The sequence below is a fragment of the Lathyrus oleraceus genome, chromosome 5, assembly GCF_024323335.1.
Source record: "Lathyrus oleraceus cultivar Zhongwan6 chromosome 5, CAAS_Psat_ZW6_1.0, whole genome shotgun sequence".
In the NCBI taxonomy this organism is placed as follows: Eukaryota; Viridiplantae; Streptophyta; class Magnoliopsida; order Fabales; family Fabaceae; genus Lathyrus; species Lathyrus oleraceus.
The window spans coordinates 239,950,695-240,022,783 of record NC_066583.1 but is presented as its reverse complement, the minus strand read 5'-3'; the positions used below and the strand labels follow the sequence as shown (position 1 = coordinate 240,022,783).

At 34.8% G+C, this 72,089-nt stretch overlaps 3 protein-coding genes across 3 annotated transcripts; 2 read left to right on the top strand and 1 right to left on the bottom strand.

Moving 5' to 3' along the window:
- Positions 1-21,480: 21,480 nt before the first annotated feature.
- LOC127083389 (plasma membrane ATPase 4) lies at positions 21,481-24,425 on the top strand. The gene is made up of 10 exons (XM_051023702.1): positions 21,481-22,178; positions 22,345-22,467; positions 22,551-22,655; positions 22,754-22,898; positions 22,994-23,158; positions 23,312-23,550; positions 23,637-23,669; positions 23,773-23,854; positions 23,943-24,103; positions 24,192-24,425. The coding sequence occupies exons 1-10, from the start codon at positions 21,801-21,803 to the stop codon at positions 24,408-24,410; spliced, it is 1,650 nt and encodes a 549-aa protein (XP_050879659.1). The 5' UTR covers positions 21,481-21,800; the 3' UTR covers positions 24,411-24,425.
- An 8,541-nt stretch (positions 24,426-32,966) lies between these two features.
- On the top strand, positions 32,967-40,773 carry LOC127083388 (uncharacterized). The gene is made up of 11 exons (XM_051023701.1): positions 32,967-33,307; positions 33,391-33,473; positions 33,620-33,695; positions 33,807-33,874; positions 36,511-36,595; positions 38,616-38,737; positions 38,833-38,916; positions 39,339-39,485; positions 39,564-39,675; positions 39,767-39,886; positions 40,464-40,773. Exons 1-11 carry the CDS (start codon positions 33,220-33,222, stop codon positions 40,526-40,528), a joined length of 1,050 nt encoding a protein of 349 aa, XP_050879658.1. The 5' UTR covers positions 32,967-33,219; the 3' UTR covers positions 40,529-40,773.
- A 1,528-nt stretch (positions 40,774-42,301) lies between these two features.
- On the bottom strand, positions 42,302-45,252 carry LOC127083387 (uncharacterized). Its single transcript, XM_051023700.1, has 8 exons — positions 44,966-45,252; positions 44,181-44,600; positions 43,897-44,068; positions 43,458-43,755; positions 43,288-43,360; positions 43,008-43,098; positions 42,813-42,892; positions 42,302-42,716 (listed from the first exon to the last, which is right to left on the bottom strand). The coding sequence occupies exons 1-8, from the start codon at positions 45,038-45,040 to the stop codon at positions 42,525-42,527; spliced, it is 1,401 nt and encodes a 466-aa protein (XP_050879657.1). The 5' UTR covers positions 45,041-45,252; the 3' UTR covers positions 42,302-42,524.
- Positions 45,253-72,089: the final 26,837 nt, after the last annotated feature.

Below are 72,089 nucleotides of genomic sequence, written 5' to 3'. Positions count from 1 at the left end.
AAGAACCCGGACTCTGCCGTCCCTCTGATCTCTCACAAGGATCTGCCTCCTCTTCTCGTCTTCAATAACCTTCGCAACTCTAGCTAGCTTCTCCTTAGTGACGTCGTGCTCTCTGGTAGATGATGCTAAGGCTTGGCTGATCTTCCCATAGTAAGCAGTATCCATCTCAAAGCGCTTTGCTTCCAAGGCATGTCGCTTGTCTTGATCTTCCATCTTCACTTTGATCTCCTGGTTGGCTATCTGAACCCGAGCAACAGTCATCTCCAATTCCGCTTTCTCTGCAAGCAACTGATCTCTGGCTCTCTTCATCTCGAGGAATTCTTCCATACTGACAGAAGAACTTGGACCCTCAATCATCGGACACCAAGAATCACCTCCCGGAAATGGTAGATGTGTGATCTCAATCCTCTTCCGCAACCAATCCTCAAATAATGGAAAATACCGACAGTTGACCTTGCCAAAGGGAACCTTGCCCTTTCTCTGAATGTTACGCCATGACCCAGACACTTGCACCAACTTGGCCTGATCGCCCTCAGCTGAGAAGTAAAAGGACTCCTGAATCTCTCGCTCGAGAGGAGGAACCTCTATGGCAAACCCCATCTGTCTCCTGAGAAGCGTCGGGTTGTAATTAATGCAACCCTGAAACCCTATGAGAGGCACATTGGGAAATCTCCCACAGCTATATATGAAATCCCGTCCAGCCATACCATTATGAGTCCAAGCAATGTCATCAGCCCGCAAACCCATCAATCTGACAGACCACTTGACCGTAGGATCAATAGGAGCAAAAGCACCTCGGGAAGGCAAATATCCCATAAACCACCGGAATAGCAACTGAGCACAGCACCTGATCAAACCCCCACGCCGCTTCTCGTTCCTGTTATGAACCGAGTAATAGACATCTCCGATCAGAGTAGGAATAGGGTTCCTCTGTATGAACAATCTGATAGCATTATGGTCCACGAAGCTCTTCTGATTAGGAAACAGAATAACACCATATATGCTCACAGCAATCAAGGCACAAACTGTCTTCCAGTTACCCACTGCAGCATGTTCCTTGGCTCTAGCCTCCAAGAAACTCAAAGGAAAACCCGGTAATTTCCCCTTTTCCTTCAAACCCTCCTTAGTCATTTCCGGACTCAAATAAAGAGCACGGGAAGTCCCAAGGACATCAGGCTCTCTCCTAATAGCGCAGAAAGGAATCTGATCACGAATCTGCATACCCAGAATGCTAGCATAATCCTCCAACAGAGGTCCCAACAAATAGTCTGGAAACACGAAGCATCTCAACCCCGGGTCATAAAACTGGAGAAGAGTATGAATGGCGCTCCTGTCACTGTCTGTGAGTCTGAAAACCATCTTCAGGATACTACCGTATGACTCTCTGAACATCCCCACATGGTCAGGTGTAATCAATGCTATCATCTCCTTCAGCACACCAATCTCTGGGTCAAAGAAACTGTAGGCAACATCATGCTTCAAACCGGTCCTCATATCTGAACAGGAAGTCTCTCAACCAGGATCTCGATCAAAAATGTCCCTGCATATGGGTAAACATGTGTTAGATGCAGGTAAATGCAAAATGTAATGATGCTGATGAATGAATGCAATGCATTGCCATCCTCCAAGTCATCTGATCATCTGTTGCCCTGAACCACAACTCGGATCTCTGAACTGATCACAACCATCTGAGGGAACATGTAACCACAAATCTATCTCAAGGGTTCCGAAATAAACGGAAGAAAGATACACCATCATCATCATCCAACAATCTCTGAACAGATACCCATAATCATCTGAATCGACCCGGGGAATCCTGAAATAAACGGATCCCCACTGATAAATAACTCGGACAGCACTCCGGCGTCTCAGAAATAAACGGCCATAAATCCGACTTATAAATAGGACTCTGATCAACGGAACCATTAGTCACCAACTGAGTCACCATCTGAACATGCATCTGAAAGAAACACCCTCCCCTCACAGGTAAATTCTAATCAGGTCATCCTAAGGCGGATAATAGTCTCGACAATCGGGCAGAGATACTCAATGGGTTTGCCCTTTCGGGTGTGCCATTGTAGCTCCCTTAAGATCATCTAAACCAAAGATCCGGGAAATGATCGGTCACCAGAGTCAATAGCCCAGAAGAGATAACTAAACCAAAGTGGAGTATTCCACAATGGAAAGCTCTCCAATGAACCTCGTCCGGCTTGTGGTATGTCACGTTACAACAATATACTAATATAGCAAATGAGGAACGTGAGACCACACTAATCCTAGGTATATACTCGGGCCTGGGTTTTAGCCCCACTCAGAACACCCACCCCAAACAGAGGAACCACCTGCACAGAGGACGGCAACATGATAGTATGATGCATGCAAATATTTATGCAAATATATATACACTGTTAGAATAATAAATGCAATAAATAAAGCAAAACAAGCAACCTAAACTATCCTAGAACGCTAGGAAGGACTCGCTTAGGGAAGATGGACCAGCACAGGTCAACATCTGCTAGTCCCCAGCAGAGTCGCCAGCTGTCGCATCCGCGAAAAAACAACCGGCGGGCTGAAACAAAAACAACACAGAGCCGCCACCGTGCGTTATTTATCCCAAAAGAGGGAAAGGAAACGCTCAGAGTAAACCTGGGAAAGACATGGTCTCGCGACCAAAGAGAAAGGGTAAGGGAGTCGGTTACGAAAGGGGAAGGTATTAGCACCCCTCACGTCCGTCGTACTCGACGGGATCCATGCTCTAAAAGAAAGAAAAGGTTGCTAAAACATCATATTCACACACACCGAAGACAACACAGGTGGGGTTAAGAGGAAGAGGGCTCGCTAGGACATCGCATCCTATGCCTACGTATCTCGCCTGGAACGAGAATCAGAGTTGCCGTAGTTCGGCTCACGCACGCCAAACAAGCAAACACAAACACAGGCAAACATGGAGCCTGAATGCCAATCACTGGGCTTACATCAGCATCCGAACCAAAACAGACACAAAACGGCAAACGTGGAGCCCGATCGCCAATCACTGGACTTACATCGGCATCCGAACCAAACACACAATCAGGATACGGACAGCCAATCGCTGGGCTTACATCCATATCCTGACACACAAGAAGATTAACAAGCAAACGCACACAAAAAGAAAAAAAGTGCCCGGAGAGACCTCGCACGGTCTCCTGCCTACATACCTCGTCTGGAACGAGGATCAGGGCGATGTAGTTCCCCCGAAAGGGAAAGAAATTCTAACCAGAGACAAAGGGGAGACACACTACCAGGGAGCTGTACTCGAGCCTAGTGTTATCATGCATCATTGCCCTATGTTATGGTTTCTACCTACTTGCACAACAGCAAGCTAATCCTATCCAGGAAGAAAGCAAGCATGCAAGCATCAATCACAATAAAACAAACATTTCACATAGCACACACTATATCCAGTCAAGTGAGGCTCAAACAAAGGGTTCGACTGACGAAGCAAGTCATCTGTACAAGGTAGAGTTCGCTCTTAACCTTGCCATTGAGAGGCTAAGGTGAAGCAGATGAAAGGTGAGTGAAGATTAGACTTCACAGCTCTTATCCCTGATCAGGGAGAGCTTCAGACAAAGGAGCGTGGGTCCAGAATGGAGGGACCCTTCTACGCTCAAGACTCTGACACAACTGTACAAAGTACAAGATCTTGGGTTTGTGTCCCAATGCGCCAACACAGTGGTGTGAGCAGAGGGACGACTCAACAGAATAACGGGGGATAGATTGCATATCCCTTGGGTTCCTCCAATTGCCTCATAGAGGTCTTTACCTGCTTGGCACAAAAGTAAACAATCACAAACATCGCCTCTTAAGGAGGACTTCAGACAGTTGCCTGGCTAAATAACAAGCCAGGTCTTTCAGACTACATGGAGACAAGAGAGTCTACCTCAACTGGTTTACACAACCAAGCAGCAGCAAGCAAGTTCTTAAAGAATTGTAAGCGACTAAATGTACCTGAAATCAATCAAGTATCATCAGTACTCAGACAAACCAACAATAAACAGCAAAAGTCAATCTATACAGACAACACAAGTTAATGCACATAAGTGCAAGCCATGAGCCCAAGCTCAAGCATCAAACCTACAACACAAAGTCAATGTTTTACAACATCAAACAAAACTCAATTTAATCAACTTGCACTTTTTCCCTTAAGCCTTTTGCATTTCAACCTGAAAATCCAAACCAAATGTGAGAAACTAGACCACTAGGCCAAGCCTAGGGTCCAAAGGGGATAAAAAAATCAAAACAGCAAGTTAAATTTATCCAAAATCACATTCAAACAAATCAAAAGCAAATGCAATTGGTCCCATGCTCATATCATTCATTATCATCATTTCATGCACAATTTAACATCAAACATGCAATTTGCAACTCCAAAAGTCCAAACAGAACTATCTCAACCAAAAGCATACCAAAACAATTCAATTAATTCCACAAAAATTCACACCTAAACAGGACACATTCAAGGCATAGCATGTCAATTTTCAGCTCAATTGGACAAAAGAAAGTAGGTCAATGAAAATCAAGAAGTCCAGACACATTTATACAAGCCAATTCAAGGCATCCAAACAAGCATCATCTTCCATAAATCATAAAACAGTGACAACAATTAAGAAATGAACGGGATCAAAACCATGATGTCCTATAATGTGTCTAGAATGCTCATGCCAAATTTCATCTTCATCCAATACAATATGAGAATTTCGCAAACAAAATGCCAACATGTGTCACACAAACTCACAAAATGGGCCAACAGAGAAGAAAATTATCAATCAATTAGAAAATGACATCAACAATTCCAGAAAAATTCTCATGTAATCTTGACATATCAATTATCATCCGCACAAAATTTTAGCTCAAATCAGCATCCCTAAGCATTTTAAATAAAATCATGAAGTTGACCTAGCTTGGTGTGACACAAATTGTCACACCTTAATTCAAAAATTCATATCTAATCAACCAAGTATCCAAAAATCACAAACTCTACATGAAAATTACCATCAAGATGTCCAGAACAAGCAAAAAAATTTTCATCCATTTCTTTGCAAGCATCATCATTTCATGAAGGATTTGGCAAAACATACATAAATGTGACACATTCAACAAACCCTAGGTCAATTAATTTTCCACACGTGCAAAAAATCCACAAAAATCATAATCAAATTCTACACATCATCATGAGAACAATGCAAAAAATTTCACAAAATTTGGATGAAAAATGAATGAGATATGGATTTTACAAGTTCATGTAACAAAATTAAAAAACAAATGAAAAAGAAATAAAGAAATAATGTAAATTAAAGGCGCCAGTGGCATTTTTGTAATACTAATGCCACTGGCCAAAATGACACCGTTCCAAATACATTACCTGGCACGCTTTCATTGGATAGGGATGGCGGTAAACAAGATTTTGAATCAGGCCAGGGAAAAATAAGATCTACGCGTGCTATTTCATCTTTTTCTTCACAAAACAAGTTCAGATTTCCAGATTTTTGAAGAACATCAAACATCAACCAAAATCAACAAGCATATAGTCATTAGAACCGGCTTTCCATTTAGATTCAAGATATGTAACTCAATCAACCTAATTCCTAACACAGCCACGAGATCGATCAAATTAAGATATGAACACAAAACTTTAAATCGCGATTACTTTCTCCACAGTCAATCATTTCACAAACCACAAGCATCATGTTCATCTACAATCAAAGATCTATAAAACGCATGTAATAATTTAAGCAATGGTGAGATTCGAATTTTTGCACCTTGGAGATGGCAGATCTTGTTCTTGATGATTCACGATGCTAAAGCTCCAAACAGATGATGATTGAGGTATAGGAAGTTGAATGCAATGCCTAGCTGAGCTCAATGTTGCTTCAATTGGAAGAAATCTCAAATCACCATTGATGAGCACCTTATGAACAATCACGATTCTTGAGTCTTTTTGCAACAATTCACCAAAACAGATGGAGATGGAAGCTTGTAGAAGATGAATCCACAAAGAATCGTGCAAATTGATTAAGATTTGATGGAGTTTGGATAAAAAAAGCTTGATGAAGTTCTTGAGAAATTGAGAGAGAATGGAGGGAAAGTTGGTTAGATTTCTTGGAATATGAAATTGTGATTAGCATTCTGTTACAATTAGAGCTTTATACTCCACCTTAATCCAATGTACTAATCTCAATTAGCAAAATTTGGAAGAATTAGCATAATTGCACTTTAAGTGAAAGTTCCAAAAATGCCCTTGCCAAATATTGCACCATGACAGCTCATGACAGTTGGAACAAGTTTCAATTGGCATTTGGAGAGTGTTGCAAAAAGTCTCATTCCAAAATTCCATGTATTTCTCAAATTGGACCATTTTGCCCTTGGATTTTAATTGTTGCACTTGAAAATTGACCTTTTGCATTGACCATTTTTGATGAATTTTGATTATGCACCATGAAAGTACATGTGAAATGGAGTTTTCTCATAAAAAGATCAACCATTTTGGACATTCCATGTGAAAGTTATGCCACTTTGATTATAGGCATTTTTGGAAAATGAATGGACCATAACTTGTCAACCATACCTGGGAATTTCAAGTTCTTGGACTTTTTGGAAAGGTAAGAACAAGATCTACAACTTTCATGTTGAACAAATTTTAATTTGAAGCTTTTTTGGACATGTAATTTTGTGATGAAAAACTTTCCATTTTTGGAAACTTCCATTACAAGTCACTTTCTATTTTTGGCAATTTTTGTCTGACTTTATTTTCTTCATTCTTGAGATTTGACATGTCAAATGAAACTTGTTTCAACATGAATGAAGTGTATCCAACTCTCTCCCACCTCCAAATCCATAAAATCAAGCACAGTTGACCACAGTTGACTTTTTTAACTGATAGATGAATCTGGCAATGCACTGATCAATCTGAGCCCCAATCCTCTGATGAAATGGCTCAAGGGTGAAACCCTAGCCTCAATATGCTCAATATAACTCATGAAATGATCCCCATATCCAACATAGACCACATCTCCCTGCCATGCCCTGATTGGCCCAATGCAACTGATTAGGGTTGACCAGTGGTCAAAACCCTAATCCCAAGGTAGCTGATCAAACCCTTGAACTTCTTGGATGATATCAAGACCATGATGATGATGATGTATTATTGCAACCAAGATGTAGCTCAATCTCCTTGAGAATCAAAACCCTAATTTAAACCACCACCCTCAGATAGTTAGTGATCCAGTCCAATGAAACCCTAGGCTTGCATCTCCACCTCTTATCTTCTGACCAAGACTTGTGAGGATGATTTGCACAATGTAACCACATGATATGCAATATGCAATGCCTAATGACCTAAAAATGCAATGCAATATGTTAAGCTAGTCCCAAGAGAGGAGGGCAAATTTTGAGGTGTTACACACTACCATATCATAGGAACAATGGCCAATGAATGGTCTTACAATTGTCCTCAATGGGTAATCAACAAAGATATGTCATAAAGACAAATGAAATGATCATGCACTAATGAGCAATTAATGATGATAAATGCAAAAGCATACAAGCAAACATGTGCACATGAAATAAGCAATCAATCAGATGAAGTCATTCAGCACACACTATAACCAAGCAATAAGGCTCATACAAAAGGGTAGGCATTGAAGCCAACTGGAATAGGGTTAATGGTGCTCTTAACCTTGACATTGAGAGCCAAGGTGAAGCAGATGAAAGGATATGAGGGGTGTGCCTCATGCTCTTATCCCTGGTCAGGGAGAGCTTTGAATATCAGAAGGTGCGGGAGTTCAGAAAGATGGAACTCTCTCCACAAGTTAGACTCTATAGATCTTGGGTATTTACTCAACATGCATCAAACACAAGTAGTGTGAGCAATGTGAGTGACTCACAGAATAGTAGGAGATAGGCTACATATCTCTTTTGTCTACCAATTGCCTTATTTAAAGGACTTTTCCTGCTTGGGACAAATGTAAACACACACAAGCATTGCCTTTTAAGGAGGACTTCAGACAGTTGCCTGGCCAAGTAACAAGCCAGGTCTTCCAGACTACATGAAGATAAGGAATTATACCTCAATGCAAATTGCTATTAAAGCAAAGCAAAGCAAGTTCTCAAAGAACTAAGCAACTAAGGGTACCTGAAACCAGTCAAACAGAATCAGTACACAACTCAAAGTCAAACCAAAATAAGATAGGGATCAACAGTCAACACAATCAGCTAAATGTGCAATGCACAAGGCTCAAAGCATGTGAGCCAAGCAACCTACAAAACAAACAAGTTATTCATGATAATCAATCAAGCTCAATCAATTTGTATTGATCTCTTTGGGTATTTGTTGCTTAACCTGAAACAACAAACTTAAACATGAGCAACATGACCACTAGGACAAGCCTAGGGTAAAAAAAAAGAGATAAGAAAATCAAAACAGCAAGTGACAAGTGTCCAAAATCAAGTTCAAACAATCAAGAAACAAACTCAATTGGTTTCATGTTCATATCATTCATCATCATCATTTCATAAGCAAATTAGGTCAAAGCATGGCATATAGAAGCTCATAGAAGTCAACAGAATGATTTAGCTCAAAACCAATCTCAAACATCTCAATAAATTGTCAAATAAATTATTCTCAAACATCATCCATAACATGATAAGCATACCAAATTTCAGCTCATTTGGATCAAGGGAAGTTGGTCAATGAAAATCAGAAAGTCAAAGCAAGTTCAAGCAAGCTCAAAGAAGTCAACCAAACATACACCAACTTCAATAAATCATAAATCAGTGACAACATATGAGAAATGAATGGGACTAAAACCATGATGAACCTTAAGATGTCTACAAATCACATGTCAAATTTCAAGTCCATCCAATTAAGCATGAGAATTTCACAAATCAAATGAGAACATGTGTCACAAAAAGTCAACATATGACCAAACAGGGGAGAAAATCCCAAACAAATAGGAAATGCCATCATTAATTCCAGAAAAAATCACATGTAAACTAGACATCCATAAGTACATTCATGCAAAGATTCAAACCAATTTGAGTTCAAGAAGCATGGTAATTAAAATCATGAAGTTGGACATGAATGGTGTGACACAAATTGTCACACCCCTATTCAAAAAATCATATCTCCACAACCAGCAATGATAAATTCACAAACTCTACACCAAAATCACCATGAACATGTCTAGTTTAAGCACAAAAAATTTGGGAAGCATTGGATAATGTATCACCATTTCACAAGCAATTTGGCAAGGCATACATAAAATGGACACATATGACAAACCCTAGCACATTTTAAAATCCACACATGCAAAAAATCTGGAAAAATCATCACAAAAAACTAGAGATCAAGAGGAGTATTTTGCAAAACATCCCATGAAAATTGGATAAAAATTGAAGCACTGATGATTTTTTCTAAGTTGGAGATCAAAAATGAAATAAAAATTAAGAAATAAAATGATTTAATAAAATAATAAGCGGACAATGGCAAAACGGTAATATTGGGGCTCACTAAGTGAAACGCCGCGTTTCACTTAGTGAGGTGGCGTGCGGTCACTGGCTCATGCAGCGAAAAAGCCAAAACACGAGTAAACAAAATTCTGGGTTTGGTTTTTAGGGTTTATGTACACTGTTCATCATCATCAAAATCGTGATGAACTTTTGGTTCCAGTTTTTGAAAACAAACATACCAATCGAATCATCTAACAACATACATCAACATTCCAACAACCATTTTCATTAATTCAAGCTATTATGAAAGAACCAAGCACCAACATATTTGAATGCCAAACTTTAAGTCAACATAACTCTCAAAATATTCAACCATTTTACACGATTTAAGTTTCAAAATGATCAGCATGGCAAGATCTTCAAGAAGCATGGCATGATTTTAAGAATGGCTAGGTTCGAAATCTTACTTGTTTTGAAGAACAGTGATGAATTCGTGATCCTTTGGCCTCAAACAGCTGAAACAGATGCACACTAATGTTGGTATTGATGAATGGAAGGAGAACTTGAAGTCCAGCTAACACGATTCAGCTCCAAATTCGAGCTGCCATGGAAAGGCTTCAAAAGAACAGTGATGTATTCTTTGCTTACAGTTATGAAGTGGTGCTTGCAATGGCTTCCAAATGGTTGGTAGATCATGAACCAAAGCACAGAAGCATGGGTTTTATGAAGATTTTTAGGAAAAAAGTTCCAGTCGAGAATGAGAGTGTTTTGAGAGAAAATGGATTTTGGTCTGTTTGGTGAAAGTGTGCTAGGGCTTTTCAGCAGAAAATGTCAAATATATACTGTGTTTAATGTTGCTAAGTTTGGTTAATTGAGTGGTAATTGCATTTAGCTTAAAATGAAGTGTTTTTTGGTTAATTTGTGGATTTCATCACAATTCACCAAAACTCAACCAATCAAAATGGCATTTTTTAGTTGACTTGAATTAAAAAGGAAAGATTTGGACAGAGCACATCAAATATGACTTGTAGCAAAAAACCCCACCCAATTTGGCCAAATGGTTTGGAAGATATGGCACTTTGAAGTTCAAAATTTTTTGAGAATGATTTGATCATAACTTACCAACCATAAATGAGAAATGAGTGTTCTTGGACTTTTTGGAAATGGGAGAACAAGATATTCAACTTTCATGTTGGACAAAAATTCATTTGGAGATTGTATGATGAAGTAAATTTGAGGAGAAGAAGTTTCCATTTTTGGCAAATTCCAATTACAGGTCAACTTTCTATTTTTGGAAATTTCTTGTCTGACTTCAAATTCTTCACTGTGGATGTTTGACATGTTATATGAGGCTTATATGGACATGAATGAGACCTCTCAGACCAATTCCCACCATTAAATCACTGATTAAATGCACAGTTGACCAAGGTTGACTTTGCTAGGGTTTTGCTTGACTGAACCATGTTCTGATGAATTCCAAGCCCCTACCACTTGATATCTTGATCCAAAATGATGTCACAACTCATATGAACTCTTGATGAATGATCATGGTGCCCAAATTCTTCAAGAATGGCCACCATCTATCTCAATGACTGACTTTGACTGATTTGACCTAATTTGCTTCATCTGCAAGTAACATGGTTAGATGACAATATTTTTGTACCTTTGGTCAATAGACAAATGAAAAGCAATGATATACAAATGCAATACATGCTTGATGATCAAGAACCAACACTCATAAGATAACCCACCCACTAGGAGGGAAGCAAAGGTGCACAAAGATCCTTGAGGCAATGATATGATATGATATGATGCCATGAGGGATCTTAGGGACAAAATTGGGGTCTTACAGTATCCAATGAAGGTGCATCCGAGCTTGGATGACAATGATAAAAATAAACAAGTGAATAATGCTAAGGTACATGGTTACCTCCGACTAGAATTTTAGAATGCATTAAGAACTTTACTCTTTTTTGTAATTGAATATTGTCTTTTTGCAACATAATTGAATGAATGTTTCATCTAGGACTTAAAACCATAAATTGTGAGGAAACCTCCATTGTACACTTAAATGCTGGATTCTAATAAGCTTTGTTGATTCATTTGATTCATGCTTTGTCTTTTATTATTGTGAATATGTGGAAGCAATTAGAAATGATCAAGGCACTTGTTTTCTATCGAGCACAACCAATTCCAAATACAACTTACCTGTGAGCAAAGAGAGTATTCGTCAACCCCTTTGAGCTTAAACAGTTGAATCTCAGCTTGAAATAAAGCGAGATTTCAAAAATCTTTTTTCTTGAAACCCGGAAAATTTTGATAATTGTTCTTTTGCCGTAAAAAGTCAAGAGCATTCACTTAGGGTGAGTAAGAAATAAGTTGGGGAGAACGAAAATGAGAATCGGTAAGTGCCACAACTCTTGAAAAATCAAGCAAGCATAAGAAAAATATATATATAAAATATAGAAAAGAGAAACATCTGTTTTGTAAATATGATGTGAAAGAAAAATATATATATATATATAGAAAATGAAAATGAATGCTTGCTTGGAAGAAAAATAGTGAAAAACAAAAATTGAGTTGTGAAATAAGAGTTGTGAAGGTTTCAAATGAGAAACAAATGGAACGAAGTTGAGATGTGTGAATAATGTACAGTGAATGTCTCTTTTGTTAACCTAACCAAGCTTCAACCGAAAAGTCCTTAGTGATCTTCGTGCTTCCACATTACCATTTATAATTGTTAGACATTGTATGAATTGAATTGATTTCTTCATTGTTTGTTGGAGAGTGAGATTATTCCCGCGGTTGCAAACGCGTAATTTCTTCAATCCTTATTCGAAGAGGAGAGATAGGGTGATTCATTCAAGATAATATTGTTGTGGATAGATACATATTTCGCATTGCTACTAAGTTTTAGTTCTTGTGTATTATTTTATTCTAACCGTTGGAAATTTGTATCTGCTGATTCGCTTGTGTTTGTTTTATCCGATTTCGGAGAAACCTTTTTCTTAATGCAAATCCTCTTGTCCTTCAAGAGGCATTGAAATTCTGGTGTAGTCAGTATTCAGATGTTCTACTTCAAGTCATGACATCTGATCTAACATTGTACCTATTACAGCAAGACAGTTATTACCCTCTGTACTAATGTGCACCTTTTCACAGTGTCACGACCTCTCCTTCTATGTCATCCTAGAATGGAGGGACACCTAGTTATGTGCACCTTATCATTCACTTCTGTTGTTTTCCTACACAGATATCAGCAAGATGTCTCAATCCTGTTTTGGACATTATCTGTTACATTGTTCCAGTTTGTTGGTCATGTACTTGTATTTCCTAAATTAAAGGTTGTAACAAGTTAAACTAATCTCCACTTATTAAGGAGATAACAAATAGATTATTTGCCAGGTTCATTAATTGTAGCTTAGTTGTTAGTTTCCTAGATTTTAGATCAGCTGGTGGATTCCTGAAGAATAGCCTGAGAAAAATCCTGAAACAGAAAAACTAACCATCCAACAATGTATCATATGCAGTCAGGAGTGAATGTCACAACATTCCGTTTGACATCCAAGTCCAGAACCATATGCTAAGTCTGCTTGGTTCCTGAAAACAGACTGTGCTAAATTTGTTGTACTGTAAAAGACCAACCAGTCTCTACTTCAGTATCAGCTTACTGGAAGAACTGTCAAGACATCCAGTTTGACAGTTTCACAATGATCTTTTGGCCAGGTCTGTTATGCTTTTAAACTCCAGACTTCACTACATACTGAACTGAAATCATCAGCTTATTAAACAGTATGTGTTGTTGTTGATGAATGTCAAAACATTCTGATTGACATTCCAACAGAAGGCTATGTATCAGGTCTGCTATTATCTTGATGAACAGACTGGAATACTAGCTTAGTTATGGCAGACATAATTATATCATACAGAAGGAAAACAAACACAGGAAGTTGTTAACCCAGTTCAGTCCAACATGACCTACATCTGGGGGCTACCAAGCCAGGAAGAAGATCCACTATTAGCAGTATCAATTCAGAGTTAAACTCACCCGTTTACAACTCATCACTTAATCCCTACCCAATGCAATCTATACCTAGGAACTCCTAGATAGAAACCTCCAGTTTCCATTCCTATCACTACAAATACAATGTAATGTTACCCCACCTTGAACTTGCTTCACAGCTTCATTCAAGAACAATATCACTCTTGCCTACAGGCTTCGAGTTACAAACACTCTCAGGTTTTACCACTGAGAAACACATGGTAACCTTCCCACACATTGGGAGGTTTACCTTACACACACCCCTAAAAATTCATTCTAAGAGGCTTACAAAAACTAGATTACAATCAGCTATTTATAACCTAATCACCCAACTGGATTTGGGCCTTCAGAAAATTGCAGCAGACTTGTTCTTTGCTGTTGCAACTTCAGCAGAAAAATTCTGCTACAAACAAGGTCTTCAAGTTCCTAAACTCTCTCCATATATATCTCCATGTTTAGAGCCTATATATATTCTGATTTAGTCTTCAAGACCTCCACATGGGAGTTAGGATATTCACCAGATATCCTTGCTGATCCCATGACATATACTGAATTAATTTATTCAGTTTCCTACACATGTGCGATGTCACAGACCTGATGTCGTGACATCGTACATGACATGTTGGTCCAGATGTTGAATTTCTTCAACCCAACATATTAAAACAACAGAGATGATTACATTATTTGTTTTCTAAAATTACTGCCAATCCTAAGGAATCAACAGGCATACTTTGCTTGAGGACAAGCAAGAATCTAGTTGGGGAGAGTTGTTAGATACCCAAAAGTGCTTATTTGAGTTATCAAATATGGGCATCTTTCACTCCATTTCCTTGCTAAAGTGTTCGAAACCACCTTTGTTTTAGATGAATTGCAATACAATGATAAACAATCTTGGTACCTTTGATTTGTGTGTTATTGTGCAGGAATTAGGCATGAAATAATAGAAAATGAAGCCACAAGAAAGTTGGCAAAGGGACCCAAAAAAAGGATGCATTCATCAGCTTGCTCGCTAGGCGAGGGTTGTGGCGAAGAGCTCGCTAGGCGAGCACCCAGCGAGAACCCAGCAAAGAGCTCCAGTATTTTACAGTAGCAAACATCAACAAACTCGCTAGGCGAGCATCCAGCGAAGGGTGTAGCGAACACGTCCAGACTTGGTCAAAAGCGCAGCCAGCACTCACTTGCTAGGCGAGCCATTGGCGAGCTCCCAGCGAGCAATTCCAGTAGCAAAACCTCCTAAGCTCGCTGGAGCGAAGGGTGAAGCGTGGGCTTCGCCTAGCGAAGGTTTTGTTCGCCTAGCGAACATGTCAATCTGGCAAAGGATATTTCTTTGAGCGCAGGTGCCTCAGGTGCCTCATTTTGGGGCTCGCTAGGCGAGCCATTCTGCTCGCCTAGCGAGCATGACAACTCAGTAGCATCACTATAAGTAGAAGGGGCTACTTTTAGGAGCCATACTTTTACACCTCCATACTTTTGTACTTTTTAGATATTTTTTCCAGCATTGCTTTAGAGATACTTTGTGACCTAGAAATCATTTATCTTCATCTCTTAACAATCTTTCACAAAAAGAAGGTGGATTCCCATCCAATCTCGATTATTCGACTCGGATGTTGCTCAACCTTCTTTCGAAACTTGTTGACCAAGCTACCATGAAAATGAGTAGCTAAGTTCTTCATTTTGTCAAGGTTAGATGTAGATGGTCATAAGCTTTGTGTGGATATGAGATGATCTTCATTTGTAAACTCTTTAATGATGAATATATGGTGAAAACTTTGTTCTATTGAAAACTCTTTGTGTTGGTTTATGATCGAGAGATGTTTACCAACTCTTTACCTAGGTTTTCATCCAATCTTGTTTGTTAGCTAGAGATAGTAATGAATGATTTTGTTCACCATAAGGTTGAACCAAAAAGTTGTCATTTTGATAGATTGTGTTAGAGATAAACAATGGATCAAAATGGGAAAACTCACAATGTGTGTTAGAGATCAACACATTGGGAGGACTTTGTGAAATAGTTTATCATCTAAAGGAGTTTATAAGTTTTGTTGATCGAACATATACATGCAAAGTGATCGTCGAACCCTAACTTTGGCAATATTTCTCAAATATTAAAACCAAATCTTTTACCGCATTTTCTTACACTTTTATGCAAGATACCGTGACTAAAACCAAAAACCATTGTTACCTTAAGATAAAAGTTAAAACAACTGTCGAAAGGCGGTGATATCTCACAATCCCTGTGGAGACGATAACAAAAACTCGACACTTAAAAATACATTCAACAGTTGGTTCATTCCTTGTGAATCAAGTTTGTGGAACTATAATCTTCGGTGTATGTTTGTGGTTATGTTGATTACATCATGGCATATGATATGGAGGTTACTTGGGGATTATCTTGGGCTTTTATTTGTTTGATCCATTGCATAACACTTCATTAAGAGTCAAGTCAAAGATTCAAGATTCATTCAAATTTAGTCAAGTACAAGTTCAAATATTCAAACCAAGCTTTGGAAGAAAACCATTTTTCTCAAAACACAAAACACAAAACATAATTCATTTAAAAAGGCCATTTTCCATTTCGAAAGCACCCAATTTCATTACTCAAAAGAATCTAAATCAATTACACAATTTTGCATCATTTGACATACAATTGACTTTTGGTCAACTATTGACTTTTGGTCAACTATTGACTTTTTGGTCAAAACAATTGACAGAAGTCAACTGACTATCCTAGACCATACTTGTTTCATCCCCTCATGAGTCCTCCATATTTGAGCTTCCAAATCATCAAGTATCTTCATGACCAAAATAATTTTCTAAAGCATTGTTCCTATCATGCGATAGCCCTATAAAACCATACCGTATTTAATACACAATTAGCCACAAAGATCAAGACATTACATAACTTACATTCACATGAACCAATGCATCAAAACATTAAAAAAGGAAAAGTTTCATGTTGGTAACTTATTACCTAAAGAAGTGTAACCGATTACACATGCTTTCCATACCCTTCAGTATACAAAAGAAGCTAAGCTTTCTTTTGGTAACCAGTTACCCAAAACATGGTAACCGGTTACACCAACGTTTCATCAACTCCCAGTAGGCAAAACACTTGTTATCGCGTTGGTAACCGGTTACTCAATACATGGTAACCGGTTACACCTACTTTGCTAAGTCTCATTTAGCACATCAGAACCTGTGTTTTCGTTTTGGTAACCGGTTACCCAATAACAGGTAACTTGTTACACTTGCACCAGCAACCATAATTAGTTTAGTTCCAAGCCATATTGTAGTACCTATTCCAAAACACTTCCAGTTAATTTAATGCAGCAACACTACGAACTTCCTATCTTTGAACCAAGCATTACTACAACATCACTAACATTCATCAATATTTGAACTACACTAACTCACTCCAATCCTAACATTAATCCAAGCTAAATTCCATAAGAGTCCCTAATTGCATCCTATACTACACTTCACTAACAATTCCAACTGTCAAATTCAATCTAACATAAACTTTAACTCTGTTAACTTCATAACCAACTTACTCATGAAATCGTCTAACACTAACTAATGCCCTAACCTCTAACAGAGCTGACAGGAAATTTGCCTGAAATAGTTAGAACATTCATCTATATAAACTCACCATACTCTTCAATATTAACAACAATCATAATACTCATTCATTCATTCAATAATCACTCAAACTCAAAATTTATACTCTATCACCTCACACCAAATCTCCAAAAAAACATTGTTGGAGCACGCTTCACCTTGAAGTTTGTCACCATTTGAGCTAAGACTTCTACACTTCATTACCACGCCTTTTTACTGCTACATTCAACACATAATCAACAACAACAACAACAACAATTATTCAGTTCATAATTCTACAGAGTTGATTCTTAAGAAAAGGAAGTTTATTATAGAAGAAGGAGTTTGAAGGATCAAAGTAGCATACCTTTGGTTTTCTTCATCTTCATCACCTTCATATTCCAACAGTTTCCAAGACAATCCTCCATCTTGCAGGTTAGTAAATTTTTCTGTTTCCTCTATTTATTTGAATCTTGATACCAAAATGTAGACCTTGCAATGGAGAATCAAAGCTCTAAGATTTGGTGGCTTGATTCTCCTCCTCTATTATTTAATTTTTGTTTTAAAGGTTATGATTCATCACTTTCTTGATGCAATTCTGAAAATTGGTTGAGTGTTTGAATGAATTGATGAGATATTAAGAAAGAGGAGGTTGAGAGGAGTAGATTGGTGGTGATAGTTGGTTGTTCCGGCCAACTCAGCCTCCTTCGGCGCGGTTGAGCAACAATTCCTGTAGAGGTGCTCTTGAGAGAGAGATAACATGAAACATGGTGTGTAGAAGAAATAATTCTTGTTACTGAATTTTCCCTCTCCCCTTGCCATTTTCAGATTGGGCTTAGGGCCATAATCCTATGGTGTTTTGCTTGCATACACCATTATTTTGCTCTACACCCCCCCCCCCCCCCTATTCTAGCAAATAACACAACAACAATACTTTGTATTGGACCTCAATCTGTTAGGCCCTACGCCTCTGGTTTTAGGTCACACTCCTTTCTGGCCTATACACCCCTCTGCAGTAGTAAATTTTTATTGAATTGATGCTTGTTTTCTTTAATTTCTTTTCCACACTTTTTCTAAATTTTAATGCATTTTAATACATAATATCCATGTTAATAATTTTTTTTCTACATTTTATCTTGATATAAAAATGCTTATAAAATTCATGATAATAAACTTTAGTTCATTTTAATACTCTTTTCTACACTTTAATGTATTTTAATACATTTTAGTGTATTTTAATTCTTTTTTATAATTTTTTTAATATATTTTATTTTGACATTAAAAATACTTTGAAAAATGATATTAATGCTTAGAATTTAATTAGGCTTTTTACTCATGAATCCACTTTTTAATTGAAATAATAAATAATCATTAGTTTTTTTAGAAATTAATATGCATTATTAACATTTTAATTCCTTCATGATTTTAGTTCTTTAATACAAATCCATGTGCTTGATATCTTGATCCCTACCATGATTGACTGATTGATTGATTGATCAAAGTCATCTTTAATCAATTAACCAATTTACATTTATATGTTTCCTATATCCAGTCAAGTGATCATAAGCCTCTTGATCACTTGATAGGATTAGTCATTTACATTAGCATTGCATTGGATCTCAAGTCAAGTCAAACTTCATACTCAAGGCTGAACACTCAGGACATTCAAGCACAACAAAAAGATTCATCGTCAACACTTGTCAGTTATGATGTGGATTGTGCGCCACGAGTCCTAAGTAGTGGAGAAGGAATGAGAGGGAGTATTTTTATCCTCATTTTGAATATCTTTGGATACGGGACGCCTGACCCAATTGTTCAAAGTATTCACCTTCATTCATAGAATTTAGTGCAATTCAAATCAAATAGCTGTCAAGTCTTCTTCCCTATAGACAACACTGCAATGATCAATATCCATTACACTTGCCTCTTTGTATCAAACACACATTTTCTTTGGAATCTCATACATTTTTTGGGTTAATCACCTTATGGTTAAAATATCCATCTCTAAACCAGACCCCTCTCTTTGGGTTAATCACCTCTTATGGTTAAAACACCCTTCCCTTTCTTGACCTTTTTCTTCATGCATTGCCATATAAACTTCATGCTCAGGCAACTTCCTGTATTGGTTAATCATAGTCTATCGGTTAAAATACCACATTCTCTTTGGATTAATCACCACTTATTGGTTAACACACTCTTTCTGCATTGGTTAATCACCATTTATTAGTTAAAATACCATATTCTCTTTGGGTTAATCACCACTTATTGGTTAACATACCCTTTATGCATTGGTTAATCACCGTCTATCAGTTGAAATACCACATTCTCTTTGGGTCAATCACCACTTCTTGGTTAACATACCCTCTTCCATGGTTAATCATTGTCTATCGGTTAAAATACCTCATCCTTAATTTAAACACCGTATTCCGGGTTCAAATACACCTACCTGTGGATCCAACAACACAACCTTGGTTCGAATAATACTTTTACTACAATTAAAACAACACTTTCCTCATTTCACAACTCTTTTACACTTAAAGCAATTTTCTTTTCTCAATACAAGCAACTATTTTCCTTCTTTTATTCAATCCAAGCAACTCTTTTTCAATTTAAGCAATTTCTTTTGAACTCAATCAAGCAACTCTTTCTTTTTCCTTTTATCACACAATCCTTTTTCAAAATAATTGTATTTCTTTTCATAAAATAACTATTATAATTCGTTCCTTAGCAGTTAGACCAAAAGCTTAGAGCATCTGAACTAGGATCAAAACCAATTAACGTCTAGACATTTCTAGGATACGATTATAATTGTTCTTAAAAATAATCAACACATCCGTATTTTCTACCGCGAACTACGAAACTCTGATTTTCTCATTGCATTATGAGAATACGTAGGCATGAGGGTTTAAATCCTTGGTGAACACACTAATTAATAAACTTATTTTCACCCATTGCGCAAGTAATCTTTAGATAATAAATCCCATTCGCGCAAAGAACAATCAATATGGTTCCCATTGAGTACAACAGATGTGAGGGGTGTTAATATCTTCCCCTCGCATAACCGACTTCCTTAGCCTTTTTCTCTTCCCCTGATTTTTATCGATATTCACTACGCCAAAAATGACTTTTAACAGCGCATCTTAGACAGCGCTTTTAAAAGAAAGCGCTGTCTAAGGTTAAAATTAAAATAAAACACGGAAAATGTTCCAAAAAAATAATGAAAGCGCTTTTAAATATAGACCTTAGTCAGCGCTTTTGATAAAGCGCTGTCTAAAGTCTTTAAATTAAAAAAAAATTAAAACCAAAAGCGCTGTCTAAGGGGGGGTTTAGAAAGCGCTTTTGGAAAGCGCTGTCTAAGGCATACCTTAGAAAGCGCTTTCCACAAAAGCGCTGTCTAAGGTCTAATTAAAATAAAATTTCAGACTCCATTTCAGTTTTCGTTCTCTGTTCTTTTGTTTTCCCTCCTGCGAACGTTGAAACCCTATCAGCGAAAACCATAACAGCGAACACGAATACACTTCCATTTTTCGGTTTCAATCATTGAACGTGTTTGAAGAATCGTACGTGTCTCGACATTTGGGTGTTGACTTCATTTTTCGTTTCTACTGTTCTTCATTTCTTGCGGTATGTTCTTCAATATTTCTTCATTTCTTCGTTTCTACTGTATAATCTTGTTGAGAATGTTGAGAATGTTTATAATCTTGTTGAGAATGTTTATAATCTTGCGGTAGTTTACTAATGTTGAGAATGTGCATAATCTTGTTGACTGAGTTTAGTGTATTATTTTTGTTAGTCATTTTGATACTTGAATGTGATTTTGTTAGTTAGTTTTGAGGGATTATAATGACAGTGTATCAAACTTTTATGTGACAAAATGACTGTTTACTCCAAATATGTTCTTGAAATTGTAAGATTGGATTAATCTAATTCATCATGTTATCGATATTCTAATATGATTTTTGAAATCGCAAAGTTTTAATTGAATCCGTCCCTTGGTTGGTATTTGCAGTGACTGGAATTAAATTAAGTTGATAATATCTGGGATGAATTTGAAAGTGATTGAATGATTTTAAGGATTTATTTCATAGCAGATCCCCCACAGAGAGAGGGAGGGACTTGATTAACATTTTGCAGTTTTAGGGATCATTTTGAAATATTGATAATATGGGTGAATGGGGATGAGATTGATAGAAAGCTACAATTTCAAGAACCAAATTGGATATTTACATGGTGTTTTTTTATTAATTTATTAATTGATTTCAATTTACTTTTCTTGCTACAAAAATTATAGGTTCTCAGAGATGGTCGCTGGTCTGAAGAAGATGCTGCAATTTTAGTCCCAGGTGACATAATCAGCATTAAATTATGAGATATCATTCCTGCGGATGCTCGTCTTCTTGAGGGTGATGCTTTGAGTGTTGATCAGTCTGCTTTAACTGGAGAATCTCTTCCGGCAACAAAGAATCCCTCAGATGAAGTCTTTTCTGGATCAACTGTTAAGAAAGGTGAGATTGAAGCAGTTGTTATTGCTACCGGAGTGCACACATTTTTCGGTAAAGCTGCTCACCTTGTTGACAACACCAATCAAGTTGGTCACTTTCAGAAAGTCCTCACAGCAATTGGTAATTTCTGCATTTGCTCAATTGCTGTTGGAATACTGATTGAGCTCGTTGTCATGTATCCGATTCAACACCGCAAGTATAGAGATGGAATTGACAATCTTTTGGTTCTTTTGATCGGTGGAATTCCAATTGCTATGCCAACTGTTTTGTCTGTTACTATGGCTATTGGTTCTCACAGGCTTTCTCCGCAAGGTGCAATTACAAAGAGAATGACAGCTATTGAGGAAATGACAGGAATGGATGTTCTCTGCAGTGACAAAACCGGGACTCTGACCTTAAATAAGTTGTCTGTTGATAAAAATTTGATTGAGGTTTTTGCTAAGAATGTAGAGAAGGATTATGTTATCCTTCTTGCAGCAAGGGCTTCTAGGACTGAGAATCAGGATGCAATAGATGCTGCAATTGTTGGTATGCTTGCTGATCCAAAGGAGGTAAATAAATATGCTTAAATGCTCTATCATTTTTATAGTTTTTTTATCAGTAGGAATCGAACTGCACATCAACTACCTGCGCTAGACCCCAGTAGTCTATATTTCTGATAGTGACTTGTAGGATGAAGATAAAAGAAAATCTAACTTCTAGTTTTAAATTGCACAGGCACGAGCTGGTGTTAGGGAGATTCATTTTTTCCCATTCAACCCTGTAGACAAGAGAACTGCTTTAACCTACATTGACTCTGATGGAAATTGGCATCGATCAAGCAAAGGTGCTCCTGAGCAGGTAAAATATTTGTTTTGATGGAAGTGGTGCCACCATATGATTATGATCATGAAGATACTGATCGATATTTTTTCCTGGATTAGATATTGAACCTCTGCAACTGCAAAGAGGATGTCAGGAAGAAAGCTCATTCCGTAATTGACAAGTTCGCCGAGCGTGGACTCCGTTCTTTGGGTGTTGCTAGACAGGTCTAGAAATTTGATATTACTGTTAGCATTTATCGTTTATTCGACTTATTTGAATATCCTAATTTTATTTCTACCATTGAATTATCTGTTTATAACAGGAAGTACCTGAGAAAAATAAAGATAGCCCTGGTGCACCATGGCAATTTGTTGGTCTGTTACCACTATTTAATCCCCCTAGGCATGATAGTGCTGAAACCATCACAAGAGCTCTGTACCTTGGTGTGAATGTTAAGATGATTACCGGTAAGATTTGACGTTCTTACTTTCTTGTAGTTCATATTTCATATCATAAATGAAATCATGTAGCTTAACCATTGTTTGGATTTCACATTCTCTAGGTGATCAACTTGCCATTGCCAAGGAAACTGGCCGAAGGCTTGGGATGGGAACAAACATGTATCCATCTTCGTCATTACTCGGTCAAAGCAAGGATGCTGCTGTTGCAGCTCTTCCAGTTGACGAGTTGATTGAGAAGGCTGATGGATTTGCTGGAGTATTTCCTGGTAGGTCCTTCATTATGATGATGATAATGATAACATCATCAATTACATTGTTTTCAATTATTTCAAACATCATGGAACTTCTGCATCTGTTAACTATACAATTACATTTTGAAAACATGTTAATTGTTTTTATCTCCTCTTGTGACATGGTAGAACACAAATATGAAATCGTAAAGAGGCTGCAAGAGAGGAAACATATATGTGGAATGACAGGTGATGGTGTCAACGATGCTCCTGCGCTAAAGAGAGCAAATATTGGAATTGCTGTTGCTGACGCTACAGATGCTGCTAGAGGTGCTTCTGATATTGTCCTTACTGAACCCGGTCTAAGTGTTATTATTAGTGCAGTGCTCACCAGCAGGGCAATTTTCCAAAGGATGAAGAATTATACTGTTAGTTTTCTTCCTTGCTTGATTTAATTGCTTAATTTCATTTAAAAATCTTTAGCATTCTAAACACAGAATATTGATTGTTGCAGATCTATGCTGTGTCAATCACCATTCGTATTGTGGTAAGTGCAAAAATAGTTTAATTCCTAAGAAAATGTCAACTTCTTTTCTATACTTATATTCATGGTTCATACAATTCATGTGATCTATTCTTCATTTTACCAGTTTGGTTTCATGTTCATTGCGTTGATCTGGAAGTTTGATTTTGCACCCTTCATGGTGTTGATTATCGCCATACTGAATGATGGTGAGATAGTTTCTTATTGATCTTCATAGTTTACTTCAATCATCTGTGAAAAATATTAATTTAAGTTCCTTCACCCTTATGCCACTAGGTACCATTATGACAATATCCAAGGATAGAGTGAAACCATCTCCACTACCAGACAGTTGGAAACTGAAAGAGATATTTGCTACCGGTGTTGTGCTAGGTAGCTACATGGCATTAATGACAGTAGTATTTTTCTGGCTCATGAAGGATACCGACTTCTTCTCGGTAAAAAATTATATTTCGTGGTTCCTTCAATACTATCACCCAGTGGCAACAATTTTAAGGACCATAAACCCATTTTCCATTATTGCAGGACAAGTTTGGTGTGAGGTCTCTCAGAAAAAGCCCTGATGAAATGATGGCAGCCCTCTACCTACAAGTCAGTATTATAAGCCAGGCCCTAATTTTTGTCACCAGGTCCCGTAGCTGGTCCTTTTTGGAAAGACTTGGTCTTCTCCTATTGGGTGCTTTTATGATTGCTCAGCTGGTAATCTTCAACCTCTTATTTTCCCATTATCAACTTTGTATATAAATTTGCTTCTATCTCTTATGATTTTATTATAAAGGCAGTGTCATTGATCTGTCAAGATCACACATTTTCCTCATTTCCTCTCCACAACCACCACTTAGGAAAATGTACACTGCATCTCTTAATAGTAGTTAAAATAAGATTTTGAATCACTAGTGTGGAAATGGAATGAAGTCAATCATCAATAAATAATCTAAGGGGGGGGGGGGGGGGGGGGGGGCTTAGACAGCGCTTTTTGAAAAGCGATGTCTAAACCTTTAGCAGCGGAGGTTTAGACAGCGCTTTAAAGCGCTGTCTAAGGCTAAAAAAAGCGCTGTCTAAGGTCTTGTTTGTTGTAGTGATTTTTCCTTTATTCGAGAATAAATAATGTTCGATGGCGATTATGTTGTGTCTTTGAGTGTGCGATGTGCTAAGGTATTTTTTACGGTGCGTCAGGGTTAAAAGGCATCGATGTCGCCATCATGCTCTCTAAATATATGATGCGGTGTTTCGCAAGTATACGAACGCGTCAGAGTAATATAAAAGATTGTCGAATCCACAAAGACCAAGTGTCAATCTATCGTTATCTATTGCTATGGTGTTTATCAAAGGCAATCAAAATAGGTGTTTTTGGAGTGTGCAATGAAAAGTAAAGTATTGAAATAAATTTAATTAATAAAGATAGGGTCGAATGTAATTCACGTAATCAATGGATAATCCAAGTACTTGCTAATAGAGCTACTTATGGGCAGTGTTTCCTACTTTGAGAAGAACTAATTTAACAGGAACTGTCGCTTTCGCGTATTCAGAACCGAGTTGTACTCCCTAATCTAACCCTCTTATTGTCACTTATAAAAAGGCGCGCATTGCGTTAGAGTAGTAAACTTAGTTTTTAGAAATATAGTATCTTGATTAAGTTGAAAAGTATTATAACCTGGATTTCTTAACCAAAAGAGGTTCTTACGAACCAGACTATAAACTTATAAACGCGTCCGAAAATAGTTTTAAAATCTCTTTTCTTCTTAATGTTAAAATCTCCTAATAAACTAAACAAAGCGCTTTCGCTGTTTTTGGAATAGTTAAAAACAATTAAGTTTAAAAAGACGTTGGACGACTTTCGATCTTATCCAACGGAATTGAAGTGAGGGAAAACTTAAGTTGAAAGTTAAAATAGCCCTTAAGTGCTTCTACGAACAATTGTACGGATTACTGGTTCAATTACGATCCTTACATTCTAACCTTATAAATTTAGTTAGACATGGTAAAGTAAAAGTGCATTAATTTAAATAAAAGTAGTGCGAGTGCGGAAAGTAAATAATTTAAAGCGAGTGCGAGGAAATAAATAATTTAAAGTGAGTGCGAGGAAATAAATAAAAGTAAAGCGAGTGCGGGAAAATAAATAAAAGTAAAGTGAGTGCGGGAAAATAAATAAAAGTAAAGCGAGTGCGGGAAAATAAATAAAAGTAAAGCGAGTGCGGGAAAATAAATAAGATAAAGACAAGTAATAAAAACCTGCTCCAATCGGAGGGTTGAATAAATTGCAAAGCGGAAATAAAAATGGCGGCAGGATTAACTTCCTTCCAAAGTGCTCCAAACTCGATTACAGACGCTATCACAGACTCGATTACACAATTGTGGTAACACTCCAATGCGAAGCGATTACCACTTTATAAAACTGAATATATGCCTAAGTGAAACAAAGTTGCTCTGAGTTTGCCTCTGCTCTAAGTTTGGATGATTGTAAAAGTGATTTCGAGTTTCTATTTATAAGCAAGTAAAAAGATGGAAATGACAAGGATGCCCTTCAACTTGAAAATGGGAGGGAAAAACTTTCCTCTTGTGGCGCCCGTCACAAGGCCATGGCGCCCGCTACAAGCACAAAATGAAGCGCCTTAGTGGAAGTAGCGGGGAACGTGGAAGTTGAGGGAAGTTGAGCTTGGACACGTCATGGCAGGGTCTATGGCGCCAACCATGGGGTAGGCCACAAGTACAAAATGCTGAATTTTAGGGTTTTTAGCTCTTTTTCACTCCTTTTCTCGATCGGGGCTCCGATTAAAGTAAAAACCTAAAAACAAAGGAAAACATAGCAATAACACAACAAAATGATAATAAAACAACTAGAATGCATGTGAAATCGGAGTCGAAAATACGGTAAATTTCAGTGTTATCAATATATTGACATGCTAGGGTAGAGGTTTGCCATCATTGTAGTTGGCATGTCATACGATTGTTCCTTGTAAGGAAATGAGAAACTTAAATAAGAAGGCCTTTGGTTTTCTGGATTATATAATTCCCTAAAGACAGTTAGTGTATTTGACACCTGTGGTGATAAAATCTCCCCATCTGGCGGTATAGAGTATGCCACTCCATAGTTTATGACCATTGGCATCTCCTCTACTGAGGTTAGAGTCGTTGAACTTCCAACGCTAGTAACCGTCGGTTGTCCTCCTAGATTTGGAGTATTTCTTTGGGAAGGGGTTTGATTTTTTCTAGACATACTGGAAAGACGTTTATCACTCCTCAAATGCATACAACATAGAAACAACAAAAACGGAAGACACAAAGATAAAACGTAAGATACTACTTTTTTGCAAAAATATTCTGAACGGTCCCACCAGGTGTGCCAATTTGTTTACCGGTTTTTTTGATAAACAATTACGAGTTTGAAAGTCTGTGATATTAAATCGAAAACTCTCTAAAGCTATTTGTGCAAATAACTTGCGTAAACACACGTGCATGTGACAAAAATACTTTAAATAAAGTCAAGTTATAATAAATGATAAGGTAGAAATGCAGTAAATAACGTTAAATAAAGCAAAGAAAAAAGTACAATGTTATGTTTAAGGAGACAAAAAGATTAAAAAAGGGTGGACACCGACGCATACATGTTTCTTGCTCAATTGTTTCGCTTTATTACTCGGGTACTCTAGTGGTATGAATAATATGTATGAAATTTTGTGGCCTTTGATCCAATGTATGAGTATGCTATTTATTCTATTTACAGGATAACCGTCGATTACAGTTATAATCACTAGGGGCTTGTTGCGTTTGCTCCATGTTCAGTTCTTCAGGTTCCCACTAGTGCACTTACATGTCTTCCAAAATGCTATCTTATTATAACCCATGTTGAGTGGTAACAACTTTTCCACATCTTCCACGTATTCACTTCCTCTTGAAGATAACCGCTCCAACGTGTTGTCAATGATGCTGTCAAAGCTTCGAGACTTATGAAACTACCAAGTTGTTTATACCATGTTGTTTGGTCGACCAGTCTCTTTGGTGGAATGAGGGCTCATGTCGAATGTCCCTCTCGAGATTTTGGACATGTTTCTGTCAACTGTCCTTTTCGATATTTTGGACATATTTTCCAAGAATCTGGGTGTTTAAGGGGTTTACCCCTTAGAGTATTCCAAACCATTTCTTGTCGTGTAGATGGCTCGGTCGAACCTTCTTTGTGGGCTTGTCAAAGACTCCTCATTAATACTTCTATTAAAGACACTTCATTAATGTTTGTTCAATAAATGTCTTTTCATTGACATTCTTGGTTGACTTTCCAATAGCTGAAAATCTCAATGTAACAACTTCATATCCTAATTTTTATTTTAATTTTATAAATAAGTTAATTCAAGAAATCTTGGCTTATATGAACATAAAACTATGATCCGGTCACTAACTCGATCATTAAAGTATTTAGGGACTGAATTAGTGATTGAATTTCGAGTTTATACTCATATACCGATCCCCATTTCATACAAGCCCAAAAAGTCTAATAATCTTGTCAGTTTTAGTTATATTAATCATGCTAGAAATAACTATAAGATATAAATACCAAATTCAATTCTCTAATCATATATATTAAGTAATTAGATGCTAACTTAGGAACGATTGACAACTTCAGGATACCTTGAATAAAATTTTATTTTAATAATCAAGAATAAGGGGAAACAAGAATGAAACTTTAGACAAGTTGCTAACAAAGCTTTAATACCATCTCAATAACCGATTCAATCCAAATGCTTAAAGAAGATTAAGTTGTCATGTGAAGGCATTACAAATGCTTTATATCTCTATCAATATATGAAATTTTTATTTTTATTTATCCTTGTTAGTGCGTGTGACACTTTTAGCGAGGAAAGTAAAGAGAGAGAATGAAAAAAAATAAGGATTGTAATTATTGAATTATTATTGTGTTATAAAAATGAATTATAAAGTATCTATTTATATACAACTAAGTGATTTGACTACTAAGTAATAAATATAACAATCCTAAATCCTAATTATCTTTGGGATTGGGCCTCACACAACTTGGAATATATTACATATCTCAACATACCCCCTATAATCCAAGTTATCGAACAAACATTAATTATAGTCAATCTGAACTATTCCTAATTTATTTCTTAAATCCAGGAATCTGTCGATCTTGAATCCTTTGGTGAAAATATCGGCCAACTGTGCTTCACTTGAGCAATGTCTTACTTCAAGTTCACCTCCATTTACCTTCTCCCTTAAGAAGTGAAATCTAGTTTCGATGTGCTTACTCCTTCCATGCAAAACTGGATTCTTTGTAAGGTTTATGGTTGACTTGTTGTCGATCTGCAACACCAGAGGTTTCTTCACTTCGACCTTAATCTCTTCCAGCACATATCTTATTCAGATTGCTTGAGATGCAACATATGGTCCTGATATATATATTCAGCCTCCCACAATGATAATGCCACCACAAGTTGATTTCTCAAGCACTATGAGATTGAGGCACTAAACACTTGAAAGAAATAACCATTTGTTTTTCTTCGATATTCGTCATCTCCATACCAATCAACATATGAATAGAAAGTAACCAAAACTTATTTGTTTTTAGATTCTCGTTGAAATATGATTCCATAGTATATTGATCCTTTTAAGTATCTCAGAATTCTTCTTGCAGCCTTCATGTGTGACACCCTTGGTTCACTCGTGTATCTGCTCACTAATCCGACTAAGAAACCTATATTAGGCCGACTGTTGCACAAATATCTCAGAGATCCGACAATTTGTTTGAACAAAGTTGCATCGACTTTGTCTTCCTCTCCATGATTCTTTAACTTCAAATTTGGTTCGAAAGGAGAAGATGCAGAAGTCGAATCATCCATCATAAATATATTGAGTATCTCTTTGACATACTTTCTTTGATGTAACACCATACCTTGTTTCAACATTTGAAGTTCCATGCCTAGGAAATAAGATAAACTTCCCAGATACAACATTTCAAATTACCTCTTCATCAACTCTTTGAACTTCGACAGGTTCTCCAAGCTATTTACAATTACCAACAAGTCATCGACATATAAGCAGATGATTGTTATATCTTGTGCCACAACCCGTGCATAAACATCATACTCAAACTTGCATTTGATGAATCCCAATTTGACTAAGTATAAGTCTATATTCTTGTTCCATGCCCTAGGTGCCTCCTTGAGGCCATAAAGTGCTTTGAGTAACTGATACACTTTCCTTGCTTCCTTGTGTATCACAAACCCTGGAGGTTGTGTGACATAGACTTCTTCTTCTAAGGGACCATTCAAAAATGCTGATTTCACATCTAAGTGAAATGTCGACCAACCTTTCTTACATGCCAAGGTGACTACTAGTTTAACATTCTCCAATATTGCTATTAGTGCGTATACTTCAGAGTAGTAAACTCATACTCTCTGAAGAAAACCTCGAGCTACCAATCTCGCCTTATGTCTTGCTATCGACCCATCAACATTGTGCTTCAACTTGAACACCTACTTCATTTTAATAGCTTTTGTAAGGCTTCACTATAGTTGATTGGTTCAACACCTGTAAGTAAGGAGAAATGAACTAATTCTCCATCTGGTGTGACTTTATCATCACCAGTGACTTTATAGTCTTGAAGTCTTGTTGGACGAACTCTAATTCTTTAACATCTCTGTCGTGTGCTAACCATACCCTTTTCGACTCCGACTGTGTCGAGAATGTCAATAACTGCTTTGACTTTGACTAAAATATTGACAATATCTTTGACTTCGACGTCATTACTCTCTTCATCAAAATCATAGCTTATCAATGGCTTGTCAATTGCATAACTAAAATTCCAATCCTGGACAAAATTTTCATCAATCACAATATCTTGACTCATCATAATCTTCTAATTAATTGGATTAAATATCTTGTATGCTCCAATTTTGGAATATCCTACAAGAATCATAGGTTCACTTTTATCATCAAGCTTCCTTCTTCTTGCATCGGGGACATGCTTGTAGTAAATAGAGCCAAACACCTTCAGATGACTCACTGATGATTGTTTGCCACTCCACACTTCTTCAGGAACCTTGTTCATCAACTTCTTGGTAGGGCACCTATTCAGAATATAAGTAGCAGTGGTGATAGCTTCGCCCCATAAGGATTTTGGCAGATTATTCTATTTTAGCATGCATCTCGCCATATCAAATATGGTCTTGTTTCTTCTTTTTGCAATTCCATTATGTAGAGGCGTGTAAGGAGAAGTTACCTCATGATTGACACCATGTTCTACACAAAACTCTTTAAACATCTTGGATTTGTATTCACCACCTCTATCTGTCTGCAGAACTTTGATCTTCTTCTCACTCTGGTTTTTGACAAGCATCTTGAATCTCTTAAAGATTTCAAATACTTTGTCCTTTCGCTTGATCACATTGATCCATAAATTTAGACTAAACTTATCAACAAACGAAACAAAATACCCGTTTTCACCAACAACGTGCTCCTAAAAAAGGCCACATACATCTAAATGCACAACTTCGAGTATGCATGAGGATTTCATTGGCATAGTCGAAACAAAAGACTTTCTGGATTGCTTTCCGTCTAAGCAATCTTCACAGAGTTTATCACATGTCTTAAGACTTGGTATACTAATTACCATATCTTGAGTAATCAGTTGATTGAGTGATCAAAAATTCAAATGTCCAAACCTAAAATGCCACAGCCAACTATGCTTATGGTCAATAACAGTTTTTAGACATTGTACTTCGGTCGAACTGATCATGGTCTTGAATGTACTATTCTTCGACAAAGGAGATTTCAAGATCAAATTATTTTGAGTGTCGAACATTTCTAGGGCTCTATCTTTCATAATCACTGAGAAAACTTTTTTGACTAGTTGTCCAACACATAGTTGTTTGAACTTCATTTTAGGTACATAGAGTACATCTTTGATCATAACTTTTCCTGTATTTCTCCTTTGAATAACTATGTCGTCAATACCTTCTGCTTGCAACGAGCTATTATCAACAAGTTTGACCTTGCTCTTCTTCGACGAGTCAAAATTTGCTATCCACACTTTTTGACCACTCATGTGATTCTAGCAGCCTGAGTCGAGGAACCAGATCTTAGAGTCGACATGGTCATCTTCAATTGCAACCATAACCACCATAACTTCAAAATCATCTGAATCTTGGCGTGCAAGATTTGCTCCTTCCTCATTTCCTTTTATCTCTCCCTTGTATTTATTGTACCGACAACTCTTGGCCAAACGGCCCCACTTTTCACAGTTATAATACTGGACACCTTTTTTCTCTTTATCTTTCTGATATGAGTTTCCTTTTCCTCTTTTCTAGGATTCAGAAGCCATATCATCGACCTTATGCTTTTTAGGGTTCGACCAAGACTTCTTGCTATGAGTCTTGTATCCTTTGCCTTTGAATTTGTTGGAACCATCATGCTTCTTCCATGCTTGAGCCTTTCGTGCTTGTATCGAATCTTGAACCCCTTTCCTTTCAACAATCCTAATTTTGTGCGCCTCCAACGAACCAACCAAATCTTCCAATTTCACAATTTCAAGATTGTTATATTCTTGAATAGATACGATAACGTGATTAAAGTGAGAGGTCAACATACATATTACCTTCTCAATTATCATCTTATCAGTTTGAGTTTCACCATAACCCTTCATGAGATGGATGAGATTTTGCACCTTTGACACATAACCTGCAATCTTCCATCTGCAGCAATTCATATTACCGTCGTAAAGGCTGCAATTTGACGACTTTGACTTTCTCACCTCCTTCATATTACTTGACAAGAATATCTCATGCCTCTTTCGCCGATTCAGGATGAGAGATCTTGTTGAAATTCGCCAAATCCATCGCTGATTGAATGCAATACACAACCTTGCAATATTTCTTCTTCGCCTCCTTGTTCGGACTCTCTGAGCATCAGTTACATTCTTAGCAAGCTCAGGAACGCCATTAATAAGCACTTTGACTTCAGGATGAGAGATCTTGTTGAAATTCGTCAAATCCATCACTGATTGAATGCAATATACAACCTTGCAATATTTCTTCTTCGCCTCCTTGTTCGGACTCTTTGAGCATCAGTTACATTCTCAGCAAGCTCAAAGATACCATTAATAAGCACTTATATGGTTTCATGAAAGTCAAATAGAGATTACATATGTTTTCTCTATCGGATCCAATTTACTGGTGAATAAGTTTTAACAAATAAAGAAGAATATATATTTGAGTATTTTATAATTAGTATTTTAATTCGGTAAATTTGTAATAAATCTCATTTACATTTTGTTTACAGAAGAAAATATGGGATGAGATATTTATTTGAAAAAAAAAAGACAAAGAAAAAGAGGAGAAGAAAACACGTTTCTCGGAAGAAGGAGGCGGGTTGGTGAAACGTTGCGGTGGAACTTCCTCTCGTTTGAATTTTCCGTTCTCCTCAATTCTCATTCAATTATCTCTTCAATCCCACCAATTTCGTTTTCCTTTTTCCGATTCATCATACCCAACACTCTCTTCGTCAATTCAATTGATCACATACAAACCAAAAAGGGGAAAACATGGGAATGAAACAAGTACTTAAGAACCTCGACGCATTTCCTCGCGCAGAGGATCATTTATTGCAGAAAACCCAATCCGGTGCTCTTGGTAATCCTCTTTTTCTTTCTTCCCTGATCCAATTTTGATTTTTTTTATGTATATTATATAACTTTTTTGTTATTGGGTTGCAGTTTCGGTGATTGGTTTAATTATAATGGCTACGCTGTTTCTGCACGAGATGGGTTATTATCTCACAACTTACACTGTTCATGAGGTTTGCATTTTGTTTTACTTCAATATTTTGCTGTTTTTGTATTTAATTTTGGAGTAAATTAAAGGGTTTAGGTTTAATTTGATGTCAATATCAATTATACTAGCTAGTTGTGTATGTATATTAGCAAAAGTTGTGATCTTTCGCAGATGTCAGTGGACTTGAAACGCGGAGAAACTCTTCCAATTCATATAAATATGACATTCCCTTCTTTGCCTTGTGATGGTTAGCATAAACTTTTTTTCTGCTTGATGTTGCTTTCAAGTTTGTTTTTGGTTTTGGATTTGTTGTCTACAATGATGAAGATTCTAAATGATTGTCATTCTCTGTGGCCAGTTTTGAGTGTGGATGCTATTGATATGTCTGGCAAGCATGAGGTGGACCTTGATACTAACATATGGAAAGTAAGTTTGTTAGTAGTCTATTATAGATCACTTTTGATGTGTTTAGGTTTTCTTAAAGTATGCATTTTGATTCATTTTTTTATGATTTCTTAAGATGTTGGTTGATATCCACTCTAAGGTTACTCGATGTATTGTATCCTTCTTAAGACATAGACCACTTCTTTCTCGTATTGCTTACTTTCACGGAATCAGGAAATTGCTGAGTGTGCATTGAGTTATAGTTTTACCCTCAGCTTAATAGTAATCCGTGTTGGAAAAAAATTCCTCCAGAACTTGATTCCTGTCCAAGCCACAAGTAATGATTTGAGTGAGAATTTGAAATTTCTCATGTCAGGGGGGTCGTTGGGGCGTAGTTATTCATATTCTAATATGTTGAAGGAGCTCCCCAAAATGGGGTCTCATCTTTGAAGATGACTCAAATTGTTCGATATTCTGATGTTGGCTTGATAGGTTCTTCTGTTGATAGAAGTTTCACTTTAGGGTATTGTGTCATAAAAGTCATTAGTGTGAGGTAATAGGTGTTATCACGGCAACATCAATACATTGTGTTGCAGAAAATGACTGTTATAGCTAGCATGTTGTTAAAAGTTTCAGTGGAGAAAGGAAGGTTGCAATTGTAACGGCCATGGTTATCAAAATAACGATCTAAATCTTAAAATCTTACGATTTTACGATCTCACTCTGTCTCAACGATCTAGATCTTAAGTAGAATCGTGTGTTGTAGTCGAATGGTAAAAAAAAGGTAAAACCAATGATTATGTGCGATTGGCCAATTCTGGCCACAATCGGCCATTTTCCGGCCACCACCATTACAAACCGAGAAGAATGACAAGATGCAGAGGTGCAACAGTTTCGGTTCGGCAGCGTCCATTTTCCCACGAATACACTTTTCTACTAAAATATCATGTAGAAAATACTTAATATATGTAGTATTATTTTCCGTTTTAGTAGTATCTTACGATTTTTGTTACGATATTATGTTTTGCAATCTTGCTACCCCCTCTCGATTTTACAAAAATAATTGAGTAGGATATACCGATCTTAGTTGCGATCTTATATTTTATGATCTTACCATCCCCTCCCGATCTTATGCAAGATCCCGATTTTGACAACCTTGGTAGCGGCTAGTGTACACCAACAATGAACCAAGAACCCATTTCTTCGATAGTTATCTTTGTTTCTCTTCATGATACAAGGTCACCCGAATGAGTACATGATAGCATCATGGAGCAGCTGATCCCAAAAACAATTCAGTGGATGGCAGCTAATAGATATAATTCAAATCATTTATAATTTGTAAAACACCAATTAAAATGCTGAATAATTGAGTAAAATACTTAAAATCGGAGCTATATTTGTCATTAGTAATAAAAAATCATCGAGACTTGTAAACTTATTTTGGTTGAAATAGTTTTTTTGAAGAGATTCAATTTAGGGAGACTATCTGTATGCTACTTATCTGTGATAATCAAGTTACTTCACATAAACCCTTGAATACAATGTTCCTTGAGATGCCAAAATACATTGAGATATGTTGTCACTTTATTTATCAAAGAGAAGATCCTATTTAGAGACAACATTATCAACTAGTAGATGTAGATGTTTTCACTTAGCCCTTTGGATATTCTTGGATAAGTTATATTTTAATCAGCATGTCGCTTGATCTATATGCTCTAGTACGAGGGACAGTATTGAAAATAATATATTTTGTAAACAAGTTTAGATTCATTGTGGTTATAACTATGAAGCTCCGACACACCATTCACACGGCGTGTCACCGTGTCGGACACGTGTCGAACACCGACACGTATCAGACATGTTTTTGAAGTGTTCAACGAAAAAAAATTAATTGCTGCGGACACGGATACGACACCTTATTTCAAATAAAGGACACGGCCCAATTCAGAAAATTCCAGAATTTTTTTTATTAAAAAAAGCCCAACTCAAAAAATTTCAAAATTTCAAAAATAAATAGGTTTTTAGCTTTCATATTCCACTTCTTTATTATAAAACAACACAAGTAGGATTCCTTATTTTTTTATATTTCACTGCATTTGTCTCCACAAAATTCTTTTATCTTCTCTGGTTATTTTCATCTTTGCACACCATTGCTTCGGTTTTCACAAGGTATATATGAATATCATTTATCATATTTGAAATTTGTTTGAAAGTGTTGAAAGAATTTTTGTTTGTTTTATCTTAAATAAACATAAATTTTGCTTCTCATTTTAAACTCTTTACAAATTTTACCGATAAATTGCATTATTATATTAATATATAAAATATACATAGCCGTGTCCGTGTCCTATGATTTTTAGGTTAGCGGGGTCCTTGTGTTCGTGTCGTGTCCCGTGTCCGTGTCCGAGTCCGGGCTTCATAGGGTTATAATAGTTAGGAAATTGTATCGTTGCATTTTAATCAAATAATGTGATTATAACAGTTAGGAAATTGTATCGTTGCAACTGTGAGACACATCTCATTATATTTCTCAACTATTTATTTGTTTACTTTCAACATATATGAATAAATAGGAACTTGTTAAATATTGCCATGGTTGTTACTTGTTTTATAGCCAGAGTTCTGTGCTCTCGTATCATTTATGGTTATTTACTGTAATTTGTTTGGATTTATTGCAGCTTCGTTTGAACAGTTATGGCCAGATAATTGGCACCGAATATATATCTGATCTTGTTGAAAAGGAACATACCGCTCACAATCATGGTAATCTCTTGTTACATCATGCATATGATTTCAACACAATTGGTTGAAATTGCACGGGCTGCATTTGATTGGATTCTTTTCATTTGTTGACTGGTAGATTTATTTCCATTTTTTGGGGATAATAAAGGGATTCTCTCCAACTACAGCTCTTTCCTGTTTGTTTGTAATTAGTTATTTCCTAAATGTTGAATTGAATTCTCAGTGAAAGGCAGCATGAGATGACGAGAGCATGGTTGTCAAGATTTTGATCTAGATTATAAAATCTAAAGATTTTACGATCTCACTCACCCCCAATGATCCTGATCGTAAGTCGAATCGTGTCATGTAGCCAAATTGTGATAAAAAATCGTAAAACCATTGATTTTGTGCGATCTTAGAGAATAAACATCTCACGTGTAGGGTTTGTTTTAACTAATTGACTTATGATAGTCCTCGTAATTGACCAAATATGTCCTTAATGTCTAACAAATGTTCCATGTGGTAGTAATAAAGTACAAAAACTCAATCATACATGTCTAAAAAATATGAAAAAAAGTCACTTTCTCACAAATACACTTTACCTACTAACGTATATATCTTGTTAAAATACTTTAAATATATACTATTTTTTATTTATTTCATTTTAGTAGGATCTTACGATTTTTGTTGAGATCTTATGTTTTACGATCTCGTTACCCCCTCTCGATCCTACAAAAATAATTGGGTAGGATCTTTCGATCTTAGCTACGATTTTATATTTTACGATCTTGCTATCCTCTCCCTATCTTATGTAAGATCTCGATCTTGAAAACCTTGGATATGAGGCTTAATGTCCTTCCAATGTTATCAATTTTAATAGAAAATACACACATACTATTTGTTATTAGAAACTATTACTAAATATAAAAATATATTCGTACACCTTAGCTTAAGCGTTCGAGAGAGTAGCTTCTTGGCACAGCATGAGAGCCTCTATGATCATTTGGGATAAAGTTTGAGCTTTGTTGCTATTTTCTCTTGAAGAAAAATTAAAGTTAACACTAGGTTGACCAAGCATAATGCACTGTTCAATCTTAATCCCGAAAAGGCTCTTAGTAAGAGGCCCATTTTAATGTGCAAAAAGCCAAAAACTATTCATGTGTCTTCACCCAATAAGTTAAACATTTGGCTGATTTCTTGTTAAACCACATGTTGGCCCATTTTGCCTTATAAATTTCTGTTTGTGGAATAAACTTCCGTTGTAGCATTTATCTCACTCTCCATCCAACATTTTTCATCTATAATTGAAGACAGAGAAATAACCCTATCCTGGTTTGTTTGCAAGGGAACAAGAGAGAACAACAAAATTAATTTACCATCGTACACTTATAATAATAAATTTCTTTGAATGCCAAGTTCTACCAAGCTGTGGTGGTTGTTCAGGATGTCAGACCATGGTGGTGTAAAGGATGTCAGGAAGCGACAATTATGGAGCGAAGCATGGTGTGAATGGCTGGGTGACAGTAGACGTGGTGGAGGGTGCCAGCAGGTGGTGATGGCTTAGGGTATCTGGGTGCCTACAGAGACAGTGGGTGTTGGGTGGTGGCAGCGCTGGAGGGTGAGAGTTCTCGGTAGTGGAGGGTGGCGATAGCAGAAAGATAGAGGGTGCACAATGGTGGTGGTATTGGATTTTGTTGTACCCATTTCCTCTTCCCTCCAAATTCCTCTCAATGGTTGAAAGGAGATGAAATTGAGAGAGGATGTATCTGGGCACTCAACATTCATCCATTTCATCAACCCTTCTTGAATCCTATGATTTACATTTCTTTCTATTTCCCCATCATTTCGTATAAAGAACTCAAGATTCCCCATCATATGGAATGCCATAAATCATACTTTTCTAAGTATACGAAAGATTAACTGGTGTGACTTCAACTGTTAAACACGTGACTGTGTAGCATGTTCATATCATGACAAACGTAGAGCTCACAGTTTGTCTTAGACTTGCATTCTTTAATAGTTACTTACCTTTTACATGCATCCTTTCAAAAACTGCTAACAGGTGATGGTAAAGGTCACCATGAGCATTCAGAAGAAAAAGCTCACTTGCAGTCCTTTGATGAAGCCACTGAAAATACTATCAAGAAGGTGAAGGAGGCATTGAAAAATGGGGAGGGATGCCGGGTATAAACTCTGAAGTTACTATTATCATAAATTGCTTGTGGTGTTTTTTTGTCCATTTTGAAATAAACTTAATATTTAGTTTAATTCTATTGCAGGTATATGGCGTTTTAGATGTTCAAAGGGTTGCTGGAAATTTCCATATTTCAGTTCACGGACTAAACATATATGTTGCACAAATGGCAAGATATTTTTTTTTCTTCATTAAAAATCTATATTTTAGTGCACGGGCTAAACATATATGCATATTATAATTCCTTGACGTTTTTTTCATAAAGCTTAAAGGTGCAGGTATCTTGCATAGAATTTAACATCACATAAAACTAAAACACTACATTGAATTCTTTTTAGTAGTTTATTCTGTTAATTTTTTTTTGCAAATAAGTAAATAAAGTATGTGAATTTTACCAGGGAATAACTTACTAAGAAGATTGAATTTTCGGCCAAAGAAATTATTTTATTAGGAATTTGCTGATAAGTTTATTGCAATGTGACATTCAGCAACTTGTATCAAGACTTTTCTGTCTTAACTTTTCTTACAAAGATGCTTGTCAAGATTTGTTGTACGTCAGATACCTAATTCACCCGTGATTGATTTCTACAGATCTTTGATGGAGCAAAGAATGTGAATGTTAGTCACGTTATCCATGATTTGTCATTTGGCCCCAAATATCCAGGAATTCATAACCCGCTTGATGAGACATCAAGGATTGTGCATGATGCGAGTGGAACTTTTAAATACTATATAAAGGTTTGAATATTGATCTCTTTCTTGAATATTTTTTAAACCTGGTCTAAGTAACAATGCAGTTTTCAAATTATGATGCAGATTGTTCCAACTGAATATAGGTATATTTCAAAAGAAGTTCTACCGACTAATCAGTTCTCAGTTACAGAATATTTTTCCCCCATTACTAGTCAATTTGATCGGACATGGCCAGGTTGGATTTAGCTTGAAGTTGGCATTGCACATTTCTGAGTTTTGGTTTCAGTTTTCAAATATTATTAAATTCCTATTGATTGTGTATGCAGCTGTCTACTTTTTGTATGATCTATCGCCTATTACTGTCACTATCAAGGAAGAGCGCCGCAGTTTTATTCATTTTATTACTCGGCTTTGTGCCGTGCTAGGTGGAACCTTCGCTGTAACAGGTATTTTTTTTTCTTCCTTTAACTACTGAATATGTACCATAATTAATTGAGTTATATTTTGCCATAAGTAAAATAATTAACAATAAGAGTTCACCAATGTGAATATTTTCAACATTTTATTGGACCTTAATTTGGGTGAAAATATATATGTTTATTTAAAAGTAATTATCAGAAAAAATATTTTTAATAAAAAAGAAAATGGCCGGTTCTTATCACTGGTTTTGTATCGGTTCAACTGGACACCTGATTGGTTCTTGGTTCGATGAGCCAAACCAGTCGGTCTAGTCCAGTTTTCACAACATCTATTCGATATGATTATTTCTTCTGGTTTAAGTATATTTTAAGTCCGACCACATAATTTATTTTATTCGACTCTGGTTTAGCATTTTCAGCAAGAATTCAAGCTTATTAGGTGATACCCTTGCATCACTAGGGCTGTAAAGTTTATGATATTTGCAATTAAGCTCTTAAATGTTGATTTTATAGAATCCTTGTGGCTTAAAATTCTTCCTGTCTCAATTTATTTTTGTTTCTTGCACTCAAATTCTGCGTAAAACCAACACATTTACATGGACAGGGATGCTGGACCGATGGATGTTCAGACTTGTTGAAGCTGCAACTAAACCAAAGACTAAAAAGTAGATCAGTCATGACAATTTCAAGCAACTCTCCTGCATCCCCAAGAGATTCCAGGCACTATTTGGAATTTACTTCCATATTCACAGATATGAAATGCAGCGGCACAGTTGAATCAAGTATATCAATATTTGAACTTTCACAATTTTGTGCTCAGAATTCCTTGTATTGTCTGACAAATGATTAGATTAATCCCTCTTGTTTTACAATGGATGTTTTGAATATAGTGATTGCGCAGAGTTATATTGTCAGTTTCTCGTAGTTGCAGAGTTCCTTATTATATTTTTAAATTTTAATATAGCATTGGACCTGTAAGATTGCTGTTAGTGCATATTATTAGTTCTATCTCTTTCTCAAGGAAGAAGATTAACAAAATTTGTACTGAAAATGAAATGTTATGCACAAACCCTTTTCTCAAATTTAATTTGTAATATTTTGATATCCAAGAAGAAAGTAGAAGAAATTTATTTTCTAAAGGGGTGTCAGTTTAACATGTTCAGTGACTCAAGGCATTTAGTTTCAACTGTGAGATTATTATATGGTTAAGTTCTTCCTATAATCACTTCTAAGTTTTAGTTTCAACTGCGAAATTATTATATTGAATATAAGCAATTTATAACAGCCTTTAACTTTATTTAATGTTAATGAAAAAGATAGGTTTAGCCGTCTCAAAAAAATTTGCATGTTGTTTTCTATCAATGGGTGATTTAGGGTCAAATTTGAACAAAAAATCACCCTTCTTAATCTTGTTTGCTTAATTTATTTATTTAAATAACTTACTGTTTTTTTAAATTTAAATAATAGATTCAAATTAAATGCATATTCAATCAATAACTTAAACGTCTTAAACGATATAGATCCGGACATTTTAATTGTCTATAATATATATATATATATATATATATATATATATATATATAGATATATATATATATATATATATAATATATATATATATATATATATATAATATATATAGATATATATATATATATATATATATATATATATATAGAGATATATATATATATATATATATATATATATATATATATATATATATATATATATATAATATATATATATATATATATAATAGAATAATATATATATATTATATATATATATAGATATAATATATATAATATTATATATATATATATATAGCTAGATATATATATATAGATATATATATAATATATATATCTATATATATATATATATATATAGATATATAATATATATATATTATCTATATATATATATATATATATATATATATATAATATATATATATATTATATATATTATATAATATAATATATATATATATATATATATATATATATATATATATATATATATATATATATTATATATATATATATATATATATATATATATATCTATATATATATATATATATATATATATATATATTATATTATATATTATATTATGGATGTTGTTAATCTGTTCATAATTTCATCCTTGTATTTTAATTGGGATTTGTTTTGTTATTGATCAATCTATCTAATGTTACTTCAATAATGCTAGCTGACAATTGAAGTGAGAAGAGTCAACAATTCTTATTTATCAAAGGATAGAGATTAATTATAAACTGAATTTACTAATAAGTGTGAAGTTTATAAAAATATGAACTGAACGTGCTAGATGTTCAAACATAAACAATTCAATGGATTCCATCATTCCAAGGATAAGTCAGGTATCTTTGAATTATTATTATTATTATAAATATTATACAATCTTGAAAGAAAATTTAATGATTAAAAATGAGAGCCATATATTATAAGTAAATTAAAAACCTTACACCCTTTAAATATTCAGCAAAACATTCCTATATACTATATGTTGCTCATGGTGGATTTAAATATTTTGGTCCACAGCTGAGAAAAATGCCAATCAAATAGCATAGAAAATTGAGTAAAATAAATAAAAAGAAACAGAAAAATTCTCCATCGGTGTGAAAAACTGGTCTCAACTACTGTCTTTGGTGCTGTTGATGTTCTTGGTGCTGCTGCTGCTGTCTCGAAATAATGTTTTGATTAGTAGATTGAATCTGTCTACTTGTTTTCCATCTAATATATTCCATCAAGAGAGAATTCACGCTGATCGAAATCCCGAATCCGGTGAATGTTGAAAGAAGAACCGAGAATATCGCAGTAACATTAAGCTACAGGTAGAAATATATCAAATGTGCGTGTTAACATAAATGACATCGGAGAAAAATGACAAGCGGAACAATATGATGGAAACTCAAAAATCTTACAATTGAATAGAATACATGCGCAAACAGGATGACGAATGCAAACTGGAAGCATGCATAAGCCCATATGTAACTCCTGCTTACTGCCACCATAAAAACAGATGCGATTTGAAGTTTGTTAAACATGTTAATCATTTTCGGCTAACAAGATGTTACGTAGACATGCCAAGGAAAAATGAAGGAAGCAAGTTTGTTTACCCATGCTTGATGCGATTAAAGATGAAAGGAGACCTAAGATGCATGAGAAAGGCAGAGAAATGGCGAGAGCACGTGGACCCAAATCCGTAACCTGGTACACTAAAACTCATCGAGTCAAAAACACTTCCATTTTGTACAAAATATTTTAAAGATAACAAAACAAAAACCATAAAATAATTAAAAACGTTACATTACTATAAGTAAAACGACTGCAAATTTCAATTGTTTCGTATTCAAAAGTAAAATGATCGAACGAAGCATTGTAAGGTCAGTAGCATACCAGTAGTTCCTCAAGAAAACAAAAGTATGCAAGAGTGCTGACCAAGACAAGTACCGGTACATCCTGCCAGATCCTGGAGAATACATTATAATTAAAAAGCTAGATTTATAGACCTAACAATTATTGTTTCGCGAAAATTGTGCGATGTCATTCGAATTCTGTCAATTTACCTGTAATTAGCTGTTTCTCTCTGCTGTGATGCATTCAATGGACGCCGAACAACAGTTGGAGGACTAGAAATTTTCAAGAGTGTTACTGGAAGGTTCCGGACATCCTGCTTGCATACATCACATGTCTTATTTCCTTTGATACTAAACCACTTCACTGCGCAATCTTGGTGAGCAAGTGCAAGCTCGCCTTTACAACTGCAATCCATCCTAAGAGTATCACCCCCTTCCGTAAGCTCCACCAAACAAATCCTACAAACCGCTTCTTCTTCGGGAATATCCTCAGAAGCATCTTCAATGACTGAAAGGAACCAGGTGACGAAACGCAAAAAGTTACCATACTCAGTTATATAATTTATTTTTATCATAAGAAGGTTATCATGAAGATTTAAAAGAGATACATGATAAAGTAGTTTAAGTTTCATATATCATGAAGATTTACCAATCTCTTGCATTGAATCACTGCGAGTTGAAATGCCATCAGAAGGTGCTGTATGTGGTCTTGCTGAAATTACACGAACCAGGCGCCTTGAATCTGTAGGCCTTAAGTTAGTGGCTTTAACATTAACCGGAACTGAAAATGATCGAGTCATATGCTTATTCACTTTCACTTTCTGTACACAAAGAAGATTTTCATCAATGCACCATACTTTAAGATCATATTCTCATGTATAAAAATTTTATTAAAAATTTCACAAAACAATAACGAAAACAGCAGAAACATACATTTAAATCAGAATCACCCTCTACACGCGTTCCATCTACATTATCTCCACCTGAATTTGCAACTGGAGTAACCGGTAATGAATGTGCAGCTTTTGTCGATGAAGGGAACAAAATCTTGTTAAGCGAAAGCGACCTCGAAGTAGAAGGCTTATCCAAAGGACCATTCGATGATAAAGTATCTGGAACAATCAAAACTGTCTTTTCGCAATCTTGTGAACAAGTTTTTGTCCTAAAGCTCCTATCAGAAAGCAAACTTCTCATAGAGGATTTGACTTTAGTAGAATGTGGCCTTGGTGGCAGTCCTCTAGTGGAACCCGGACTTGATAATGTAGGACCATCTGTCTTAGTAGAAGAAGAAAATGCACTTTCTAGTGACCTTGTTGGTATCTGTAAAGAGGAAAGACTAGGTCTTCTTGAAACCTATCAAATTCAAAATTGGTTCATCAAAAAGCAGAAAGTGGCACAAAATTATCTAATGGAAAAGTGAAAAAAAAATGAAACTTTCTTTAGCCCAGATGCTTAAAACAGAAATCTGTATCATTGATTCATTAAAAATGTGAAAATTGACAACAAAAAAATCAGTTTTTTCAAAGTGGGGGATAATAAAAATGGAACCTTTCTTTATACCCAAATGCTAAAAATTAGGAATCTATACTAATTTAGACCTTGTGGATGAAACCAAGTGGAAACCAAATGATCTGTAGAAAAATCAAGCTATACTGGCAAAAGGGTCATAAGCATTGGGTTTTTGAAACAAAGAAAAAAAGGGTTTTTAGAAAAATCACCTGGTTATGAAGAAGTAAAGAATCTCCTATCATTGAACCTGCATCAGTTTGAAGTTCAACACCTTCTTTGTCCATGAAAGACAGATTCCGGTGATACTTGAGTATGAAGAATTGAAGATGCAGAGAAGCTGGAAATAATGAACAATAAACTAAAAAAATTGATTTGAAAATAGTTTTTTATTGTTTAGTGGTAAAAAAAAAGTTAAGAAAAAGTGTTTTTAAAGAAAAATAGAAGAAAATGTAAAGTGTCATTTCTTTCTTTTCTTATGTACCAAATGAAAGACTCTTATTATCTTTTTTTGTTCACTTTCTCTCCCTTTCCTTTTTTTCACCAAACAAATTCTACATTCCTTAATACTTGAAAATTGTTATGATCCACCAACTATTGCCTTTCATGATAATTTCCACTCTGCCATTTTATTTTATGTATAAAGTAATTAAGGAAATAAATATCTTACTATTTTATATCTACCTTTAAAATTCCAAAAGCATAGTCTAATTGAATAAATGTTCAAGTCAATTTTCTTAGGTTTTTGAAGTAGATATGATATATTAGTTTTGGAAATGCTTGAATCATTAAATTGTCTTTGACAACCATGACCATAAGTCAAGTTAGTTATTCTAAAGAACTAATACCAATGTATCTTCAAGCAATTTTTGTATAAAATATTAGTAATATTTTGTTTTCTCACATTGGAAATATTGGGAGTTGAATTCACAAATTTTTAGATTATGAGTCAAATGCTTCCCCCATTGAATTATCTTTTATTGGTGTTTTGAAGTAGTTTTGACTAACCATTCAACTGTTTTGTTAATTTGTGATTTTAGAAAACTAGTACTAATGTTTTAATTTATGGAGTGAGTGTACAATACTTTAAAAAAATGTAGTTGATTTTAATTTTTAAAAAATTTTCACGTTGGAAATATTTAGAGTTGATTTCACAACTTTTTAGATTATAAGTCAAATTCCTACCCATTGAATTAACTTTTATTGGATTTTTGAAGTAGTTTTGACTCACAGATCAATTGTTTTGTTGATCTAGAAAAGTAGTACTAGTGTTTTATTTTACAGAGTGAGTGTACAATATTTAAACAAAAGTTGTTTATATTAATATATAAATATAAATATAAATAAATATTAATATTAGAGTTTGAATTACAAAATAAGTAGTTTACACACATTTGTTTAAGTAACATAGTATTTCATTTATCTTACGAGTAAACAATACTTTTTTTTATATTTCATATATCTCTTATAATTTCTTTAAAAGTAGATTGATATTTTGATAGTGGATGCTCCAGACACATGATTGGAGAAAATAATTATCTATAAGAGTTAAAATCTTACTCCAATAGTTATGTTACTTTTGACGATGGAACTAGAGAAAAAAATCAAGGGTATAGGAAAACTGATATGTTCAGGTTTTCCTATCTGCTGCTGGTAAAAAGACTCATTGCTAACATGATCAGTATTAGTCAACTATGTGATCAAGGTTTGAATGTGAACTTCAACAAATTAGAATGCACTATTACCAACAAAAATCAAGAAATGTTAAAAAAGGTTCAAGGTCAAAGACAACAGCTATATGTGGATATCTCAAAATAAGAATCAACCATCAACATGCTTGATATTCATGGTAGATGATACCAAACCATAACACCTAAAACTTGGTTATCTCAACCTCAAGAGCTTGAAGAAGATCATATCTGAAAAAGCTATCAAGGCATTATCAAAACTTAAGATCGAAGAAGGAAGAATCTGTGGAGACTGCCAAATAGGTAAGCAAACCAAGATGTCTCACAAGTAGTTCCAACATCTTATCACCTCTAAAGTTCTAGAGTTGCTTCATATGGACCTTGTGGGGCCTATGCAAATGGAAAGTCTGTGTGGAAAAAGATATGTCTTCGTATGTGTGGATGATTTTTCAAGATGTACTTGAATTTATTTTATTAGAGAAAAATCTAACACTTTTGATGTGTTCAAAGAACTATGTCAACGTCTCCAAAGAGAAAAAGGGACCGAGATAGTAAAAATAAGAAGTGACCATGACAAAGAATTTTAGAACTCTAAGTTCTCTAACTTCTGTTCCTCTAAAGGGATTGGTCATGAATTTTTCAGTACCTATCACCCCTCAGCAGAATTGAGTGGTTGAGAACAAAAACAGAACCTTGCAAGAGTCAGTTAGAGTCGTGTTGCATGCCAAGAATCTACCTTACTATTTGTAGGCTGAAGCCATGGACATAACTTTTCATATTCAGAATCGTCTGACCATAAGATCTAGAACCAAAGCAACTCAGTATGAGCTTTGGAAAGGGAGAAAACACAATGTCAAATACTTCCATGTTTTTGGTAGCAAGTGTTATATCTTGGAAGATCGTGAGAAAAGAAGAAATATGGATACCAAGAGTGATGAAGTAATATTCCTAGGATACTCCATCAATAGCAGTGACTACAAAGTATATAAAACCAAGACAATGATGGAATCAATGAATGTTATCATTAATGATACCCCTGAAGAAAAGAAAGAAGTTGAAGATGAAGATGATGTATCCCCTCAACAAAAATATGTCCCAACAGATGTCCCGCCTAAGGAGTCTGAGATTCAATCTAGAAGCATAAATTCTAAAAAATCCACAAACCAACAAGGGACCATCAATAAGAATTCAGAAAGATCACCATATTGAAAATATCATAGGAAGTCTGAATGGAGGAGTCATCACCAGATTCAAATATATCATTGCAAACTTATGTTTCATTTCCAAGATTGAACCTAAGAACATCAAAGAAGCATTGACTGATGAATTCTGGATAAATGCCATGTAAGAAAAACAATGTCAATTCAAAAGAAACAAAGTTTGGGAATTAGTTCCAAGACCTAAAGATATGAAGGCATTGATACCAAATGGATTTACAAGAATAAATCTGATGAAAGTGGTAATCTAACAAGGAACAATGCTCGTTCAGTGGCTCAAGGGTACACACAAATAAAAGGAGTAGATTTTGATGAGACATTTGGTGCAGTTGCTCGCCTTGGGCCTATTAGATTGTTACTAGGAGTTTCATGCATGTTTAAATTCAAATTATACCAAATGGATGTTAAAAGTTCATTATTAAATGGGTATCTCAATAAGGAAGTGTATATAGAGAAACCAAAGGTATTCATTGATCCTATCTTTCCAAATCATGTGTACAAGTTAAAGGAACCTATTTATGGATTAAAGCAAGCTCAAAGAGCTTGATATGAAAGATTAACTTAACTCCTTATCAACAATGGATACAGTAGAGGTGGAATAGATAAGAATCTATTTGTGAATAATGTTATAGGAAGGCTCATGATAGCTAAGATTTATGTTGATGACACTGCCTTTGGTGGAATGCCAGACAATATGGTGGAACATTTTGTTCATCAAATGCAATTTAAATTTGAGATGAGTCTTGTAGGAGAACTCACATACTTTTTTGGGATACAAGTAAAGCAAATGGAAGACATTGTCTTTGTATCTCAAAGCAAGTATGCAAGAAGTATAGTAAAGAATTTAGGGTTTGAAAAGGCAAGTTATAAGAGAACTCTTGCCGAAAAAGATGTGAAATTAACTAGAGATGAGAATGGTGTTGATATGGATCAAAGTCTAACCAAAAGCATGATTGGAAGTCTGTTCTATCTCACAATAAGTAGACATGACATCACATTCTTTTTAGGTGTTTGTGCTAGATACCAAGCTAAACCCAAGGCCAATCATCTAACTCAAGTGAAGAGAATCATGAAGCACTTAAATGGGCTTGTGACTATGGTATTCTTTATTCTCATGATACTAACTCAACACTAGTAGGTTATAGTGATGTTGATTGGGCTGAGAATGCTGATAATAGAAAAAGTACATATGATGGATATTTATTTCTTGGCAACAACTTAATCTCATGGTTCAGCAAGAAGCATAATTATGTCTCTCTTTCTACTGCAGAAGGTGAGTACATTGCTGCAGGAAGCAGTTGCACCAATTGCTATGGATGAAACCAATGTTGAAGGAGTACAATGTTGAACAAGATGTCATGATATTATACTGCGAAAATTAAGTGTTATTAATATCTCAAAAAATACAGTTCAACACAGTCAAACCAAGCACATTGACATTCATCATCATTTCATCAGGGAACTTGTGGAAGATAAAATTGTAAAACTTGAGCATGTAGCAACTGAAAATATACTAGGAGACATGTTCACTAAAGCCTTAGATGTTGTTCAGTTTGAAAAGCTACAGGGTTCTCTTGATATTTGCATGTGTGAAAACTTATAACAATTAATGTTGGGGAGACGTGCAAGAATAGAAAGAAAGTTTCTCTTCCTTGTGATTATTGCAACACATAAAATAAGGGAAATCATTCCTAATTCAAAATTTTCTCATAACTACTCCATCCTCACACGCAAAAATAACATGTCGCTCTCTCTCTCTATTGTTCTACCACAACTGTTCATCTTCATCTCTCTCAAGTTCCTCGAACCAGTTAAAAAATGAGTCAAAAAGCTAACGAAGCTAAAACTTTTGGACTCAAACATGTTACCAATACGTATGGGGTCAAAATGCTATGAGTAAATATGGGGGAGAAAGAAACATTGAAGAAAACTAGGGTTCCTGAGTCAAGCAACAAGCTTGATTAACAAGCTGTAGTATACAATGTTCTACCTCTTCAGATGATTGCCCCGATTGATATTTTAGAGAAAAGAACAAAGAATGTTGACTCTGGGAAGAAGAAAGCAAAGGTAAGTCCTTGTGATAAAGACACCTCTGTGCATGACCATTTTGATAAGCCTTTTGATTTTATGGATAATGACAATTAGGCAAGTAATGTTTATACCACTCATAATAAGAATGTTATTGTTGAACCTGCTGAAACCACCATCGACCCACATGTTGAACTACATGTTGAATCATTTGGTAAAACATTTCTTGACACCCTTAGTAAACCTACTTTTATACTAATTGGTGAACCACCTATTAAACTTCCCACTGAATCCACTGATGAAACACATGATGAAGCAAACCTAGTGACAAACCTGTAATGGTTGATGGTCCACCTGTTGATATACCTGTCTTTAACATGTATGTGATTGGTATCATGGATAAAAGCCTAGATTCCTCTGAAGATACAAGTGATGAGAACTCTCAAAATGAAGAGCCTAAAGTTCAAGTTGAAAAGAATGTGGAAGTTTGTGAGGATAATGACATTCCTACTACAAACATAATAAAGAGAATTACTGAGAATGTAACAAAGTCTCAAGACAAGGACTCTCGAAAAAAGGCTAAGGAAGTGGTTGATATGGACGAAGAGACTGAACCTGATGAAGAACCTATTATTAATGTGATGAAGAATATAGCTAGGTTTATTTCTCATAGGGTACAAGATAAGAATAAGGAGAAATATGTACCTCACAAACTCCCCATGAAGGATATTGTTACTAAGAAGGAGAAAAATCCAAAAGGAAATTTTGTGACAAAGAGAAGAAAGGTAGAAAGTAAATTTGTTGAGAAGAAGTCTCTAATATAAATCTTGTAAAATTAAGTGACTATGAGACAAATGCCGATGAAGTTGTCTAGGACATTGTGCACACTGTAAAGAGAAAGGTTGGTGGGAAGAGAATTCCCGTTAATGCTCCTGTTGCTCCCATGGATAATCTTGTTAAGACAATCTTTTAATGTTATCTTATGTTTTTATGAAGACAAATAACATAGCTCAACATGCATTATCAAAGAAGGAAAAATCTCAGTTTTAAAAAAAATCATTTGTGACAAGACTTGGTACTCAAGAAATTTTCAAGAACTTTGGGCATGAATGAATTGATCAATAAGCATAAGGTACAAATTTTAATTATACTTTGTATAATAGCTTAGAAGATCATAATAACTTTCATATTTTATATCTAATCATCCATACATGTTTTGAAATGATTTAGAAAGAAACTATGTTGTTACAAGCTAAATGTTAGCATTTTCAAACAACTGTAATCGATTACAGGCGCATATATTTGTTTTATTTTTAACAATTACAACTATAACCGGTTAAACAAAACCTATAAAAGGTTACAACTACAAAAATTTCAAAATATTTTATTTCAGCTACAACTGTAACTGGTTACGCCAATATGGTAACTAGTTACCACTGAACCAATGGCACTTTTTCAGTTTCATTTTCATTTCAATGTTTTCCAATCTTTATCCATGAATCATGGCAATGCTTCATGAATTTATACTGATTCCAAAAGGTGCATTTCTAATATAAATAGTTGTGGTTTATGAATTTCAAATTCACTTCTTCCTAACAATTAAGAATTCAAAATTTTCGCAATTTTCATCTAAGTGCCTTGAGCCAAAAACTTTGTGAAACTTTTTGCATAATTTTTACAACATCATTAAAAGTAGTGAATTATTCATTTGGAGGGGAAGATCAATTCTTCATAATTGATTCAAGTGAAAATTTCATATCTTACTCAAATTCTGTTTTGATTACAAGTGTTTAGTGATCTTTATATTATATTAGAAAGTAGTGTTCTTTCTATTCAAAGTGAAAAATTTGGAGGTGGTGCGCCTTTGTGATTATGTTAGATAGTTAAAAGAGTCTGGTGGATCGATTGTAATGTATATAACATAGTGAAATCTCTCATGGGGTATGAGGGAGACTGTAGTACCCTTGTTTAGAAAAGGAAACCTGGACATATCTTGGTGCTCTTTACTTTCACCATTTATTTTTCTACATTCTAACTTTTAAAGTTCTCAAAAAGTTCAAAGAAAAATAAGAACATTTGTCTAAAAACGATCAAAAAATGTTAAATCTAATTCACTCCCTCTTAGATTACATTTCATACTTTCATTTTGCATCATAGAAGGTTATAGGTAACATTTTCCTAAATATCAATTTTTAGAGATGGTGGTAGTAACAATAAGCCTCCATTGTTCTACGATGAATACTTTGATTTTTGGAAAATCTGTATGCAAGCACATCTTGAAGCACAAAGAGAAGAAGTTTGGGATCATGTAGGAAATAATATGTTCATTCCTACAAGTGCCGTAAATGATGTCAGTACAATCAAGATCAAGATTTCTTGGAATGAAGATGATAATAAAAAGTTATCTATGAAAAGAAAGCAAAGAATCTTCTTCAAATAGCACTAAGCATGGATGAATTCTTCTGCATCTCTCAATGCACAACAGAAAAACAAATATGGGATACGTTATTAGTCACTCATGAAGGAACTTCTGAAGCAAAAAGGTCAAGATTGAACACTTTAAGTCAAGAATATGAATTATTTAGAATGCAACACGTAGAATCAATCCTTGACTTGCAGAAAAGATTTGTGTACTTGACAAATCACTTGATAGCACTTGGTAAGACTTTTTCTAATGACAAACTTAATCTTAAAGTTCTTAGATCTTTGATCAGGGCATGGCAACCAAAAGTCACGATGATATAAAAAAAGAAGAGTCTATCCAATATGATATTCATAACATTGTTTGGAAAACTCCAAGAGCATGACATTGAACTTGGAAGTTAGAAGACTAGAGAAGCATGAGACTCAAGAGAACAAATCCAAAAGTATCACTTTAAAAGTTGATTCAAGAGAAGAATCAGAAGAATATGTTCTAGATGAAGATGAGAACTTCATTCTTCTTGTAAAAAGGTTAGACAAGTTTTTTAATAATGATAAATCTCTAAACTTTGTAAAAAAGGAAGAAATTTTTCAAAAAGAAGGAAGCATCTACATCAACCCAAAATTTCACTTGCTTTGAATGTGGAAAGCAAGGACACATGAATGCGGATTGTCCAAAACTTACTAAGAAAAATAGTCTTAAAGGGAGAAGGGAATCAAAATCCAAAAGGTATATATTGCATGGGATGATAATGAAGTAAGTTCATCATCCGATTCAGAAAGTGAAGAATGCGTTAATCTTGAATTGGTGGCATCACATCTTTCTGATGATGAAGAAGACGAGGTTAGTAAAAAAGAACTTTCTTATGATAATGATGTACAAGAAGCAATATATGAATTACTCAATGAATATAAAATTATGTATAAAACGGTGTCAATACAAAAGAAACAAATATCATCTCTTGAAGAGAAGATTGACGCAATGCAAAAATATTTTGATAAAGAAACATATAATTATTTTGATAAAGAAAAAACTAAATATACATGCAATGAGTGTAATTCACTTTCTTTTCAAATTTTCCAATTAAAGAGTTGTTGAAAGATATGAAAAGGTACAAATTGAATTAGAAAGTGTCCTTAGTAGATAAAGATATTCTAATGATAAAAGTGGACTTGATTATTCAAAATTTGACGAGCCAAGTACTTGTAAAACTATCTTTGATAAGGAAAGTGACCGATTCAACAAAGAGAGAGTGAATAAAGTATAAATTATTCATGATTATCCTAAGAAAAGATTTGTTCATAAAAATTCCTATGGTCCTAGATATAGAAGTAACTTTGTTCTTACATGTTTCTATTGTGGTTTAAAAGGTCACACACCTAATGCTTTCTACGTAAGGAACTTTAGTGTTGCTAGTGACCATTATGTGTGGACCAAGAAAGGAAATAATTATCAAGGACCCAAGGTACGCTAGGTACCTAACAAAACTTAATTTTTTTTGTAGGTATGCTTGAAGACCACTACAAATCTATGGTATCTTGATGGTGGTTGTTCTAAGCATATGACCAGAGATATAAACAATTTTTTATCTTTAGTCTTAAAGGCCAAAGGATATGTCACATATTGGGGAAAAAAATAAAGGAATAATTCTTGGCATAGGAAAAGTTGGATCACCACCTTTCACAACTATTGAATATGTACTTTATGTAGAAGAACTAAAGCACAATCTTCTTAGAATAAGCCAACTTTATGACAAAGGCTTCAAAATCAATTTCACCAAATATGAATGCTTAAATGAAGATGAAGCCACAGATGAGGTAAAACTTAAGGGTAAAAGAATTAACAACATTTTCAGGATTTCTTTAGATGATTTATATTTGAAAATAAAATCATCTTATGGTAAGCAATAATGAATCATGGCTTTGGCACAAAAGAATAACCCATATTCATATGAAACATTTAAATAAATTAGTCAAACATGATCTTGTTGAAAATTTTGGTACGCATATATCAGATGTCGTATGCGATGTCACGATACTAATATCAGGACTTCACACAACAATAATAGTAAGTAGATAACATATGTTGTATACGATGTCACAACACCAGGTTCAAGACATGTCACACTAGAAACAATTTTGCAGATAACAGATGTTGTATACGATGTCACGATACCAGGTTCAGGACATGTCACACCAGAAACAATTATGCAGATAATATATGTTGTATACGATGTCACGACACTAGGTTCAGGACATGTCACACCATAAACAATTATGTAAATAACAAATGTTGTATATGATGTCACGAGACCAGGTTCAGGACATGTCACACCAGAAACAACTATGCAGTGTAAAAAGCAGAAAGAAAATAACACATGTCAATTATTAACCCAGTTCGGTGCAATGTCAACTACATCTAGGGACATCCAAGCCAGGAAGGAAATCCACTATAACAATATTAGTTTGAATTTCTAAACAACCTCCGATTTTACAAACTTCTCACCTAATCACTACCAGTGGAATTTATATATAAGAATCTCATAGATATGAGACCCTTCTCACTTCCCTTCAACCACACAACAGTGATAACCCAAGTCACAAACTAGTGACAATAATCCAAAACAGAAGATTACACTTCCAGTAAACAATACTTGGTTTTGCTTACAAGCTTCAACCAAGAAAAATACTCAACTCTGTTATCAACCTGAAAATATTATTGTCAACTCCATTGAATAGAGCATTCAAAGCCTTGGAATTTCCAAGAGCCAATTTATCATCATCTTCAGACCATTCTTCCTCTATATTTAAGGACACATTTCCATCTCTGTTCTTCACAACATGATTCTCCCATCCTTTCAAAACATCCTTCCAAGATTTGTTGTCCATGGATTTTAGGAAAGCCACAATTCTGACCTTCCACCAGTCATAATTTGAACCATCCAACAAAGGTGTTCTGTTGTTGTATCCTCCTTCCTTATCCCTAGTACCAGAAGATATTCTCCCTGGAGCTCACCCAATAAATAGAACAGGGTACTTGCTCTGATGCCAATTGAAAATTCTGGTATGCAGATACCAGATGTCGTATGCGATGTCACGACACTAATATTAGGACTTCACACATTAATAATAGTAAGAAGATAACATATGTCGTATACGATGTCACGACACCAGGTTCAAGACATGTCACACTAGAAACAATTATGCAGATAACAAATGTTATATACGATGTCACGACACCAGGTTCAGAACATGTCATACCATAAACTATTATGCAGATAACAAATGTTGTATACGATGTCACGACACCAGGTTAAGGACATGCCACACCAGAAACAATTATGAAGATAACAGATGTTGTATATGATGTCACGACACCAGGTTTAGGACATGTCACACCAAAAATAATTATGTAGTGTAAAAAGCAGAAAGAAAATAACACAGGTCAATTGTTAACCCAGTTCGGTGCAACGTTACCTACATCTGGGGGCATCCAAGCCAGGAAGGAAATCCATTATAACAGTATTAATTTGAAGTTCTAAACAACCTATGGTTTTACAAACTTCTCACCTAATCACTACCCGTGGAATTTCTATCTAAGACTCTCTTAGATATGAGACCCTTCTCACTTCCCTTCAATCACACAACAGTGATAACCTAAGTCACAAACCAGTGACAATAACCCAAAACAGAAGATTACACTTCCAATAAACAATACTTGGTTTTGCTTAAAAGATTCAACCAAGAACAATACTCAACTCTTTGCTTAAAAGCTCATGAGTGAGAATAATAACTTGATATACAATCAAGTACAATCAGTCAACCTCTATGCATCAAAAGATACATGACGGACGTACAAACAAACACTAAAATTAAGGAACTCTCAAAACCCTAAACCCTTATTTGTGCACATAGTTTCTTCAATGTGAATTGCTTGAAAATTTAGGTTTAGGCAGTCCTTATAAATAGACTCTTGCAGTATGGGCTTAGACTCTTCAAATCAGATCCAATATTCTCTTGTAAATCAACTGCAAGATCTTCTCCATAATAATAGGAACAAGTCTATAATATTTCCTAAAAAGTATCAAAAGATCCTTTTTATGTAATCAAATCAAATTTGCATTGTTCCTAAAACATCCTTGATTTGCTGCGCATATAGGAGAACTAGAATCATCCAAAATCTCACATTTTAAAATCAAATCTTCAAGGATTCACACTTGCATACCTGTAAAGGTGTACTAGTGTAAGATGTCATAACATCTGTCAGGACATCAGTCTGCAAGGAACATAAGCCGCACCTACTACGCAGTTGATCAAGATGTCATGACACCTTGTTCAACATTAGGTTGTGATACATGTTTTCCCATATGAAACATATTTTACCAAAATTATTGCCAATCTTAAAATCACAGACTTAACACTTGTTATTGTCCTACCAAAGATAAATTCTATGATGCATGTAAAAAAGGAATGCAAACCAAAACAACTTTTAAGCCAAATAATGTGGTAACAACTACAATGCCACTTCAATTGTTGCACATGGACTTATTTAGCCATCAAGGACAAAAAACCTCAGAGGTAATTGATCGATAAATTAAGAAATGTACTAATATGCCAATATAGTAATAAGAGGGGAAATCCCCAGTATCGATCTCAAGGATTGCTTGACGATATAAAGTTCCGGATAATTTCAGTTAAACAAAAGCCTTGGGGGTTTTGGATTGATTGGTTAAATTATGAAAATAATTGAAAATAAAGTCAACAAAGTAATTGCATGATTTAGATAGATATGAGTAATATGCTAGGGATAGTGTATGATTTAATTTTGTGACTACTCTGAACTCAGATTGAAACAACAGATTTCAGATAATTGATTACCGGTTCTTACAAGTGTTTACTCCTAATTCCTTAGGTTGAAAACCTTTAATAATTTAACCTAACTCTTATGTCCATATAAAAGTACTGGTGAAATTAAACATTAATTTATCAAGAATAATCTGGTTCTTATAGGATATTCCTAGTCCTAGGTAATATTTACTATAAAATATTCTAAAGCAGATCAGAAACAATGGTGGTCCAACTTATTGTTAATCATAAATCAAACGCCATTTTCCGACAGAGAAAACATTGAAATAGTGAAGAGAATAAATAAAATATGATGAAATAAAATCGTTATTGCACAGAAAAATTTGAAGTCATTACAAATCTGAATCAGGGACATCCCCTAGCATTGGGGGGTTTAGCTACTCATAGAAATAAAACAAAACATTATGAAGATTGTTTCCATTACATATATTTTAGATGAATTGATCTTCAATCGCAAAAATCTCCTAAAAACATGAATCCACCTTGAAAATCTGAGTTCTCCAGCCTTCAAAACGTGTTTTTGCCGTCTAAAATCTCCCACCTCCGTGTAAATTCGTATTTTCCAGTTAAATAGACAATGTTTTTGGACCTTCAATAATTTGGGCCTCCATACACATATTGCTCAAGTCCATACGCACATGGCCTTGTTTCTGGCCATCTCTGATACACGTAAGCCAACAAAATACACATCTAGGCAAGTCCCATATGCGTATCATCTGCGTATGGGCAAAAACCAATTTTTCCTTGCCTTTTGCTGGTCCTCGTATGGTACACGTGTCGCGGCTGGAAAAATGACAGAGTCGCCACCATCCTTTATTCGTTCCTAAGGAACAGGGAAATAATGATAAAACCTATAAGTTAAAGGTGAGATACTGGGTTCGGGAGTCGGTTAAGTAAGGGGAAGGTGTTAGGCACCCCTTACCTCCATTGTACTCAATGGGATCCTCCTTTAGTTCGAGGGTTAGTGTGTTTCTAAGGAACGTTTGCTTTAATACTTATTAATTGTTTAATTATTTATTTATTTACAAAATATTTTATTAGAATTAATGGGGAGACCCAAAAACAGTTCTTTTATAACTGTACTCGCTAGAGTTTACAACTCTATGCCTACGTACCTTCGCATTAGGCGAAGGATCAGAGTACCGTAGTTCTTATTAAAAATGTTGGTAGATTGATTGTTTTTATCCCTTGAAAATTCTCACGCATCAGGGGCGGAGAAGTAATTGATTTAGAGAAAATGCCTCAATACAATAGGGTAGAGGTCTTACAATTTGAAGTGTGTTAAATTCGATTTTATCCCTTTATTACTTGTAAAAGAGAAAAGATATTTAATTTATTTAATAAAATAAATTAGTAATCATAATTAGATATTAGACATAACATTTTATCCCAATTTAACCCTTTTATACCATGTTTTTATCCCATGTTTTTATCCCTTGTTTGTATCCATGGTTTAATTGTAAAAATTTAATTTGATTTAGAAAATAAATTAAATAAGATGTAATTTAATATATCATTTATCCCTGTTTTTTATCCCCTAAAAATTATTATAGAATTTTATCTCATGATATCCCTAAGGTAAAAACATGAAAGTTGAGATATGGAGTTTTGAATGTTGATAAATATTGTTTTGGAAAGATTTTGATTTGTTTTGAATGCTCATGAATGGAATGTTTTGGAAAGAGATAAACCGTATTTTTTTTATATTTGGAAGGTTTGTGATCGCATCATATTTCTTAGTAATAACAAATAATAATGAATTTATTTTGTCAATAATTAACCCTAATTAATAACAATAATACTTGACTTTTTCTAATTACTGTAGTAATAACAAAAGATTTTTCTCACAAATAAAAATAAATGTTTTCTTTTTGTTTCTTTTTATAATAATTGTAATAACTAATATAATAAATAACTACAATTTAAATTAAAAATAATGATGATAAATACAAAAATAATTAATAATAGAAAATGAAATAATGAAAATAATGATAATAATATTTATTTTTATTCTTCTTGGACTAAAATAAATAAAGTAATAATTAAAAAATGCCTTAACTTAAAATGGAGAAATAATTTTAAAATAATTTTCTTTAGTTTTTTTAATTTATTAAAAATGCATAAAAATAAAAATTATTTCAAATAAATATTTATGTAAAAGGAAAATTAGTTAAAATAATAAATAAAAAAGATACAAATTTTATGGAAAAAAAGAAATAAAACGTAAAAAGAAAAAGACATGCAAAAATTAGGAAGATGAGACTCGAACTCATGACCTTTCATAATCACAACTCCTTACACATGTTCTCTTACCAATTATGCCATTTCACGTACTCAAAATAAAGTGGAAATAGAAAGCATATGAAGGGTGGGCAAAATTTGGGTTACGACAGCTGCCCCTATTTAATCAGCTTCAAACTGAGAGGATGATGACGTTGAGCCTTCATATTCTCATGGTGGAAGATGATTAAATATAGAGAGAGACCCTAATTTTGACCACGTAGTTAGTAGATTCTGGGAATACGCAATGATTGAACAATCCTTGATGCTCTATTGGCATCCAGACCAACCTTTGATGGAACCCCAATAATACCCTGGTGATTAATTTCAACCCATATGGGTGAAATTTGTATATAATTCCTATGATCATCCGATCATGTTGTTGGAATCTGGTTGGACTTTAGTGATACCTTGATTACTCTGGATGAAACCCATTTCGATAAAATTCTGGTAGAACCCCTTGGTAAGAATCTGGTGGGATCCCTTGATGAAAATCTGGTGAAACCCCTTTAATAATAGTCTAATATAACCCCTTGATAATAACCTTTGTTGAACCTTTTTGGTGAAACCCTGTGGATAATATTTTGATCAAAACCCTTTGATATAAACCCTTTGATAAAACACCAGATGGAATCCCTAGATGAAACCCTTTATAAAATCCTTTTGATGAAATCCCTTGATGAAACCCCTTGGTAGAAATCTGGTAAAACCCCTTAATGGAACCCCTTGATGAAACTCCTGATAGAATCCCTTGATACAATCCTTTGATGAAACCCCTGATGAAATCCTTAGTGAAACCCACGGTGAAACCCTGGTGGAACCCTTTGATAAAGCCCTGGTGAAACTCCTCTGATAAAAATATGATGAAATCCCTAATGAAACCCTTAATGGAACCTTTGACGAAACCTCTTGATGAAACCCTTTTTGATCAAATTTAACCCTTCTGGATGAAACTTGCATACGATTCCTATGATCATTTGATCATTTTATGAGAATGGGGTAGTACTCTATTGATACCCCAATCACTCTAGATGAAACCCCTTGGTAAAATTCTTGCAGAACCCCTTGATGGAATCTTTCGATGATATTCCTGATAAACCCTTTTCAATAAAATCCCTTGACAAAACCCTTTTGATGAAACCCTTTGATAAAATTCTGGCGGAACCCTCTGGTAGAAAATTCTGGTAAAACCCTTTGATAAATTCATGATGAAACCCCTTGATATTAACACTTTGTTGAAACTTCTTGGTAAAACCCTAGTGAACCCTCGGTGGATAATCTCTGATGAAAACCCCTTTGATAAAACTCCTTTGATAAAATCCCTTGATAGAACCCCTTGATGAAAATCCTTTATACTTCTGATGAAACCCCTAATGGAAATTATGGTAAAAATTCTTTGATGAAACCCTTGGTGGAACCCCTTGAAAAACCCCGGTGTAACCCTTTGATAAAACCCTGGTGCATTTGATGGAACATATCCCTCGTATGGGATAAGTTAATAAGCTGCAGATGTAAGAGGTGAATACCCGCTTAATAGTTGATAACGATCATTCAGGATGACAAACTAGTAGATACATTCCTCTGACGGCTCACAGTGAGTGAGTTTGTTGGGAAAGTCCTTTATTGAAAAGGCTCTATGGAGATGGTTACTTATCGGGGAAGCCCAATAAGCATTCTTGCTTGGGAATTGTACTTGTATAGTTGGGGATTGAGAATTCGATCATCCTCGATATAAGAACCAATGCTAAATAAATTATCATTGTTGTAAAACCCCGAGAGTAGTGATAATGGTATAAGAACTAAAAGAAGTAACAACAGTAGAAGAATCGTAAACTTAAATGACAAACGGTATAAGAAACCGTACAAATATGAATTGATAAACAGTGTAAAAACCAAAATGACTGGATGAAAACAACGTAAAACCCAAACTGAGTAAATGACAACGGTGTAAGAGCCGAAGTAACAGAGTGGCAATAGTGTAAGAACCAAAGTGAACAGTGGTGTAAGAACCAAAGTGACAATGGTAATAGAACTTTTATTGAGGAGTTCTCTAAGAAGACGTGAATAAAAGGAGATTGACAAAAGAACTCGATGTCCATAATGGGGAAGACTGGTGTCACGTAACATGACTGTCTACTAGGGAATATGCTTCCAGGAGAGGTTCCCTAAGGAGGGCGGGTGTTGGAGAAAGCCCAAAGAAATCCCTGCAAGGATCTGGTGAAGGAATTGTATACCATTATGGCATACTAGGGACAATGTTGCTAAGTATTTTTTGCTTAGAGAATGAGCTCCAAGGATACTTGCTGGGGAATTATCCTTAAGACTGACCCACTGGGGTGTACATTGAGAAAAGAGCTGGGGAGAAGCTTGGACAAAGACCTATCACCAATTTAGTTGGGGATTGATCCAGACTCTCACGATGAATCTTGAGTCTCAGCCTATGTTATGTTATACATGTTATGTATGCATGTTTAGAGTTTGTATGGCGTAATGCTCCACATTCATGGATATGCTACGCGTGATATGATGTATTAATGCAATGATTGATGCATGCAATGTATTATTCTTGGTTTGTGCCACTGAAGATTAGGCCATTTGTAGGTATTGAGTACCAAGCAAGGTTGGGCTTTTGTGAGGTTCCAATCAAAGTTGGGTTTTTATGGTGAATGCCAAATGAGGTTGGGCTTTTTGGATGTAAGTGCCAAGTGAGGTTGGGCTTTTGTAGATGAATGAGATGATATGCATGGTTTGACGCTGGAGCACAGCGACATGACTAATGCATGACAATGATTTGAATGTTTCCACAAGTGCCCCTGTGGTGGGTCGTGGACTGTTAGGGCTAAGAGAGGTTGTTTGTATAACCGGGTTATTTTGTTAAAAGGTGGTAGGGTGTTACGCTAGCATGGCTTCCCGATACCCGTTATGAACTTGACGATTGTTGATCTATGATATATCTTGTACATGCATCTTGAAAGTATTGAGAGGGATTGTCCCTGTAGTATCCCATAGTTGCCCCTGTCTGTTAGGTCTTTGAATAAATTCATGTCAATATGAATTTGAAGTGACTTAGCCATACCACGCACTTGAGACGACCTTCTGTAATATTAGCCTTGGAGAGATTCGTCCTTGACTAATCGACCTTTGGAATAATATTGCCCCAGATGAATTGTTCTTTTGTAGTGGTCTCTTTTGATCAAGCCTTACGGCGGTCTGTCCCAGATTGATAAAGCCTTTGAGGGTATTTCCTGAAAAGGAACTTGGATCCCCTCATTATGTAGTATGACCTTGATATGGATTGCCCCTGTATATGAATCCTGAAAAGTATGTCCCTGATTATTAGGGTCTGGAGGAGTGCCCTGAGAAGGAACTTGGATCCCACAATGTTGTGATATGACCTTTATATGAATTGCCCCAATATTTGAACCTTTGAAAAGTATGCCCCAGATAGATGACCTTTTGGAGTGATTGACCACTTTATGCCCCTGAGTTGGTATGCCCCAGTATGAGAGTCTTGAAAGGTATGCCTCTGATTATGAGGGTCATGGATGTTATTTGACATTGATGTGTCAAATATTGAAATGTTTCGCCTCTAATTAGTAGGATCTTCAGATGATGTGCCCCGAGGATCATAAGGACTTTCCCCCTAACTGGAAGGATCCTTAGGTGAGTTGCCCCTAGTCCGGAATGTCTCGAAGTGGTGTGCCCCTGATCAGACCATTGTTGATATTTCCTTGGTGCTAAGTATTGATTTGTGAGAAAAATGTTCTTTTTGAAAAGTAATTCTAACATCATGCTCATGCAATTTTTTGAAATCGAAAATTGATATGGACCATGGATATGGTGTATACATATGATATATAACCATGAGGTTGGCACAAATGGAGATGTGATAGAACAAGATGGTTAATAACAAACATTCAGAGTCAGTTTAACTATTTTGCCGAGTATGCTTTCATAGTGAACCTAGCTTCAATTAGGACTTTTAAATGTTATAATGTGGCCTGGTTCACGGTTTATGAAACAAAAGATATAAGGCTCAAATTTTAATTTTATCCCACCCCTTCTCCTTGATGATCTTCATTCCTAAATCCAATTACTTCAATGAATGCATTTATTCTACAAGAGAATTTTGATAATGATGATGGATGTAATAATTCAAGCACTGATGAAATTCTTGAGGATGCAGTCACCTACTTTCACTTACAAGCTTGTTTCCGTTTTTCTTTTAATCCCTATTTTTGCATGGACCAATTCTTTTGAATTGTGGTCCATCGGGATGCTCCTTTTGCCTAAGTCAGCTCCATTTTAGTTTTTGACTTAACGGCCCCTTTTTTAAACATGATGCCCTAACTTTTGCCTAAGTAAAAAAATTCTGGTTGTTTCCCTTTTTTTTTACTTAGCGAGCTCTTTTTGGAATAATTCATGTGTTTTTTTTTTGATATTTCGAAAGTTGTGACTTCCTTGTTAGCTATTGTGAGCTTTGTCCTCCTTTCTTCCTCAATGTTGAATGGTGTAAGGAAGATGTTGCTTGAACCTCTTACTGATGTGATTATGGAATGGTTCTCTTGAGACTAGAATGCATCATTAACTTAATTGAAACTACCCTGCCCCTGGTTAATATTAAGGGTTTTTATGAATTGAAAAAGAAACACCAACTTCTGGCTCGAGGGGGTTGACTACGGATTAACTCCTTATTTCTCCAGTGTTTGGGGAAGCGAAACAATGCCTTACATCGTCAGCCAGGTCTTACTATTAAAAGCATACTCATCAAATTCAGTTATTTATTACATCATTCTCCTCTTAAGTTTGTTAAAAGGTAAGAGTGAAATGGAAAACTTTGATTTTTTAGCAAGTGATGGCATAGAAGAGAGTGTAAACGAATGGATTGATTCAAAAATATGCATGCTCGTTTTATTAATATTACTTTTCAAAGAGCACAAGTTTTAAATACAAACAACCCTTAGCAAAAAAGAAATTACAACTAGAAATGATAAAGTCTGTTGATTCCAGGGATGAGCTTCGTTGTTGATCCATTGTCTTTAGTGTTCTTCCACTTATAAAGATAAAGGGAGATTGTTCACCAATAGGACTCCTTCTTTAGAAGTCAATTGCTTGTTGTCGATCCAGTCTTGGACTATGTGCTCACATTGGGCATTCTCGTTATAACTTGTAGGATATAGACGAGGAGGAAGATCATTCGGTTGTAGTTCCACTAGGGCACCTCTGATTAAGTTATGAGACGTTAGTATAGGATCCAATTTCCTTCCAAGCTTCCTTTGTTGTGATTAATGAGGCGCATAGGGCTGCTGCTGAAGAAGGTATTGTTGCAGACCTTGTTACGGTGACATCATTCAGGTTCATTGTATTTAGAGCATTGGATAGGTCGGTGGTTTGCAAGGCAAAAGGTTACCTTCTCTCCTAAATCATACTTTCTCTTCTTGAGACATGTGGCAAGTTCATTTGCGAGCATCGGGAGACTTGCTAGCTGGATAGGGGAGAAAGTGGAAAGGATATGCAAATGTATATGTATGTATGCAAATGCACGAAAATGCGTGGGTATGCAAAAATTTTTTTAATTTTTTAATTTGAAGGTATGCTAAAAGTTTTTTTTTTAAGATGCAATGCAACTGTCACATTAGGGTAGTGACAGATAGGAGAACCCACACGGGTTTTGAGATTGTGATGGATATAGAACCCACATATGGATTTAAGGATAATATCGAACATAAGGACACCTTGTTTAAAAAGGTTCCTTATTGATAGGGGTAATAATTGCTATGGTAAACCCAAACGATTTTGAGATATGTAAGATAATATGCAAGCATGACCTAGTTAAGGGTAGATTCCTTATGATATGTCAGATCTAGGCTTAGACTACCCAATCCCCTCACTTGTAGGATATAAAGTTTTTATAGGATGATAGCCCTAGAGTCATGGATTATACCCTTGTTTTACCATGAGAAGGAGCAAGCCTTCCTACGGTAATCCTTCGGGATAAGTCTCGTCTAGGAGGGACCTTAGTAACGACCTTTACAGGTTGATAACATAAGGTCACCCTAAGTTAAGAGGGTTCTAGAAGAGGTCCCCAGAGTCATGGATCAAATTCAAAGTTTTATCACGAAGAAGTGCTGGCCTTCTCATGACAATCCTTTTGAATTGATCTATTCTGGGCGGAATCGTCATCAAAGACCCCACGGGATGAAAACCCCGGTGGCCGAGACAGGACGACCCCTTACTTAAGCTTATATTTTTTCTCAAGCCTGGGTTTTGGCTTCACACCTTTGAAAATCCCAATCAATATGATATGACAGGCATAATAATATAATAAAGAATAAAGTGAATAAATAAATAAACATAAATAAAGGAAAGCAAATACACATAGAAACAAGCACAACCCTAAAACCCAAGGTTAGGATGGACTCTCTTTAGGGAAAGTATGAGAACTCCCCAGCAGAGTCGCCAGCTGTCGCGGCTGGAAAAATGACAGAGTCGCCACCATCCTTTATTCGTTCCTAAGGAACAGGGAAATAATGATAAAACCTATAAGTTAAAGGTGAGATACTGGGTTCGGGAGTCGGTTAAGTAAGGGGAAGGTGTTAGGCACCCCTTACCTCCATTGTACTCAATGGGATCCTCCTTTAGTTCGAGGGTTAGTGTGTTTCTAAGGAACGTTTGCTTTAATACTTATTAATTGTTTAATTATTTATTTATTTACAAAATATTTTATTAGAATTAATGGGGAGACCCAAAAACAGTTCTTTTATAACTGTACTCGCTAGAGTTTACAACTCTATGCCTACGTACCTTCACATTAGGCGAAGGATCAGAGTACCGTAGTTCTTATTAAAAATGTTGGTAGATTGATTGTTTTTATCCCTTGAAAATTCTCACGCATCAGGGGCGGAGAAGTAATTGATTTAGAGAAAATGCCTCAATACAATAGGGTAGAGGTCTTACAATTTGAAGTGTGTTAAATTCGATTTTATCCCTTTATTACTTGTAAAAGAGAAAAGATATTTAATTTATTTAATAAAATAAATTAGTAATCATAATTAGATATTAGACATAACATTTTATCCCAATTTAACCCTTTTATACCATGTTTTTATCCCATGTTTTTATCCCTTGTTTGTATCCATGGTTTAATTGTAAAAATTTAATTTGATTTAGAAAATAAATTAAATAAGATGTAATTTAATATATCATTTATCCCTGTTTTTTATCCTCTAAAAATTATTATAGAATTTTATCTCATGATATCCCTAAGTTATCCCATTATTATCCTATGAATTATCCCTAATTATATCCCCTCGTGTTCTAATAATTTTTTTTTTAAAAATTAATAATAATATTATATTCATTTAATAAAAATATTTAAAAGTTAATGAAATATCTCTTATCCCTGATTTTAAAATCCTAGAAATTTCTCTCATAATTTTATACCATATTAATCCTAAAACTATCCCATAGTTATCCCATAATCCCTAGTTTTTTTATCCCAAATTTATATCCCATAATTATCCCAAAAAACCCAATCAATTAACCATAATTTTTTTATTAGATTAATCCCTAGTCAATTAAATATTTTTCTCTTAATTATTTAAATGATAAATAAGTTAAACTATAAAAATAAATAAGATACTGAAATATTTAAAAATCTTAATTATTAACTTAATTACACTAATCTAATATTAATTAATTTAATAAACAAACCTTAATAATTAATTAAGTAAAACTATATATTAGTTAATTAAAATAAAAAAAAGGAGGTGCTCCGTATGTTATACTTTCAACTTAAGAAATAAGTCAATCACATGCTGACATGTGGCGGGCTCTATTAAAATATAAAAATAAATAAAAGAAAAGAAAATCAATTATATTGCAAAAATATAAAATTATTAGCATCCACTTGTTTATGTTTTTCAAGATTTTCTCACGGTTTCTCTCAGGTTCTATTTTTAAAGGCTAAAAAACATTAGGCATGAGCCTAACACACATGATTTCTTACATACCCCACCTAATATAAATAATACAACAAACATCATATTTATATTATTTAATATATTCATATTTTGCATTAGTATGTTAACATGAAAACGAAGACACGACATATTGATAGAAAAAATGCAAGGAGAATAAGAACACGTACGAGAGAGACTAAGCGAAACAGTGGCGGCGCACGGAGTTCGGTTTGTGGAATGCGGATGTGAGGTTTGGTCGCGATTTCACGGTGAATCATTGTCGGAGTTGTTGCGACGAGAAGTGACCGTATTCACGCGGGCCTTGGTGTGCGTGTTCTGGTGATTCATATGCAGTGATGCGGTAACCGGATCTGCTTTGTGCTGCGATTTTCCGGCGGGTTTTCGACCGGTTGTTGTTTCTTCTTTCCTCTTCTTTCCTATGTTTTTTAGTTTTAAATTTTTTTATGTGACTTATGATGAAGGTTTTGTTTGGTATGTGTATGTACAGGCTGGTGAGAATGAAGAAGTTTTTGGATGGAAGTTGTTGATGAGTGTGATTATGTACGTGTGTTTCTAGTGAGAGTGGGTTAGAAATATGTATAAAAGTATGGTTGATGTACAAAGAACAAGACCAAAAAACAAGAGTTTATTATTTTTTTTTAGAAAAAAAATGTGTATAAATTGATAAGAATTTCTGTATTTGGTGAGAGAGCGCTAAGGTCAGTGTTAGTTGGTTTTGGGGAGTATCGTTTTTTTCCTCTCTTATGGTGAATTTTTCTCTTCACTTTATACTAAACTTCAAGGATCTCTAAGATTAATGCTGAGTTAAATGGGATTAAGGTTATGATTTTTTGTTCCATCTTGAGCTATTAAGTTTAGTACAATTTTGGAAATAGAATTATAATTTGATCTGTTATTTGTATGAAAATATCTTATTTTATTTTTTTATGATTTTGTTCATTTTTGAAATTCTTGAATCTGAGTAAGTTCAATTTGGCATGTTTTCTTTTACCTGGATTTCACGTGTTCACTATTTGGGATATTTGAATTGCTACTTAATGCTAAACAATAAAACGATCGAGTCTTATTTCTCTAATTATCACTAATTAAAAAAAATTGATTTCTAGCAAAACAACGAAAATCAACGATCTCTTATTTCCTCTTTCATCTACTACATATATACTTATACAAATAAAAAAAGTAAAGATTTATGATAATAATAACTAATAAAAAATAATTATAATAATAGTAAACAAAAAGGAAAAAGTAAATAATAATAAAAATGGGAAAAGTGAGAGAAGCCTTAACAAAGTTCCAACATGATTCAAATCTAGGACCTCCCATTTGCAAGTCCCTACACTGAAGTGTCTATCATATGGGTTAATATATTCATTTAAAATAAATTGAAATCAAAACTAATATGATAATAATATTTTTTGTTGATATTTTCTATTTTTTTATTTATAAAATAGAACTCATAATATTAATAACATTTATAGACTTTTTTTTTTACTCTTTTTAAAAAATGCATAAACCTAGAAAAATAATATTTATCTAAAGAATGTTTAATTAAAAAGCAAAAATTAAAAAATGAAATTTTTTTGATTTCTTTTTTTGTAAAAAAATAGAAATAAAGGTAAAAACATGAAAGTTGAGATATGGAGTTTTGAATGTTGATAAATATTGTTTTGGAAAGATTTTGGTTTGTTTTGAATGCTCATGAATGGAATGTTTTGGAAAGAGATAAACCGTATTTTTTTTATATTTGGAAGGTTTGTGATCGCATCATATTTCTTAGTAATAACAAATAATAATGAATTTATTTTGTCAATAATTAACCCTAATTAATAACAATAATACTTGACTTTTTCTAATTACTGTAGTAATAACAAAAGATTTTTCTCACAAATAAAAATAAATGTTTTCTTTTTGTTTCTTTTTATAATAATTGTAATAACTAATATAATAAATAACTACAATTTAAATTAAAAATAATGATGATAAATACAAAAATAATTAATAATAGAAAATGAAATAATGAAAATAATGATAATAATATTTATTTTTATTCTTCTTGGACTAAAATAAATAAAGTAATAATTAAAAAATGCCTTAACTTAAAATGGAGAAATAATTTTAAAATAATTTTCTTTAGTTTTTTTAATTTATTAAAAATGCATAAAAATAAAAATTATTTCAAATAAATATTTATGTAAAAGGAAAATTAGTTAAAATAATAAATAAAAAAGATACAAATTTTATGGAAAAAAAGAAATAAAACGTAAAAAGAAAAAGACATGCAAAAATTAGGAAGATGAGACTTGAACTCATGACCTTTCATAATCACAACTCCTTACACATGTTCTCTTACCAATTATGCCATTTCACGTACTCAAAATAAAGTGGAAATAGAAAGCATATGAAGGGTGGGCAAAATTTGGGTTACGACAACACGTATGGGCTTAATCCATACGTGTATCATCCACGTATTGGTAGAGGCATGTTTTTATCCCCTTCTGTTGGTCCTCGTATGGTACCCGTATGGGTGCAGGTCCATACGTGTATGGACAAAGACATGCATTTTTCCAGATCTGATACACGAAATAAAAAGTTGATACGCGTATGGGCATACGATTCTGAATTAGCCTTTGATGTCTTCATGAAAGTTGTAGCCCTTGATGTTAACTTTCATTTCCTGCATATCCCACATCATTACGAGTTACTATTCTCTAGATATGATCAAAATACCACACACCTATCATGATGTCAAACATGTTGAAAAATAGACTCTGTGAAACTTTCTGAAAAATTCGTCGCGTTCGTTTTCCGGCAATTTCTTTTACTTCCTCTAACCTACAAAATACGTTAACCTTCCCAAAAAGATAAAAAATACTTGGAGTACTTAAAACATAGACAAATACAAAAACTAAAGAAACTGACATATATACCACTCAATCTTTTTGGAAAATGCAAATAACTCACATACTTTCACCTATAAAAATGATAAAACTATAGCAGAAATGGTGATTGATCAGTAATGCATATGCCTTAGTTATTGTAGATGATTTTTTTAGATATTCTTGGACATTATTTTTAGTGCAGAAAAACTACGCTTTCAAGGCATTTAAGAAGTATGCAAAGTAAGTACAAAATGAAAAATCCCTAAAAATTGCATCAATAAGAAGTGAATATGGTGGAGAATTTCAAAATGCACATATGAAGAGTTTTGTGAGGAAAATGACATTTTTCATAATTTTTCAGCACCAAGTGTAGCACCTCAAATTTGCACCTCCCATTTTGTACATACATTTTCATGATTAGGTCATTAACATTACATTGTCCACTGCATATCATTGCATTGTCCATTTGCCCAAGTGCAAGTCATCAGTCAAGACTGGTCAGGAGATCCATTCAAGCAAGCAAGCAAGTGCAATTCTTATTGAAGCAAAGCCCTAGGATTGGTTCAACATGTTCATATGACCTAGGGATCATTTTGAAGTGGTTTGGCCAAAGGTTGGATGTTCAGAAGTCATCAGTCATTGCACAATGCATCTAAAACCCTAGAAGGTCAACCAAAGTCAACTATGCATGAATTCATGGATGTTAGAGAGGCCTCATTCATGTCCATACAAGTCTCATTTGACATGTCAAAGATCAACATTGAAGAATTTGAGGTCAAGTGAAAAGTTTCCAAAAATAGTAAGTGACCTGTAATTTCAAATTGCCAAAAATGGAAAGGTCTTCTCCTCAAATTTACATCATCAAGAAAGCTTCAAATGAAATTTTGTCCAACATGAAAGTTGAAGATCTTGCTCTCACCTTTCCAAAAAGTCCAAGAACATGAATTTCTCATGTGTGGTTGAAGAATTATGATCAAATCATTGTCAAGCAAATTTGAAGTTCAAGAAGGCATAACTTTCACACCAAATGGCCAAATCATGTGGTTCTTTTTGGAACATTCTTGTTTTGATATGCTCTATCTAAATCGTGCATTACCATTCATCAAATCTCATCACAAAAATATTGCATTTTCCATGTGAATTGAATTTGAATTTTGGAGGGAAAAGTCTATTTTGAGAATTAAGCATTTTCCACACTTCCAATCACTTGCATTTGATCTTAAACAGCATTTTGAGGTGAATTAACTCATAAAACATATACTGTAGCAATTATTCCATGCACATAGGGTGTTTTGACCAAATTTGCACATACACTTGGTTTGAGCTTAATTTCATTTGCATTTGGCTAATTGGGATTAAGAGTTTGATTAACACACCATATATATAGACTAATCATAACAGAAAATGGGATTAACATTCATTCTTGTTCAGATCTAGATAAAAATTGCAAATCTCACAAATTGATTCTCTTACTTTTTCATCAAAACTTTGCACAAACCTTGCATCGATTCTTCATTGTTCCATCATCCACAAGCATTTTGGAGTTGAATTGAAGCAAACATTCAGTCATTTTCGTGCTGTTTCAAGAACTGTTGCATCAAGCATCATCCATGGCAGTTGTTGATTTGAGCAGGATCAAGCAAGACTGAGCATTGGATCTTCATACATTCATCCATTTAAGAGTTGTAGATCATCTGTTTCACCTTGCCAAAGCCTGAAATCCACGAATCCACTTCTGCACTTCAATTCAGGTCAGGATTCGACTATCACAATTCATGAAATGTTGATGTGATTTTGATAGATCTTTCCATGTGGAGTATGTTGAGCTTTGTTGCGATGATTTTCATCAAGATTTGAGAAAGTTATGTTGATTTTAAGATTAATGTATAAAACTTCTTTGGCTCGATCCGTGCTAGATATTGAGATTTAGGTTAAATTGATGTTATATTGTTGATGTACATTAGAAGATGAACAC

Coding starts and splice junctions, on each gene's coding strand:
- LOC127083389 (XM_051023702.1), top strand. CDS start 21,801: ATGTATCCGATTCAACACCGCAAGTATAGAGATGGAATTGACAATCTT. Junction 22,899..22,993: donor GAATGTTAAGATGATTACCG/GTAAGATTTGAC, acceptor CACATTCTCTAG/GTGATCAACTTGCCATTGCC. Junction 23,855..23,942: donor TATCGCCATACTGAATGATG/GTGAGATAGTTT, acceptor TTATGCCACTAG/GTACCATTATGACAATATCC.
- LOC127083388 (XM_051023701.1), top strand. CDS start 33,220: ATGGGAATGAAACAAGTACTTAAGAACCTCGACGCATTTCCTCGCGCA. Junction 33,875..36,510: donor TTGATACTAACATATGGAAA/GTAAGTTTGTTA, acceptor GATTTATTGCAG/CTTCGTTTGAACAGTTATGG. Junction 39,887..40,463: donor TGGAACCTTCGCTGTAACAG/GTATTTTTTTTT, acceptor TTACATGGACAG/GGATGCTGGACCGATGGATG.
- LOC127083387 (XM_051023700.1), bottom strand. CDS start 45,040: ATGGACAAAGAAGGTGTTGAACTTCAAACTGATGCAGGTTCAATGATA. Junction 43,361..43,457: donor AGAGAAACAGCTAATTACAG/GTAAATTGACAG, acceptor TGTATTCTCCAG/GATCTGGCAGGATGTACCGG. Junction 43,099..43,287: donor GTTTTCTTGAGGAACTACTG/GTATGCTACTGA, acceptor TTAGTGTACCAG/GTTACGGATTTGGGTCCACG.